This window comes from Delphinus delphis, chromosome 10 (genome assembly GCF_949987515.2).
Source record: "Delphinus delphis chromosome 10, mDelDel1.2, whole genome shotgun sequence".
Taxonomy (NCBI): domain Eukaryota; kingdom Metazoa; phylum Chordata; class Mammalia; order Artiodactyla; family Delphinidae; genus Delphinus; species Delphinus delphis.
The window spans coordinates 103,883,338-103,952,583 of record NC_082692.2 but is presented as its reverse complement, the minus strand read 5'-3'; the positions used below and the strand labels follow the sequence as shown (position 1 = coordinate 103,952,583).

Sequence of the window (69,246 nt, the reverse complement as noted above, 5' to 3'; positions counted from 1 at the left end):
AACATGGATGCTCCTACGGTTGGCTGAGCTGCACGTGTGCCCAGCCCTCCCGCCCCACGGCAGCCCTCGGGAAGACAGGCTGTTCCTCCTCCACAGATGGGGCAGCTGAGGCTGACCGAGGCGACCCGAGCAACTAGGTGTGTCTGACGCCAGTGCCCCTGCCCTTGGCCTCTGTCTGCGGCTGGGGTCCAGACGCCCCACCTGCACCTGGCCCAGGCTCGGAGTTCAGTGTCCCCAAGCCCCTCCCCCCCAGAGGGCTCAGGCTGTTCCTGGCCCCCACCGTGGTCGCCAGCCCCTGTGGCCGAACCCAGGATGCCAGGCTCAGCAGTCTTCCTGGCTTGAGCCCCAGTCGACACACCCTCACCCAGGTCGACTTCCCTCACCGGCCTTGCTCAGCTCCCACGCCCAGCCCAGCCGGCCAATGCCCTGGGTCTGTCGGCTTGGCCGTGCCGGCCTGGCCTGGTTTCCTCCCTAATGCACAGACCCTCAACCCAGCTCAGGGACGCCTCCTGCTTGCTTGTCACCTCCACGGGTATGATCACAGAATCTTGAGGGCCACAGGATGCCCTCCATCTAACCAGCCCCTGGGACCATAGAGTCGATCAGCATTGTTTATAAAGCTCTCAACTGTCTTGTGAGCGCGCCTGTGTTGCATTGTTTCGGGTGCGCATTTAGAGTTGATTTGTTATCTGTCAACATTGCAGAGCTATCTTTTTTTTTCTGTTTTTGGTAACCCCATTTCAGCCTTCGTTTTTCAAGTTACTAGGGAGCAGAGTAGGTGAGAGGCAGAGCACACGGTGGAAACGCGCGACCGCTGCTGAGAGCAGCCCACCAACAGCGAACTGGTTCAAGAATTCTACCTGCACACGGGGCTCGCTCTTTGCCGCAAGCACTAAGGGTGTAAGGGAGCTCGACGTGGTCATAAAGAACTGTCTCCACCACGTCTGGGTCAACGGGAAGCAAGGCCCGGGAAGCGTCGCTGCTGTGTGGCCGTTTGTGCGAGAAAGGACAGGCCGCCTCTGCGCATTTTCTTGTACGTGCACAAGGCGTGAGCGTGGCGGGTGTCACGCGTGGAGGGAGACGGAGACATAGCAGCCGCCACGTTGGGAGGCAGGTAGGGCTTTTCACAAGGGCGGCTATCGACACACTTTCGAATCCGAACCACAGGAAAATTAAACCAAAAGCTGAAGAAATGCACAGCGTGCAGACAGCGGACGTTGTGCCCCTCCCGCCCCCTCAGCCCCAGCGGCCTCTCACGTGCCACGCAGCGGGAGCACCTGGCCGCGCACGTGTGCCTCCAGAGGGGGAGGGGCTTCGCACGGGGGCGGGTCTGCGCAAAGCTGAGCCCCACCTCCGCGGCGGCGCTTTCCTCAAAGCCTGTTTGGGGTGCATTCTGTCCCCCCAAAAACGAATGCTTTTGAATATCTGAAATCCTAACTCCCAGGACTTCAGAATGTGAGCCTGTCCAGAAACAGGGTGGCCGCAGATATAACTAAGACGAGGTCATGCTGGGCTACCGTGGTTGCCTAATACCATATGCCTCCCGTCCTCAAGAAAAAGGGGCTATTTGGAACACACACACGTAGAACGCCACGTGAAGACGAAGGTACACGCTGAGCTGATGCTTCCACACGCCCAAGAACCCCAAAGATCGCCAGCAAACCCCCAGAAGCTGCGAGAGAGCATAGGACAGAGTCCCCCCCTCGCGGCCGCAGAAAGGAACCAGCCCTGCCCACGACACCTCCATTGTGGACCTCTGGGCCCCAGAACTGTGAAAAGACACACTTCTGTTATTTAAGCGCCCGGCCTGGGGCGGGGCTTTGTCACAGTGGCCCTAGGAAGCAAAACATGCAGTTTCTAGGGAACCTGGCAAACCTGGGATTTCTGGTTCGCGGCCTGATTTAGAATCACTGTGGCCCTTGATTACATCTAGACCTCACTGTGCAGACCCGCAAGGCTGCCTTTGACGCTGAGAGAGCCCACCCCAGCCCAGAACTTACTGTTGAAACTTATGCCCTTGGAGACCAGAGGAGGCAGGACCTTTGACATCCGGGCGAAGGAGGGAGCGCTCACCGATAAGCTTGCAATTGGCTAAAGCAGATTCCAACCTGGGGAGAGAGACGCGGCCTGAGCCAGCTGGGCCCGCCCCCAGCCCCCGGCCCACGCGCGGGGTGGCTGGGAACAGCGGCGCTCCCTGAGGGCGCGCCACGAGGCCCACACCTGCAGTTCCTGGCGTTCCGTACGACCTCGCTCCCCTCCTCGGCTCGGTTCCAGCCGCCCTACCTAGTCTTCCTGTTCCCAGATCAGGCCTCCCCCACACCCAGCCCTGAGCTCAAGCGTCACCCCTCCGGAGAAGCATCTTCTCAACACCCCATCCACTCCCATTTGACCGATTACCAATACTTGATTTATCACTTTGACAATCGGTTGATTGCCTGTCTGCCCCTAGAACGTAAGCTCCACGAGGACGGGGTGAGGCACTGATTCGTGCCTTCTCAAGCGTCTGGCCCCGCCATGGCGCTTCTTAAGTACTGAACGAGTTTGCATTTTGCAGAGGCGGAGGCGAAGCGGCAAGCTGTCCGAAGGCACACAGCCAGGAAGGGCCCAGGCTGGGACTCCAGTCCAAGGTTCCTCGACTCCAAAACTTGCACCCTTCCAGCCACACTCCGGCTGCAGCCTCCACGAAAGGAACCGTGTACTCGGGCAGGACGGGGTCCCCCCACACCCCCGTCTGGGCCGTCGGGCCTACGGCAAGGGTGACCGGGCCGAGAGGCAAGAAGGGTGCCCAGATGGCTGGGTATGTGATAAGGCCAGTAAAGTACGGGCAAGGAAGGGGGAGAGCGTTGCAACGGGGGCTTGGAAGGGCGCCCGAGGTGTGCGGCCCCGCCCCGCACCACACTACGCCCCGACCCCGCGCGCCCCCAGCCCGGGTCCAGCGCGCACTCACGGGAACCGCACGACCGCGCTCGCTCCGAAGCCTCTGCGCACCTGGACTCGTCTCCCCGAGCCCGGGCCTTCGGTTTACGTCGCCATGGCAACCGTTCTCCCGGCAGGCGGGGCTGTGACGTAACAAAGGCTCCGGGGGCCCTGCTGCCCACGAGCCGCAGGGGGGCTGCGCAGCTCAGAGCAAGCGCCCGGCCCAGGTTTCTTTCCTTTCTCGGTCTTCACCATTCCGCCCCCCTTCTGCTCATTTTCCTTCATTCTCTGATTCATTTTTTCACCGGGCACCAGGTTGCTCGTGGTACGAAAATATAGCTGGTCCTTCCTGCGGAGTGGACCTCACTTTCTAGAGGGGCGGCTCTTAAAAGTGTGGTATCGGGCGGCAGCATCACACATGCTGGGAACTCGTTAGCAAAGCAGATGTTCTGCCCGGCCGAAGCAGAAGCTGTGGGGGCTGCGGGGCCCGGAGATCTGGGCTGTAACAAGCCCGCCAGGAGGTGACTGCGGTGCTGGCTCAGGTTGGAGAACCACCGCTCCAGACGGTGCATGAGACATAAAATAAAGGCAGAGTGACAAATCTGTCAGTAAAAAGAGGGAGGGATCCCGGTTAAATCGCCCAGATTCACCAGCTGTTGTGGCCACGGGCACCAGGGTCTGCCCTCTGCCTTCCCGGCTGAGGGCCCCCTTTCCCCCCAGAACAGCAGGAGGCCCCTCCTTGAGATTTGACCGTGGCCACCATTTCTGCCCACGCATCTCGGGGATTTATAGATTGACAAGGGCACAAAGTACTGTAGTGCCAGTGGGAGTCCCAGCAGCTCCTGGGTCTGCCCAAGGCGGGATTAGTGGGTGGGGAGACCAGTTCCACGAGTGGGAGGGGGGAAACCCGCGGGTGGAAGGAGCGAGAATCCCTGAATCACCCCTGGAGGGGTGGGACCCAACAGGCAGTAACCACGGTGTTCTTCGTACCAGGCAGGAAGTTCTATTGTGTTAAGCCACACATGGGATTTGTGTGTGTGTGCACACGCGTGTACGTATGGGGGAGTATATGTTACAGCAGCTGGTGTCGGGTGCCCTGAGCAGACAAGTGTCTCCCCCACCCCCGGGACTCTCACAATCTACTGATCCAGCCGCTGCCTGACTCTGCAGCCCAGCCTCCTTGCTAGCCGTCAGAGCCACGGAAGAGAGAGCTGGGCACTGAGTTTGGGGTCTAGAAGCCACAACAGGCTCTGTGAACCAGCGACTGAGATGGGAGAGCACAGAGTTCTGAGAGGGTTCATCTCAAGCAACACCTGTTCTAACGAGACTTTAGGAATCTGGAAAAAAGGCAACCCGAAAGGAGAAAATCCAATCCCTTGTTAACAACACGTGAGCTTATTTTCCTCCTTGAAGAAGGTGTGGCAGTCAGAGCTCTTGGGAACAGAAACAGAAAGCAACAGTAGCCGGTTAAAGGGGAAAGGGGCAGGGGGGCTCCCCGAATCTGCAGGGCGTGGGAGCCAGGCTGAGAGATGGTGTGACCAGGAGCGAGCCCAAAGCCGGCTGCAGGTGTGTCCTGGAGGAGACCCCTTGGCTGTGATGGGGGTCCTGATGTGTGATTTTCATCCTCAGAACCTGGGTCACCTGCCCACACTTCATGTCTCATAGGCAGGAGCCTAAGGGTCCCACCTCCGCCCTGACTGCAAGAGAGGCGGGAGAGAGAGCTTCTAAGGTGGGAAGTGGGGACTCCTAAGATGGGGCCCCCAGCCCAGGAGGGGTGTCAGAGGTACAGGTGGTCCAGCCTGAGGACAGGAGCTGGTGTGTTTCCATGGCGCCAGGTCTCAGGTCACTCCCGCAAAACCGACTCTGTGCCTGTGCTCCTACCCACCCCTTTCTTTGGAATGACCTTTATTCTCCTGTCAAACTCCTCGTGTTACCAAACCCAGGTTCACTGCTTGCGGCTCAAGCGTCCAATACTGAGAGACAAGTGTTGCATAAAAGGAAGGATGGCTTTACTGAGGAAGCCGGCAATCCTGGGGAGACAGTGGACTCGTGTCCCAAAGAACCAGCTCCCCACTCCCCAGGTTTCGCTCGGAGATTCTATAGGGGAAAGAGGAAGGGGCTACGTGCTGAGGAGAGGGCTGTGGGGGCGTGGTCAGCTCGTGGACATCCTTCTGATTGGCTGGTGGTGAGGTAACAGGGAGTCGGCCTCATCAACCTTCTGGTTCCAGCTAGTCTGGGCCTACGTGCTAGTGGGCAGCAGGCAGTTAACTTCTCCCACCTGGTGGGGGCTTGAGTATCTGCAAAACAGCTCAAGGGACATGGCTCAGAATAGGGTCTATAGCCCTTGAGGAGGAACTAAAGGTCCTTGACTTTGTTTAATGGCTAAACCATCATTGTTTTGTCTTGCTTGACTGTTTTCCTTTCTTTCCGCATTCTCTCATTTCTCTGATTAAATATATTCTTTGGGTAAAGTTTTTCTACAGACAAGAGGCAGGTGGAGGACGTGGGGAGGGGGGTGTTGTCCCAGGAAGGCCCTATAGGGTCCTGCTCGCTGACACTACATTTCTCAAGACTCAGTTCAGGGCTGGCCTCCTAGGAGGCATCCCTGGAGCAGAGCATGTTGCTGCTCTGTGCCGTCACGGCCTGCATCCTCCGGGTCCAGCCGCCAACACGTCCTAGCCCTCCCTCCTCTGGATCCTGGGTGGGTCCAGCGGGGGAGGGATTGGGGGGCGGGAGACGTGGTGGAGCCAGAGCATCTGTCCCCTCCCTCACAATTCATCCCCATTTTGGTATCTAGTTACTTCCATCGTGTGTGTAACAAATGCCCTGTATTAAATTCCCTCTCTATGAAACCCCCGAGGGCTTCTGTTTTCTGAGTCACACCTATTTGCCAGGGGCAGGAGACCTTGCTGGCCAAGGGGACAGGCTGTGGCCTCAGTCCAGGCTGGGTCCAAATCCTACCTCTGACCCTTACTGGCTGTGTGACCTTGGGCAGGTTACTCTAGTGCTCTGGGCCTCAGATTCTCCACCTAAAAAGTGGGAACAGTAACAACGACCTGGGGGGATGTTGTGTGTTAGCACAGAAGCAGCACCCAGTTGGGCCTCAAAAATGCTAGTCTGCCTGAATCATAGTGTGGCCTGAGGGGTGTGTCTGACTGCAGAGGTCTACAGGGCATCCCAGCAGAGTGGCCGAGATCTCCATGCGGAAGCTGAGGGTCAGAGACTTGAAGCTGTTTGCCCAAGACCACAGCCCGTAAGAGGCAGAACTGGGATTCAAACCCAGGCAGTGTGGCTCCACAGCCCAGCCCGTCAATGCCACCCAAGCCTCTTCCCACCTGCCTGGCGAGAGACGGTGCTCGGGCAGCTGGGGAGGGCCAGGTCGTGGGGCCTGCGGCTGGAGGTGGACTCTGTGGGTTACCCAACCAAGCAGCGTCCCTTCCCAGCCCCACCTGTGCTTGTCAGCCTCGGGGGGCCTCCTAGACCCTCAGGACCCCTCTCCCAGGTGTGGCACAGCTCCTGCAGTAGACAGATGCGGACCACAGGGGACAGACACATCCACTGATACCCCTGGGGTGTCTGCAGGCTTACAGTGGAAGCAGGAAGGAGTAGCCACGCAGCCAGCAGAAACACAGCGGGATTCTCGGTGACTCCCGCTCGGGACTGGATGGGCGCCATGGCGGTCAGACGCCTGACTGCCCAGGCCTCTTGCATCTGGATTTCCTTTTCTTCCTCCTTCAGTCTCAGAGGTTGCAGGGTGCGGAGAAAGTCTACCCCACGGTGAGCCGGGGTGTTCGTGGGCCATACGGCCCACGTGCGCTGCTTCCACCTCACCTGCCATTAAGCTCCAGTCCGGCTGTGGTCTACACTACTCCCGTCTGCCGGGCCAGGGGAAGCTGCCAGGCCTGGAAGTGAGTCTGAAGCAGTATCCCACCTCCCCTCGGGGCCCCTCCCCACCCCAGTGCCCTCACGCGCCCTTGTGGTGCCCTGGCCTGGCATGCTTTCCCGACAGCTCGGATGGACAGATAATTCGATTGGCGTCTGGGGAGAAAGCGGGGTGATTTCCGGCATCCACATTTGGCTACAGTACAAGAGAAACAGTGTTAAGTGAGCCGTAAGGAAAGTCTTGGAGGCCGGAGTGAGATCAGCTGGCCGGAGTTGAATCATCAGGGGAGGCCTCCCGGGGTGACTTCACTGGGAGCTCGTTAAAGGATGCACAGGGTCCACATAGGGCACTGGAGGAGCAGGGAAGACTGGAGCTCAGGCAGCTGCAGTAACCCTCTGAGGCTGGGGTGCAGAGAGTGTGGTGGTAAAGGCAGTGGCGGGAGAGCGGAGGCTGGCGGGGGCCCCAGGAGAAGGGAGGCAGCTGCCCACCAGGTCACGGAGGGTTGGACTGTTGCTCCTGCCGCGACTGGGGTCTTTCATCACTCCCCAGGGACACAAAGAAGGCAAAGCACGATCCGATTTGCTGCAAGGAAAGGAGGCCGATGCACGTAGGGGTGGGTAGAGCCCAGGTGGGTAAAGCAGGAAACGGACGGAGCGGCGGGGCCGCGCTGTCCGAATCCACCGCGGGGTGTCGCCCTGCACCAGTTTGAGTCCCGGGCCCTGGTGAATGCCCTTTCTGCCCAAGGGGACTTACAGGAGGAGAACCTTTTGTGCCAGGCAGCGGTCAAAGGTTCCCGGGTGACTCAGGCTGGTAAACAAGCTGCCCCGAGAGCCCGCGTCAGGCGCAAACGGAGACCTTGTCGGCGGGCGAGCGCGCGTCCCGCGGCTCTGCTCTCGGGCTGGCGGTGGGAGTGGGGCGGGGGTCCCGCTCGGCGTCCTGCGCGCCCGCGGGCGAGGACGCGGCCGCCTCCGGGCAACCCTCCTGGATTGCTGCAGACAGCCGCAGGCAGATGCCGGAGGGGGTGCGGGGGACATCGAGGTCTGGGCAGCCCCTGCGCCCACATGCGAACACCCTCCCCCGCCAGTTTAAACCTTGCTGGGAGATCTGCAGCCTACCTCAAACTCCAGCACCGCCGCAGCCTGGGCGCCATCCGAAACTTCATTGATTCGGAATCCTCTTTCAGGCTCACGTTTTCAACCCCGTCCTCCCCAAACACTAACCCGAGGCGTTTTTACTCCAACTCTGCTGGGCCTTTTAGTGAAAACCTCATTTCTAACCCCAAACCCCCATCTACCAACAGCAATGAAACCTAACCCAACGCGGATGTGACCCACTCCAAACCCAACCCTGGACTCACAGACATTTTAAAGCACTCGATAAACAGACAAGAAATGCACAAATATGTTATGGGTGTAAAAATCCCAGTGACACCAATGAAGGGGGGCAGGCGTGGATGCTCAGGGGTCTGCCGCACTCCCATCTCTCCAGAACCCTCGGCTTTGCAGGGGGCGTCCATCCTTTGGGGAATGGGATCCTCCCACCCCCACTGTCGCGGGACTTGCTTTTCAGACGAAGTTGTCGCCAGGCAGCCGATTCGAGGTGCCTGGCCTGGCACGTGGTGGCCACTCGCGTTTGTGTGGAACGGCTGGCCCACCGGAGATCCGTGCACCCCCTCCGGGTTTCCCCTCTGTTATCAGCAAGGGCTGTCCCTGTACGGAAATGCGTAAGGAGTGCTGGGCTCACTTCAAGTCCAGATCGGTGCAGCCGAGTTGCCCTTTGGTTGTGTTCTTTTGTTCTGTTCTTTTTTCGCCTGTGCCAATCTCACTGCCACCAGTGTCGCTGGAAACTGTTAGCTTCTTCGACATTTACCTACACTGAGTGTTACCAGCCTTTTTCATTTTTGCCAATCTGATGGGAAGCAAAATCCCAAATATCATTTTAATATGCATTTCTCAAGGACCTGTCTGCAATCTCTCCAACAACTGTTTATTAAGTGTTCAACAAATATTCCTTTATACCATATAATAAAAATCAGCACTTCCTTGCCCACTTTGCACACTCTTCGGGCTGTCTCCTCTGGTTTATTTCTCCATATTCCTAAATAACCTGTTTAAGCTTTGATTTCTCAATCTATCAGTTTCAGATACGTGTCAGTTGAGTCCCCACAGTTGCTTCAGGGTTGGGGAGTCAGCCTTTTCCAATTTATGCCTAGATCAGTGTGGTTCCCTTGTGAGACATTACGTTTTTGTCTGTTCTCCCTGAAATTAAATCCTCCATTTTCCTCCACCTTCCTCATTTGTCCACTTTTTGAATTATGAAATATATAAATTATACAGAAGACTGTATAAAATATATGTACAATTCAAAGAATAAAAATTTTACAAAGGAACAAATACCCAGGTTAAGAGCCAGACTGTTGCCAGTTCCTTAGAAATCCCTGGTGGGGCCCCATCCTGACTTTTGGGCTGTGCTCCCCCTGGCTTTGTAGTTTTGTCCTCCACCTTTGTATTCTGAGAGAGTTTGTTGAGTCTTCCCTGGCACATGGTGGGTGAACTTTGTGGAAATGGAAGCATTTGTCCTTATTCTTGGGGATTAGCTTTCCTTTTCAGCACTGGGAGGGGGTATGTCCACGTGCCTGTGGCTCGCCCACGTCCATTGCCACGTGGCCGCATTTCATCGCATGAACACAGCACAATTTATTTATCTATCTTACCGATGGCATTAGTGTTTTGTTGTTGTTGGGGCCACGCCTCGGGGCATGCGGGATCTTAGTTCCCCGACCAGGGATCGAACCTGTGCCCCCCCGCAGTGGAAGCGCGGAAGCTTAACCACTGGACCGCCAGGGAAGTCCCTGCCGATCGCATTGGGATTCTGTGCAGTTTTTTCTTGTACAAACAATGCTCCAGAAACCGATCTTGTACGCGCCGCCTGATGCACAGGTATGGGTGGAGCTGCTTGGTCCGCAGATGGGTGTTCATTCTGCTCTACTGGCTAACACCAGACGTTCCCACAGTGGTGGTACCAGTTCACACTCCACCAACAGGGATTCTAAGCTCCCTGTGATCTGCGGCCTTGCCAACACTCTGAATTGTCTTCTTTGCCGTCTGATGGGAGTCCCATCTCAGTGTGCTCTTAGTTTGCATGTCCCCGTGGACGAGGATGCTGGGTGAAACCCCTTTCCCTATGCTTCTCGGCGCTCGGCCTCCCTGTTCTGTGCAGCGTCTCTGGAAGTCGTTGCTCATTTTCCTGTGGAGTTGCTGTCTTTTCCCTGAGAGTTTGCGGGAGTCCTTCGGTACTATAGACGCTCATCCCTGGTCCGATATATGTGTCGCAAATATCTTCATTTTCCAGAGGCTTTATAGATTTGCTCTGTGGCATGTGGGATCTTCCCGGACCGGGGCACGAACCCGTGTCCCCTGCATCGGCAGGCGGACTCTCAACCGCTGCGCCACCAGGGAAGCCCAGGTGTGTGTGTTTTCTTGCACAGATCCCTCCTGGGACCGCCTGCCCTGCTACTCTTACCTTGACTGCCTGCTTTCTTGCCTCCTGGCTGGTTGTCACATTAGGACTTCCCTTCCTCCTTCCTTGCAAGAAGGCGCCTCCGGCTCCCGGGTCTACTTTCTTGTTTTGGTGAAGCATTCTTCTAGAGGCTTTCTGAGAGAGTCACGGGAGGAAGACTTGAGAGAGCTTGCGCTTCCAGACAGTCACCTGCTTGACAGTTGGGCTGGGCACAGAATTCTAAGCAGGAGCCATTTTTCTCCCGGCATGTTGCACGCATTTTGCAGCGCCTTTTGACAGATAATATCTTCCAAAAATAGAGCAGGATGTCCAGTCCCGAACGCGCATCCATAACCTTGCTACTCTTTAGCAGGACACCCTAGAGCCTCAGCAGGTCCTCGGACAGCCCTGACGAACAGAAGGCGTCAGATGTCAGGTGGTGTGACTTTCCAGGCTAGGTCATGAAACGTGATAGGGCTTCCTCCGGACTCTCGCTCCTGGACTCTCAGTCCTGTAAATCAGCTTCCTTGTTGTGAGGAAGCCCTGGCCACGTGGAGAGGCCACGTGTGGGTGTCCTGGCTGGGAACCCCAGCTAAGGCGTCAGCCAAGAATTAGCATCAATCCCAGACTCGAGTGACCAAGGCTTCAGATAATTTCAGGTTCCAGACTTCAAATCACCCAGCGGATGCCAAGTGGAGCAGAAGTGTGCTGTCCACACTGAGCCTACTTAGATTGAAGATTTAAGGGCAAAATAACTATTGTCATTGTTTTTTTGTTTTTTAATAAATTTATTTCTTTATTTATTTTTGGCTGCGTCGGGTCTCCGTTGTTGCGCGCGGGCTTTCTCTAGTTGTGGCGAGAGGGGGCTACTCTCCGTTGTGGTGCGCGGGCTTCTCATTGCGGTGGCTTCTCTTGTTGCGGAGCACAGACTCTAGGTGCGCAGGCTTCAGTAGTTGGGGCACGTGGGCTCAGTAGTTGTAGCTCGTAGGCTCTAAAGCGCAGGCTCAGTAGTTGTGGCGCACGGGCTCGGTTGCTCCGCGGCACGTGGGATCTTCCCGGACCGGGGCTCGAACCCGTGTCCCCTGCATTGGCAGGTGGATTCTTAACCACTGCACCACCAGGGAAGCCCCCGCTGCCATTGTTTTGAGCCAGTCAGTTGTGGGGTATTTGTTATGTAGCCTGTGTGACTGGAACGCCCCTCTTCATGCCAGCTACTGGCTAAGCAGACTTGAAGACATGACGGTGAGCCCTGTGCCTGAGAACATGATCTAGTCAATCAATTTAAATAAATTTTAAGATACTGTACCAGAGGGTGGGCATCCCACATGTTCCCAGCGCCTGACGTTTGTTCCTGTTCACAGCAGCATACGTGGACGTGGCAGCGGGCAGCCTTCCCGAAGGCTGGAAGACCAGCGGTGGGTCTGCTTCTCTGGGCGCATTCTGCCAGACTGGGCTGGTGACCTGGGTGATGGGAAGTTGGAGAGCAAAGCCCCGTGAGGCCTGTGCTGGCCCTCGCTGTGCCGAGGCCACGAGCCGCTCCGAGTTGCCAGGGACCCAGATGGAGCAGGAAGGCGAGGTCACCCGGGGAGTGTGTGGAGCAGCCCGGAACCAGGCAGGGGGCGCAGGAAGCCCGGGCCCAGACGGCCCTTTTCTGCCCCGGCCATGGGTCCGAGCGGGTGCTGGTGCTGGCACCGAAGAAGGGGCTTTGGACTGCCTCCCGGGGGTGGGCCGCAGCCTGAGCAGGGTGAGATTATTCCTTCAATCGTTCAAGAAAGAGTTACTGAATTGTCACCCCCCACACACCGGGCATGCTGGGAACGAAGCAAAGAACAGAAGATGCAAGAGTCCCTCCCCTCAAAGAGCTGACCTTCTCTGGAGAGAGAGACAGCGCCTAACAGCCCAGTGGGCCGCTGGCCAGGAGAAGGGGCAGTGGGTCCGAGGCAAGCCTGGCGGGCGCTGGGATGGTGGCGGGGGACGGGGGTGGTTCTTTGAACACTGGTCAGCGAGCGGAAGTTGTCTTTGAGACAGAGGCCTGAGGAGGTAAGGGTGGCAGCAACAGCCCCAGGCAGAGGGGACCCCCCCACGGGGAGCAGAACAGGGAGGGCGCTGGGTGTGTGTGGTGAGAGCGAGCCTGGAAGAAAGGAGTCAGGAAGGAAGGGGCTGCGTGGATTGGAAAACACCCCCAGTGCGCCAGTTAAAATGAAGGTGAAAACTCACACGCGGGGCCTTTTTATGTATTCCGAGATAAAACACTGAAATCCTAAAAGCGTCCTGGGAATTAGAAATTACTTTCAAAGACAAGAGCTTCACATTGACCCTCAAAACCCAGCCTCAGAGTGATAGAAACGTTCTGGGGGAAGAATAAGACAAACGACTCCACGACCAGCGAGCAGGTCCCTGTCTGCCAAAGGCAGGGAGCTGCCCAGATCTGCACCTCTCGGTGGAGATCCAGCCCGTTGGCCCGGAGGCTCCTCTCAGGGAGCCGGCGCTTTCTTCTCTGGCTGGTTGTCACATTAGGACTTCCCTTCCTCCTTCCTTGCAAGAAGGCGCCTCCGGCTCCCGGGTCTACTTTCTTGCTTTGGTGAAGCATTCTTGTAGAGGCTCTCTGAGAGAGTCACGGGAGGAAGACTTGAGAGAGCTTGCACTGGACTGAGGCCCAGACAGGTCAAAGCTTGTGAAGGCCAGACGGCCGGGGAGGCTCTGAGCCAGGCCTGGGGGTCCTGGCATCGCTCCGCCTTCCCAGTGGTCACCAGCCCCCAGAGGCCCTGAGCGCAGGCCCACCTCCTCCAGGGCATCCCTCCATGGCCAGTGCTGTGCTCCCCGCACCCATGGCCCCATCTCCAGCCCAGCTGCCTGCAACATGCTCCCACCCCGGACCGCTCCCTACCTGACACTCCGACCCATGCTGGCCCACCTCTCTGATGAGACCCCAGTGTTCCAGTTTCTTTATGTACGTCTTCGCTCAGGGCGGGAATTGTGACTTTTCCGCCTGAAAAGTGTGGCTTGTCAAGGGCCTGGGCTCCGGCTTCAGACGACCTGAAGGATCAGATCAGGATTCAGCTGCCTTCGAGCTGTGTGTCCTGGGGAGAGTCACTGCACCTCTCTGTGCCTCGGTCTCCTCCACACAAGGACCACGAGGGGACCAGGCTGTGTGAGCATCAGATGAGTTAATACTGGCTCAGCACTTGGAAGGCACCTGGCCCTGCCTGCGCTCCCAGCCCGCTGAGGGGTCTGTTATAGATTCACCTGCGGTGCTGCTTTGCCTCAGACCTAAGAGTCTCCACCTGGTCTGGCTCCTCCCTCCCCACCCCTGCCCTCCAGTGGCTCTCCCCGGGCTGCTGCTGTGGCCGCACTGGCCTCCCTGACTTCTCAGCTGCTCCAGGCTGCCGGCCTCCCGGGCTGCTGCTGTGGCCACACTGGCCTCCCTGACTTCTCAGCTTCTCCAGGCTGCCGGCCTCAGGACCTTGGTACTGCCTGCTCCCTTGCCTTCAAGGCTGCCGTCACCTTCTCAACGGGGCCTGCTCCCGCTGCGGGTTCCAAACTGCAGCACACGCCTGCAGCTGGGCCCCCAGCAGACACTCGCCCCCATCTCTCATTTCTCCACAGCCTGTCTCCCTTCTGACCTGCCCTCTCCTTTACTGCCTGAGCCTTTCCACTGTCTGTTTCATTTTTCCTGAGGACAGAAATCTTTGCCTGTGTGTTTGCTGCTGTGGCCCAAATGCCTAGGGCGCCACCTGGCACACAGCGGCGACTCTGAGGAGCGGTGACGGAGCTGTGGATTTCAGAACCAGCTGGGTGTCTCCTGAAATGCAGATTCCCAGGCCCCGAATCAGCCTTTCTGGGGGTGAGGCTTGAGACTGTTTGCTAACCTCCTGCTGCCCAGCTGGGACTGATGCAGGCACATGTTAGACAGCCGCTGCACTGAAGGGGGCGGCCTGCACCCCAGATCCCCACGCCCCGGCGCCCAGACCACAGACCACCTCTGACTTCTGAGGCCCTAGCTGTCCAAGCCCCTGGATTTCCGTGGCCTTCCAACAGTGGCAACTTGCCCAATGCTGTGTGAGAAACATTTGCTTTTGCAAAACGTGGCCGGAGGCATGGGAAAAAGTCCAGCCAGGACCGGGACAGATAAAGGGCCATTTCCAGGCGGTTGAAGAGGTCTTGGTCTTGAGGAAGGAGCACGGCCTGAGGCTGGCTGGGGCTGGGCCAGAGAAGAAGATCAGAAGAACTGGGCGCCGGACCAGCAGTTACCCAAGCAGGGCGGGGAGCACACCTGGCAGGGGGGAGGCAATGATTCCCACCCCTCAGGCCCTACCCCCCTGCACGAGGACTGGAGCAGGTCTTCCAGTGCGCGGGGTGTGGCATCAGTTAACCGGCTCTGCCTTTGGGTCTCCCGTCAAGCATCAAGGACTCCTTGCCACTAATCCAACTTTAAACATGCAAATACCCTTGACCTGATCCCCCACCCCCACCTGCCCAGACTTTCTGCTCCCACAGGGCACCCGCTGCAGGCGTGGCATCAGAGGGCACGCCCAGGAGCAGGGGCTGGCAGGGATGACGGCCCGCAGGGTGGAGCTGACTGATGGGTCAGGGAACATCCCCACCGGCCCAGCTGGAACAAGCCTGGAGAGACTGTGAAGCCAGTGAGTGTGCGTGACAGTCGGTTTCGTGTTTTAAAAATGCACGTGCTTCTCTGCTCAGCATATCCTGGGACTGGCCTCCGGGAAGGGCGATGGGGAGGGTGGCTGGTCGGGACAGCGGCTCTTCTCGGAACGCCTTTCGTACGCCGTACGTGGATTGCACTGCCGACTCCGCTGCGCCGAAAGCAGACTAGCAGCGCGCACCCTGGCGGCCGCTCACGCCTCGTTCCCTCGCGGCTGCTCCCGGCTGCGCCCAGGGCGGACGCGGGGCGTTCGGTTTCCAGCCCGGTAGAACCCACTCGTGAGCCGTCGGGAAGCAGAGTGTGAGAGCAGCCGGCGGTGCTGGACCGTGGCGGACCCAGGACACGGATCGGGGTAGCTGAGGGTGGGGCGGCCGAGAGCCCCGCACGGCCCCCACTGCCCGTGCTGGAAGCAAGCCCTCCCGGCCTGCGGACCTCCACTGCGCTCCCTGAGGCCGGCCCGCCCGGGTGGCCGCGCTCCGCACGCGCCGGCTTGCTCGCAGTCGGTCTCACCTCAGGGCCCTGGCGCGTGCCGGCTCTGCATTCGGCCGAGCCTCATCCTCTGGCCCACGTTCATGGTCAGGTATGCACGGAACTTCCAGGAGCAGGGACCGTGCTGGTCTCGCTCGCTGCCCTCCTGCAGCCCCTGGAACAGAGCCTGCCCTTGTTGCTACAACACACAGTCTCCCTGATGCCTTCCCTTTCTGGCCCTTTCACCCCAAGTCTCATGGCCCAGAGCGCCCCACCCCCGCAAGTATCCTCCCCTCCCTCAGACTCTGTCCCACACAGGTGCCCCTGGGGACAGTGCCTGCGAGTGGGCAACACAGAGGGGTGTGGGGTCCAGCTCTGTGGCCAGGATAGGTCCTTCTCCATCCCTGGACTTCAGTGTCCTTATCAGTAAAATGGAGACAGAAACAAGTGGAGAGGATGATGTTTTATAGAGGGAGCTGAGAAGCCAGAGGCGGTTGCATTTGCAGGGTGCCAGGGGATGGGGTGCCAGGGGATGGAGGTCCCAGGGGATGGGGGTCCCAGGGGATGGGGTGCCAGGGGATGGAGGTCCCAGGGGATGGGGGTCCCAGGGGATGGGGTCCCAGGGGATGGAGGTCCCAGGGGATGGGGGTTCCAGGGGATGGGGGTTCCAGGGGATGGGGTCGCAGGGGATGGAAGTCCCAGGGATGAGGGAGGGACTGTGCTGGGAGCTGCCCTTCTGGGGTACAATGTGCAGATGGAGAAGGAAGTGGGGGTCCTTGAGTGCCAGCACAGTGCCTTCCCAGCTCTCTTGGCTGTGAACCAAACAAAGAAACCCGCTGCTCAGCGCAAGCCTGAGAGGAAAGTTTCATGCACGGGCCTTGTTGCTGTCCGCGATGAGCGCCATACTTCCTTTCCTCTCCCTTTTGATTTTATCCTCTTTTCTGATTTTTGACCTAACCATGCTGATAGCACTTTCCTGAGTGGATCCATGACCCGCTCTCGCTTCCAGCTGGCAGATGGAGATGGTGGTAAACACATCTGACTCGTGTCCATGGAGGAAAAGTCCCTCCTCCAGGCCTGGCGTGCCCCTGCCCCTTCCCGTACTCCTTGGGTGGGAGCTGACGAGGCCACGTGTCTTCCTCCCTCCTGCTGGGGGCGGCGGCTGTCCGTCCCCCCCAAGCCACCCCAGGCTGAGCTCAGCCTCTGCGATGTTTTTTGCCTTTGTCTTCAGAATATCCCAGCATAACCCACCTTAACCCAGATGGCAGCCATGGGTGGTGATGTACCCAGGATGCCCTGGCCTGGATGGACCGGCTAGGGAAACATTCAACTGTGAGGAGAGAGCCCTTCCTAGCCCCCAGGGTCCTCTACTCCCAGCCACTCCAGCGGCCTGCACCCAGCCCTGGCACCCCTGGGCTGTCTGTGGCCCCGAAACGGAAGGGGCCACCTCACACCTCCAGCTCTGCTCCGATCTGACCAGTGGGGCCTGTGCCTCCCAGCAGGTAAAGACTTTGAGTGTCATCCCTGCCCACAGCATGCGTGCTGAGCCGGGCTCGGGTCCAGGCCTGTGCTCCCTGAAACCTGCTCTCTCCACCCCACTCTGCCTCTCTCTCCACCACAGTTTTGCATCTTGTTTTTATCAAAGAGCCACCACGAGGAGATTCCACTTTTTCCTGACCCACATCCAGTCCGCCAGCCAGTCCTGAGGTCCTGCCGCCCACATCTCAAGGCCGTTTACATCCCTGCTGCCACCACGTGGTCCTCGCTGCCGCCAGCTCTCCCCTGGCTCCCTGCACTTCTGTGTCTCCCAGGTGGTCACCCTCCACCTGCCGCTCCTTCTGGGGTCTCTGCCGGTCCTGGAGGCTGACCTGCAGGGCTGCGCCCCTCGGGCCTCACCTTGAGGGTCTGCTTTGCTTCGCCTGATAGGAGGCACCGGCAGGCAGTGGGGGGCTGGGACAGAGAGAGGGCAGTGTGATTCCCTCCTTCCTGCCACGGTCCTGGCTGCCCCCTGCTGCCTGCTGCCCTCTGTCAGGAGCCCTGTCGTGAACTCATTGTCATTGACTTCACACCGTTCGGGTGTGTCCGTCTTGTTCTTCGGGGACACCAGGGACAGTGCTGACCCCTACGCCTGACAGCCCTTTTGCCCACAACGGTGGGACAGTCTTTCTGAAAACCTGAACCTGGGCCAGTCTCCCCCTTGCTTCAGCAGTGGGCCGCTCCTGCTACGAGGACACAGACAAAACTCTTTATTACCATCTACGAGGGTGTTGGTTAAATTAGGGGTCGGGAGGGTAACTGACTGCATTGAATTTCTTTTTCTCCCTTCTTTTAATGACACTGGAGGAGAGAGATTAGCAGAGGGAAGGGAATAGAAATCACCAGCACTCACAGCAGAGGCCCGAGTTAGGGGACTGTTTTGGTAACGTGCAAGCTGGTTGAGCCAGAGGTGATGTCTTACTGTGGATGCCAAATGTTGGGGACCCCTGCCCTGCCCTCTCCCTCTCCACAGGCCCCACCTCACCCCCACGTCTGCCTGGCTCAAGGCCTCAGCTTCCTGTCAGTGCCTCAAACATGCAGGCCCGTTCCTGCCTCAGGGCCTTTGCACCTGCTGTTCCCTTGGTCTGACTGCCCTTCCGTCTGCTCTTCCCAGGGCTCCTTCTCACTCCAACATCACCTCCTCAGAGAGGTCCTCCGAGCTTGGCCCACCCACCCGAAGCAGGTTCCCCCTGTCTTCTTTTTTCTATCACGAGACATTGTTTCATCAGAATCTCCATGAGGACACAAAGACCTGTTGTGTGTTAGTGACCGTCCTAGCATTTTTCCTCATCTGTAGTTACCTGTCTCCTGCCTTATCCCCCGGGAATAAAAGCTCCCAGGAGGTAGGCCCTGGTCTCTACAGTTAACTGCACTGTCCCCAGATAGTTCTGGGCACACAGTAAGTGCTCAGTACACGCCTGTGAGTGCTGCCGGGACAGGGCGGCTTTGTGGCCCTGTACTCCCAGGGTGCCTGGCATGCTCGCCAACCCAGGATGGGGGCTGGGACTCAGAGGAGGCTCGAGGGCCCTTGGAATCAGACCTGCGGCCCCCCCTGCGTGCCCTGGGCCCCGTGTGCCCTCCGCACCCTCCCTGCCCTCAGCTCGCCAAGACGCACCAGGAGACCCTCATCCGCCTCCGCCGCGGGTCCTCTTGACCGTGGAAGTCGAGGCAGCACCGCCTGGCTGGAGGACGGAGGGACGCAATGCAGCGGACCTGCTGCGAGACTGATGGGCGGCTTGACGCAGGTAATAAATCACCACGAATCACGGGCGGGGTGTGGCACCGGTGCTGTGGCCGTGGATAAGCGGCTCCTTGTCCCACGATGGCTTGTCCGTCACTTGGGACCATGGCAGTGCCTGAAATGCCAGCGTCTGCCCCCTCACCTGGTAGCCGCTCCTGAATCCTCTTCTGAAAGCAAAGGCCTCTGGGACAGCCTCATCCATCAGAGAAGGAGAGTCATTCTCTTCCCACAGGTGGATCATGAAAGCCCAGCCCTGCGGGGGAGGTGCTGACGGGGGAAGGGCGGGGGGGGGGGGTACGGGCAGGCGCCCGGGGCTCCACCTCACACGTCCCCGTCAGGATAGAGAGGCTGATGGAAACACGGAACCAAGACAGTGCAGGGAGGTGACCTGGGACCGTGCACAGGCAAGGTGTGAAAATCTGCACATGGTCCCCAAGGACACGACACCAAAGGCAGAGTCCACGACAGCACCTGGCTACACAGATCAGGGAATCCTGCGACTCCAGGGACACGGAAGTCACATATGTGACCACGAGATCGACACACCTGCCCACACGGGTGTCTATACCTGCCAGGAAGAAAGAGCTCCACGTGGCTCCAGAGAGTGGAGAGTGGAAGCAGGCAGTGCACAAAGCAGCAGCCGCCGCTGAGAGTCCGTCACACACGCCAAACACACCGAACTTCCCCAGTAATCCGGGGGATGCGGACGGAAACAACGGCATCTCCTGGAAAAAAAAAAACAAAACTGTCACACTGGCAAAAACGGACCGAACAAGTTGTCACTTTTTATAAAGTGATGCTATTCGGTGCTGATGAAGAGCTGGGCTCACTGACAGCAGGGGTCCAGATGATCGCGGCTTCTGGAGGATGACTTGGTCACAAATATCAAAGCTAAAAATCCCTTTGACTCAGAAATCTCACTTTTCACATTTATTTGTAAGAAATAGGAGGCTAAGGAGACAAAGACGTGCACACGGGGGGGGGGATTTCTCGCAGTTTTGTACAGGACGGTGAAAAACCGGAAACTACATAAATGTCCCTCAAGAACGGAATAAATTATGATGGTGCCACCTGTACAGAACGCTAGGCAATTCTTTTAAATGACAGCTGTTAATCTATCGTTATTGGCGTAGAAAGAAGTACACATCTATTGTTCTGTTTTAAAAAGACTCCAGAAGCACCCCAAGTGTCGCTCAACGGGCGAATAGAACAAAAATGTGGTTTGTACACACAAGGTAGTATTCTTCAGCCTTGACAAGGTAGGAAATTCAGACACATGCGACAACACGGATGGACCTCGAGGACATTCCGCCTGGTGAACTAAGCCAGTCATAAACGGACAGATACCGTGTGACTCCACTCATATGAGGTCCCTTGAGGAGTCAGATTCATAGAAGGGTGGGTACCAGGGGCTGGGGGAGGGGATGGGGTGTTGGTGTTCAATGGGACAGAGCTTCAGTTTGGGAAGAAGAAAAAATTTGAAAATAGATGGTGGTGATGGTTGCACAACAATGTGAATACACTTAACACCACTGAACTGTACACCTAAATGGCTAAAATGGTAATTTTACGTTACGTGTTTTTAGCCACATTTTTTTAAAAGGCCCCAAAGCAGTATATGTTTCCATTTTTGTAATACAGCAAGAAATGTCAACAATGATGTGATTATGAATGTTTGTTTTCCTTTTTTTATGCTTGCCTGTATTTCCTGATATTTTGGGCAGTAAGAACATTAACTTTTATACTAATCAAAAAAACTATTGCAAAAATAACATACTAAGTTGCACAAACAGACGTTCAACAAAACCATATTTTTTTCTGGTTATAGAAGTTATATAAATTCATCATAGAAAATCTGGAAAAGCGAAAGAGATAATGCTAAAAAGAGATAAATTGTAATTCCATCACTCCAAAGTAAATATTTTTAAAAACCGTCACTGTAAATATTTTGATATCTATTTCTAATTTTTTCTGCAAATATGTTTTTTCTTTACATAATCATATCTAGAGTAATTCCTTTATAGAGTTTTGCATCCTGCTTTTTTTCACTTTAACTTTCATCAGATAGTCTTTTTTTTTTTTTTTTTTTTTCGGTACGCGGGCCTCTCACTGTTGTGGCCTCTCCCGCTGCAGAGCACAGGCTCCGGATGCGCAGGCTCAGCGGCCATGGCTCACGGGCCCAGCCGCTCCACAGCATGTGGGATCTTCCCGGACCGGGGCACGAACCCGAGATGATAGTCTTTTAAAAACCTGATTGAAATAGATAAATGATATTCCACTGCACGGACAGGGCATAGTTCATTATCAGTTTTCCTTTTGTTGGACTTTAGTTGGTGTCCCATTTTTCTCAACTGTAAGTACTGTTGGGAAGAAGGAGTCTGTACATAAATCTGACCGCAAATCTGGTCATTTCTTTGCGATCAGGTTCTAAAAGGAGACTTACTGACTCCGGAGTGACGTATGTAATATAAGGCCGCTTTCAGGGAATGTTCCAATCTCACCTCTTTGCAACAGTGTTATAACTTTAAAACATCCTTGGATGTTTTCAAGTTATATGTCAATTGGATGAAAGGGTATGTTGTTTCAATTTGTGTTTCTTTGATCAAGTGGTGAGGTTAGAAATTTCCCTTGGCGTGGACAGGCCGTTTCCACATCTGCTTACGTCTGTTTTTCACATGAGCCAGTGTTTCCCTCACTGGTTTGAAGCGAGGAGGAATCCCTCCCGACTCTGGCCTTCAGGGCAGCCCAGGACTCTTGCGCGGACACCCCTCTCTGGGAAGTCGCCGGCCTGTGCCCCTCGGCAGTCACTTCCCAGCCGCACCCTTGGTTCCTTGCTGTTTGCCCTGAACGGGTCACAGCCAGTGACCCTGCAAGCTCAGGACGGGCACCCGGGGAGTGGGGATGGGGGGTGAGGCTTCAGTTGGCCTGAAACGCACACGCTGACCCTGGAGGACTTTAGCCGGGCAAGAGTGACTCATTAACCCCGTCACCCCGTCAACACGCCCCGCCAGGAGGGCCCGGGCCTGGCGGGGGCGGGGGCGGGGGCGGTTTCCACCTGCCCCTGCTTCTGAACGTGAACCCGATTGCCGCCCAGTGCACCCTGAGCTCAGCTGTGGAGTTCCACACTTTCCATCTGACCTTCAGTTTGGTTCTCAGGGGTGTCCACTCTGCAGATCAGCCTCACTTGGGTTTTCGTGAAGGTGCTGAAGTTTTCCCATTTTCGGGAGCTCTCTCTGGTTCTCTGACAGCTCCTGTCTCACAGTGGTTGGTCTTGTGTCACAGATTCACCCCGCGGCGCCGTTGTCGCCCCTCACCCGCCCACCTCCGGGCCTCAGCCCCAGGTCTGGGAGCCGCTTGCAGCCCGATTTCACAAGTCCTTCAGCTGCCTTAGAAGACCTGTGGGTTCAGAGTCCTCCCAACACAACCCCTCAGAGGTGGTTTTGGCCAAACTCTCGGTGCCGAGGAGAAAACAGACCCATGGGGGGTGGGGACCAACCCAGGTCTCTGGGCTCCCGGCTCATCCTGCCCCTTCCCAGCGGCCGGGGCTCACGTAGGGGGTTGTGAGTCACCAGGTGGGAGGGCAGCGCCCAGTGCGGGGAGCCTGGGCTCCATGTGTGGAGCAGGACAGACCCCCCCTTATTCACGACGCTGCTGCTTCCAGTCTCTGAGCCACCTCCGTCCTGTCGCCCCATAGTGTCCTGGCTCAGCCCGGCTCGACGGTCATTGCTTGACCTGCAGAGCCATGACCTCTGGTCCTCACTCGCCCAGCCTGGGTACAGCGGGCTCCCCCAAGCTGCGGGGCGAGGACAGGAAGGGCCCAGTGACAGAAGACATGGGATGGGTGGGTGCCAGGCGTCACTGCCCGAGCTGTGCTTCAGCCCTTTCCTGCCCCCACCCCTTCCCCACCTTGTTAGGGAACTTCTCTAGATCCTTCCCCTGCCCTCCCAGCCCCAGGGTCTCAAGCCTTCTCCAGGAAGCAGCAGACCTCCCAGACTCCCACTACTTTGTTATTTTCTGGTGGAACAGGGGCACCGCCTCCTGCTGGCTGTGTGATCCTGAGTAAGTGACCTCTCTATGCCTCTGTTTTCCCATCTGTGAAATGGACCTAGTAGGAGAGGAGTTATGGGGGTTGAATAAAATCACGTGTTTCAAGAGCATAGCACAGTGCTGGGCCCCCTTCCTGCCCTTGCCCACTGAACCTTTGCCCAGGGGCTCCTGCCCCGTCCAGCCAGCGTGTCCATTACACTATTTCCCAGGAGGACTCCTTCCTCCTCTGTCTCTTTGCCGGGGGTGGGGGGTGGTTGGGCGGCAGCCACCTTCGAGGAGAACACCCTTCTGGGACACCGAGACTGTGTAGATGCTGCTCTGACCACTTTGGGGTGTGAGTGGAGCCGCTCTTCCAGGTGGACCGCAGGGTGGTGTGGGCCTGCCGTCCGCCTCTGCGGCATCCATCTGTACTGGGAGGCGCGGTGGGTAGAGCAGGAACGCACAGCGTCCGGCAGCCGAGCCCGGCAGCCCAGAGACCAGGAGAGGCAACAGCACCTGGAGCGAGGTAGGCGTGGGCTCCAGCTCTGCCTTTGCGCTGCGTGCGCTGTGTGACTTGGGGTGAGTTGCTCTACCTCTCTGGCCTCAGCTTTCTTTTCTGTAAAATGCAAAGAGTTGAGGCAGTCATGACTGGCCTGTGCGTCACAGCACCAGGCCCGGCGTGCAGTGGGCCCCGTCTCAGAGCATGTGGCTGTGAAATGCCCAGCGTAGGCTCGGCATGTCGTGGGTCTAACCAGGACCTGGTCAGGCTGCTAGAGACCCCTTGCTGGGAGGCAGATAAAGTTCCCTCCCGGGCCGCGATGGTGGGTGGGTGAGTCGGCCGGAACCGGTGACGAGGAAGGTCTGGCGGCTGTGATTGGCTCTGCCGCCACCATGACGTGATGCCTCAACACGACCTTCCGAAGGGCCAGGAGCAGGGCCTCGAAGCCCCTCTGCCTTGTGTCAGGGTCGGGGCAGATGTCCGCCCAGCTTGGGTGGTCTCTTAGAGGAGGGGCCGATTTGCACCACATCCTCTCTATCCTCCCCGCCAGCTCCACGAGCACTGTCCAATATGGTACCAGCCACCTGTGGTACCTTACTGGACAACAGGGATGGAGGGAACATTCTCCATCACAGGAAGTTCTACTGGACACTCACCCCCACCCCCACCCCTGCCGACACAAGCTGGGTGCTGCGGGCTTACCAGGATGACAAAGAAATGACCCGGCCCCCAAAGAGCTCAGCCATCCATTTGTCAGACACTAATCAAGGCCCTTCCACGTGCAGGAGGATATTGTGAAACCAAGATGTATGCGTTCCCCACCTTCACAGAGCTTCCTGTCCTGCAGATGGACAACTGTCCCCCAAACAGAGACTCAAAGCAATTCGGGCTTAAACAACGGAGACTTTAATTTTCTCTCCTGAAAGCCCATGTTGGAGAGGCAACTCTGCTCCGGGACACCGTCTGGGTCTGGATTCCTTGTACCTGTCACTCCCCACCCCTCTGGATTCCTTGCACCTGTCACTCCCCACCCTTGTCTGCATCCCGCCTTCCAGCCAGCACAGAGGAAGGACTTGGAAAGAGGCTGCCCTTCCCTTTGCAGGGAACTCAGAGCCACTGCCCACACTTCCTGCTGGTCAGCCGCAAGGGAGGCTGTGAAGTGCAAGCTTTCTTCAGGGCAACGCTGCTCTGCTGAGAACTGGCAGTTCTAGGAAGGGGAGAGTGAGTATGTGAGGACTTTGCCACAGAGGGACAAGCATGAACTAAACGAGCACACACATAAGTGGACAAAGCTTGAGGGATGCTTTGAAGGAGAGGCACATGGTGTTGGGAGAGCATGGGAAGGTGTCCAGGAGGGTTTCCCTGAGGAAGTGGCATTTGAGATGTGATGTAGAGAATGAGTAGGAGCTAATGGGGAAGGAGGGTCACAGTGTCCACAACAAAGGCAGCAGTGGGTGCAAAGGCCCTGTGGTCGGAGGGAGCATAGCCTTCTCAGGATACCCTAGAAGCCCTGGTCGATGAAGGTCACAGAAGTCTTCTGCAGACGGGGGATGAATTCCCTAAGAAGGAGCTCCGCGGGGCTGGGGGTCAGAGATATGTACTCAGTTCCAGGCACTTTTCTAAGTTCTGTACTAATGAATTCATTTAATGCTTGAACACCCCACGAAGTTGTACCTGTGTGGCTCTCATCTTCAGAGAAGCAGACGCCAAGAAGGGACGAGGTGTGCGACAGACTTACGGGACTGTCTTGGTTCACTCAACAGATATTTCTGAAGTGTCCTAGGTTCTGGGGACACAGCAGTGAAGAAAAAACCCAAGTCCATGTTCTCAGGGACCTTGTCAGATAGTGGGAGAGACAGGCAATCAACACGTAAGAGTATACCACCTCTGTTTTGAAGAGCACCACCTGGCCTCTTTCTCCTCTCCTTGGCGAGGAATTCCTGCTAACAGATTCTGCCCGCATCATCGGGAGACCTGCCCTACCCTGACAGGACCTGGGGTAAGCGCTACATGTGGCCGGGCAGGTGGACCTTTAGGCACTTGAGCTGCCAGTGTTCCCATGCACTGACTCACTCACTCATTCACTCATTCATTCAGCCAACCCAAGTCGATGGAGCCCCTCCTCTACTCCAGGCCCTGTGCCACGAAGGACAGGCACGGGAGCCCCGAGCTAGCCTGCGGGTGGGACGCAAGGGTGAGATGGCACCGCATCCTTAAGGAAGTTAAGGGGAGCTGATATCTGAGGGATGAATGGGCTTAACCAGGCCAAGGTGGTGCTGGAGTGGGGGGGAGAAGGGGCCAGGTAGGAGGCACCTGTACAAAGCAGCTCCCTGGCACCTAGTCAGGGGCGTTCTGGGTCTCTTTGGGGACAGCTGGTCTCCTAATTTCGCCAGTGACCGACTCCTCAACCTGTTTGGCCTAGATTCCTCAGCACTGTTTAATTTCTCTCAAGCTGACCATGCTTGCTTTAAGTCTTTCAGAAATTCATTCATTAATTCAACAATTGAGCACTTACTGTGTGCTTGGTGCTGGAGATATGAAGGGACCAAACGGACAGAAATCACCGCTTTGGTGGAATTTACACTCTATTGGAGCAGACAAAAAGCAAATGAAACAAAATCTAAAATATATAATATGTTAGCAGGGAATAAGTACCAAGAAGAAAATTCAACAGGATAGGGAAAGAGGAAACATTAGGGAGAGTGTGAACATGTTAGATTGGGTGGTCGAGGCAGGGCTCCCTGAGAAGGTAACATCTGAACGGGTGATAGAGCCACGGGGGAAGAGCTTACAAAGGCAGCAGAAACAGCAAGTGCAAAGGCCCTGAGGTGGGATTGTGCCTGGTGTGTCGGAGGGGCCACAAGGGGCCATTGTGGTGGGAGGGATGTGAGCAAGGGGGAGAGGAGTACAGGGAAGGTTGGGGTCAGGATGGGGGCCGACCCTGTAGAGCACTGAAGGCAGTGGTGAGGGGGGAGCCATGGAATGTTCTGGGTCAAGAAGGGACATGATCTGACTCAGGTTGTAACACAGCATCTTGGCTGTTTTTCAGTTTCTTTTTTTCTTCTCCAGTTTTATTGAGATATAATTGACCTATGTCACTGTATAAGTGCAAGGTGTACAACAGAATGGCTTGACTTACGTATTTTGTGAAATGATTACCACAAAATAAGTTTAGTTAGCCTCTCATACGAATACAATAAAAGCAAAAGGAGAAAAAAAGGTGTTTCTCCTTGTGATAAGAACTCTTCGGATCTACTCTCTTAATGACTTCCATATATAACACACAGCAGCGCTAATTATATTTATCATGTTGTACATTACATGCCTAGTACTTACTTCTCTTATACCTGGAAGTTTGCACCTTTCGACCACCTTCCTCTAATTCCACCCCCTCACCTTCCTTTGATAAATCTGATCTCTTTTTCTATCATTTTGTTTTTGTTTCTGCTTTAGATTCCACATATAGGTGAGACCATACAGTGCTTGCCTTTCTCTGCTCAGCTTCTCACTAGCCCGTGCCGAAGCTTCCTTGTGTGCTGAAGCTATGGATGTGTCTTTGTTTCCAAGCTTCTTCTCACTTTTCGGTGTGATTTTCACCAAAGAGATGGGGGACACTGGCCTGAGAGTGTGTGAGGAGCAAAGGACCAATGACAGGCGACAAGGCAGTGAGCTTGAACCCTCCAGACCTCTGTCTCTTCTATAGGAAAGGGTGAACTCCGTCTGTTCTGCAGCTTCTGGCCACGGCCTCCATGAACGTTCGGGCAGTGCAGACAGCATCATTATCATCATCATCCTCGACGCTAGCGTCCTCCAAACCCACCGGCCAAGCCCCAGTTTGGCCCCTCGTGGTAGCAGGAGCTGCATCCCTGGCACTGCTGTGTGCGCGGGGATGGCCCCGGGATGCAGGATCCAGTGCCCGGCATGTACTTGGGAGCCCAGACCCACAGCCTTCCAGAGAGCCTGGACAGGTCCTGGCTATCAGTTGCGGTTCTAGCAGTGTCCTGGGGAGGAACGGAAACGCTCTCCGCCTCCAGAGCCAGGAAGGGAAAGGATGCAACTCCGTAGAAGGCGCTCTCTGCCCACCAACCTGGTTGCCCGGAAGATGCCTTCTCGGGGCAGACGGACGGGCTTGCTCACCCCTCCTCCCTGCTTACCAGCTGTGTGCTGGGAGGACCACGGCCTCAGAGTCCTTCTCTTCATCTGTAGAATGTTGCCTGAGGATCCGACAGGTGTGGTTAAAGGGCGCGCTGGGTGAGCGGCACCCTCAGCTCACGTGTCTCCTGGGCCGCTCACTCTGCGCCTCGTGCTTCCTGTCCCCGAGGGGCTGCTGCGGACTCCAGCGAGCGCGCTCTCCCGAGGGAGCGGGAGGCTCACCTGGCCGGACACCCGCCCGCATCTCTCCAGCAGCGTCCCCGACAAGTCCTGGCTTTACCTGTTGGCCCGCTCGGGGTTGCAGGTGGGAGCCGGGGAGAGCGGGTCGGGCCGGGGCTGCCCCGCGGCGCCCACCCCGCGTGGGCCCTTCTCGGAGCCCCACGTTCTCACCTGGGCTAGAGCCTCGGGAACGGACACCGCGGCCGCCGCGAGTCCACTGCGAAGGGAGGGGGCCGGAGGGGGCGGGGCCGGGGCGCGTGACGCGCGGCGCTGGCCAATGGGGCGCGCGCCCGGGGCCGAGCCTCCTGCGAGCCTTCGCGGCGCCCGCCGCGTCACGTGAGCCCGGGAGTGAGCGCCGAGCGGGCGGCGGCGGCGGGGGCTCCGCCGCAGCGACGCGGGCCGGGGCGACCAAGAGCGAGTGCAGGACGCGCGGCCGCCGCCCCCAGCGCAGCCCGCAGGGCCCCGGGACCGCCGGGCCTGGCTGCCGGCCGGCCGTGCGCCGAGTTCAGGTGGGAGCGGCGCGGCGAGGACGGACGCGAGTGGACCGGGCCTGGCGCGCAGGGGGCTGGCGGGGCGCAGGGGAGCTCGGGGGGCGCGGGCGGGCCTCTGCACGCCAGGCCGGGCGCCCGCACGGCTGTCCCAGGCTCCGCGTGAGCGTCGGAGGAAATGTCGGAGGAGCGGGGTAGCCCCGCGCGGGGCCGGGGGCGGACAGGCTGGTGGGTCAGCGACCCCACGTGCCCACCGGCACTTTCCCCGCGCGGCTGGCCCGCTGCCTAGGCGCCTGGCCCCGCGTGTCCGTGCGCGTCTCGCGGGCCGGCCTCCCATATGGCGGGCGCGACGGGGCCTGCGGGCGGGCGCGCGGCGGGGAGGGGCGGAGGGGTTACTGTCGGTCACCGCAGCCGGCCCGCGGGAGGGGGCGCGGGCCGAGGGCTCGGTGCCCCGCGGGCGGCGCCCCAGGCTCCCCCTGCCCCCCTTTCCCACACACGTTCCCACTCACGCGGGGACACCACGCGGCTCCACGCGCGAGCGTGTCGCGGACGCCCCTCCCGGCTCTCACCACGGCCCGCACACGCAGTCACACGGCAGGAACTCGCACCCCCGCGCGGTTAGCGGAGCGGGGAAGCCACCCCGCTCGCCGCAGCGGTCCGCTCGCTCTCTCTCCCCTCGGTCGGCCCCCTGTGGACCTCCCCCCACCCCCGCTGTTTTCTGGCCCGGGTGACAAAATCCCCAAGTACCTGAGCCCCTGAAATCACTTCCCCTCAAGGGCCGGGTGGCTCGTGGGGAGCCCCGCCGCCCCACAGGTGCGAGGACGCTGGGCTCGCGACTTTGGGGCCTGCGGGGCGGCGCGGGAGTGGAGACTCTTATTTTGAAGGGCGGCCCCCGCCCGCCGCCCCCGTGATTTTCACGCTGACCCAATGGAAGGCCCTTGGCCGGCGCTGGGCTTGTTATCAATTACATGTTGTTCCTGCAGCCGCTGTGTCCCCGGGAGGATAAACAGCAGGCCTGGCCGGGCCGGGGAGGGGCGGAGTCCGGAACAGGGCGTCCCTCCCCCTGCACGCAGCCTGCGTCTCTCGCCGTGCCACGTGCTGCTGTGTTTCAGGGCCGGCGCCCGGCACCCCGCAGCCCCTACTGGGCTCTCAGTGCCTGCGTCCACCCAGGCCGATGAGCCCTGCTTTAGGACCCAGGCGGTCGGCTGCTGCTTCCCCACCCCGGCCCCAGCCCTTTCACTCAGTCATTAAAGTTCTGCCAGGTCCTGTTTCAGACTCTGGGGTAACAGTCAGAACGGCTTATATTCTGGTGGGGAGGTAGACAGAAAATGAGGTACACAAATACATAACTAAGATAGTTTCAGGCAGTGGCGACTGTTAGGAAGACTGCGATGTGGGGTGGTGTAACCGAGGGTGATCAGGGAGGTCCCACGGGGAGTGACTTATGAGCTGAGATCTAAATAAGGTACTCCCTCCTAGAGTGCTGGGGAAGAGGGGTCCACGGAGGGGAAACAGCCAGGGCCCTGGCCTGAGGCCATGAAGCTGGTGAGCTTGGGGCACAGCCAGTGCGAGCGGGGCAGGTGGAGCTGAGGTCTGGGGCGGATGGGCAGGGTCCAGGTGCTGGGCTGCTGGGACGAGATTGGGTCCCATTTCCTTGGGAATCTGTAAGTTTCCTCCTACCCCGCCCTACTCTACTTATTTATTTCCCCCTCTATTTCTTTGGTATCATTTAATCTGTGAATACCTCAGTTTATATCTCTAAAATGTAAGGCGTCCTTTGAAAAGTGTGTAGCAACCCCAATACATCATCACAGTTAAAAATATTAACTGTAATTCCTTAATATCATGGAATATTCAGTTAGTGATCACATTTCAGGGGAGAGTTTCAAGGGCAGGAACACGGCCCAATCTGCCCCTTACCGCCCCAGTCCTGGTTCCAGGAAGGCTGGAGTCCCCGGATTCCTAAGCATCACAGCAGAGGGGCAGAAAGACCACATACTCACCCACTGAGGCTAACCCTGAAGGCTAGTCCTGACGGGCATCTGCATGGACGCCTGCCCCTGTAGTGAGTGCTCAGCGTGTGTTAGCTCATTGGTGGTACAAAAACCCGGGAACTAGGCACAGTTGGCAGGATCCCCATCCAAAACATGGCACAGAGAGGTTGTGCCACCTGCCCAAGGTCACACAGCTGGTAAGTTGCAGAGGCAGGAGCTCAGCGTGGGCGACAGGGGAGAGGGGGGGTCTCAGGCTGAGTGTGGACTCTGTTCTTCACATTATCTGGCATTTTCATTCCTTCTCAGCACCCGATTTGGTGAATAGTGTATGTTTTTAAACTCCCAGTTTTAAATGCTTAGCTGAATATTTAAAACCAAAAGGCCAAACGTTCTCCTGCAAAACTCCCCTGGGTGCAAACTTGTCACCTTGCCTTAGCTTCCTGGATACGGTCATCAGAGCATGGAACAGATGGGAAAATGAGGTTTGGGAGAGCGAGGCCTTGCCCAAGGTCACTAATGATGACCTGGCTCTGGGAGGTCCCTGCCCCTGGTTGGGCCTGTTGACCATTGGGCAGTGCTGGGTGCCAGGTGCAGGACTGGTGCTCGAGACAAAGCAAGGGGGTGGGTACAGACGTGATGCCAGGCAGCAGAGACTCTCTGGCTTTGGGTGCAGAACACCCTTTCCTCAACCTCAGCAAACACCCCGCTATGGTCACTGGGTGGGGACAAAGGTCCGCAGAGGTGGCCCTGTCACAGCCAGACACTGTTGACTCTCCTTGGACACCGGACCCAGCATGGCCTTCAGCTTCCCCCTCTCCTCTCTGCTGACGTTCTCTGAGCCCCTCCTGGGCACCAGCTGCCTCACCAGGAGCTGGGGACACAGCTGCGACCCGACGGCCCAGCCTGCCCTCATGGAGCCCCTGGTCCAGTAGGGAGACGGGCGTGAGCTGGGCCTTCCTGAGGTGGTGAGTGATCCACGGGGTGCAGCCCAAGGGGTCTTATTTTCCATGCAGCAGGCAGTTGTGAAGTCAAAGGAGATAATAGCTGGGCTCTGGGACCTGGGTGCCTTTTGCTCCCTCGGGCTACCGCCACAGGGCCTGGCCCTTGCACCGCTAGGAAAGCCCCGGGGAAGGTGCCGGCCCCGTTGAGAGCGTTTTGTGAAGGCCTGTCCCTGCCTTCCCTGATTCACAGAGCAGGCAGCTGAGACAGGAGGGGTCCAAGAACTGGAGGGTGGGGGGCTGTCCCCCTTCAGATGGGGAAACAGCCCGTGAGGGCGTCTAATTTTTTGCCTCCAACTAGACTTGCCTGATTAAAATACAAACTGCCCAGTTATATTTGCATCTCAGATGAAATAATTCTTTAATATAAGCCTGCCCCATCTAACGTTTGGACACACATATTAAAAGTTGTTCAGGGCTTCCCTGGTGGCGCAGTGGTTGAGAGTCCGCCTGTCGATGCAGGGGACACGGGTTCGTGCCCTGGTCCGGGAGGATCCCACATGCCGCGGAGCGGCTGGGCCCATGAGCCATGGCCGCTGAGCCTGCGCGTCCGGAGCCTGTGCTCCGCAACGGGAGAGGCCACAACAGTGAGAGGCCCACGTACCGCAAAAAAAAAAAAAAAGTTGCTCATTCTTTAGAATCTGAGTTTCAGGTTTAACTGGGTGGCCTTTATTTTTATTTGCTTAATCTGGAAACCCTACCCAAGCTGCAGCAGCACGGGGTCAGAGGGCAGGTGGCCATTCTCCTGCCCCCTCCAGTGATTCTGCAAGAATGAGGCTGAGGTCGGTTGTCCTTGGGATGGCAGTGACTCTGCTCAGCTGGACGGGGGTGCCACCTGGCTGTTCGGGGTGCCGAGGGCCTCCTCACACGCTCACCCTCTCCCTCCCGTGCACTCACACCCAGTCACTTGCAGACACACGCATGTTCCTTCCCAGAATTGTTCTGGAAAATCTCTGTGCAACCACAAGAGCCGGGTTGTGCAATGGGCTTGGAGAGCACTTTTGCAAACAGGTGGTGCAATTTCAGAAAACACTCTTGCAGACAGAGTTCTCCCGTGAGCCAGGATGGACGCAGGACCCAGACGTTCGGCAGTGGGCGGCTGTGGCCGGCCACAGAGTGGGGTCAGGCGCCCCCAAGGTGGCGGGTGAGCACGCTGCCCTCCTGACTGGGCCTCCTCCTTCCTCTCCGCAGCCGCCCCCGGCACGGCTAGGCCAGCATGGTGGACCACTTGCTTCCAGTGGACGAGACCTTCTCGTCGCTGAAGTACCCCGTTGGTTACCTGGGTGACAGGCTGGCCGGCGGACGGGCATACCACATGCTGCCCTCGCCCCTCTCGGAGGACGACAGTGACGCCTCCAGCCTCTGTTCCTGTGCCAGCCCTGACTCGCAAGCCCTTTGCTCCTGCTACGGCGGCGGCCCCGGGGCCGAGGGCCAGGACAGCATCTTGGACTTCCTGCTGTCCCAGGCCACGCTGGGCGGCGGCGGCGGTGGTGGCAGCGCTGGGGCCAACGGCGGCCCCATGGCCTGGGGGACCTGGCGGAAAGCACCGGCACCTGTGAAGGGGGAGCATTTCTCCTTCCCCGAGTTTCCTGTGGGAGACCCCGATGACGTCCCGAGGCCCTTCCAGCCCACCCTGGAGGAGATCGAAGAGTTTCTGGAGGAGAACATGGAGCCAGGGGTGAAGGAGGCCCCAGAAAGCAACAGCAAGGACTTGGAGGCCCGCGGCCAGCTCTCCGCCGGGCCACACAGGAGCTACCTCCATCCTGGGGCCAGTGGGAGAGAGCGCTGTGCCCCCCCGCCGGGAGCCGGTGTGGGCGGCAGCCAGAGCGCGGGTGGGGGTCCCGCCCCCGACGGCCCCATCCCCGTGCTGCTGCAGATCCAGCCGGTGCAGGTGAAGCAGGAATCTGGCGCCGAGCCCGTCTCCCCCGGGCAGGCCGCCGAGAGCGTCAAGGTGGCCCAGCTCCTGGTCAACATCCAGGGGCAAACCTTCACGCTGGTGCCCCAGGCGGTGCCCTCCTCCAGCTTGAACCTGCCCTCCAAGTTCGTGCGCATCGCCCCTGTGCCCATCGCCGCCAAGCCCATTGGGTCGGGACCCCTGGGGCCCGGCTCCGCCGGCCTCCTCATGGGCCAGAAGTTCCCCAAGAACCCGGCGGCAGAACTCATCAAAATGCACAAGTGTACTTTCCCCGGCTGCAGCAAGATGTACACCAAAAGCAGCCACCTCAAGGCCCACCTGCGCCGGCACACGGGGGAGAAGCCCTTCGCCTGCACCTGGCCGGGCTGCGGCTGGAGGTCAGTATGGCGGCGGCAGGCCGGGCGTCTCCACGCTCCCGGCTGTGCTGCCGAGGCCACACTCCCCACCCTTAGATAAGGCTGCTTAGGAAGGGGAGAGAGGGGTGGGCAGGGGCAGGGCCAGAGCTGGCACACCGCCCAGAGGTTTTCTGGTGCCTCCAGATCCCTGGTCTGCAGTCTCACGGTGACCAGGTAAGGCTGCGCCCTTGCTGGAGGAGAGGGGCTGGGCCACACAGAAGGGCTCTCATGGTAGTGACGGGGCAGCTCAGAATAGTGCAGGGCGGCTGCAGCCCTGTGCACCGCTCCTCGTGCCTCGGGGTGCCCCCAAGGGTAAGTACCACCCTTACTCTCCTTTACGGCTGAGTAAGCAGAGGCACAGAGCAGCTAAGTAACTTGCCCAAGGGCGCGCCACTTTGCAGAAGGGACTTGAAGCCAGGCATCAGATTAGAGAAGTCACAGCCCGACCAGAGGCGCCAGCTGTCTTTACAGGGTCCTGGGGCACCTAGGCTGTGCTCCGCACGGGGTACCTGGCGGTGGGTTTGGGAAGCCAGAAAGGCCAAGGGAGAGCGAGGACCAGACTAGGGGTGCTGCACCGTGGGCGGGAGACTCCTTCCAGGCTCTCGACTCTGTGGCACCGTGGGGGGAACCAGCTCTCCAAGGGGTGGGGGTGGGGGCGGCACCGTGGGGGGAACCGGCTCTCCAAGGGGTGGGGGTGGGGGCGGCACCGTGGGGGAACCGGCTCTCCAAGGGGTGGGGGTGGGGGCTTGCCCAGGGTTCCCCAGCCCATGGGAGGCCGAGCTGGGCGGCACGCTTGTGGCTCTCCCCCAGGCCCCCGGGGGGCCCACCTTCTCAGAGGGCACGTCCACCTTTTCCTGAAGCTCAGGCAGCAGGTCGGGAGCCGACACGCTCAGGGGTGCCCCCGGCGGCTCTCCCCTGTTTAGGACACCCTCCCTGCAGGAAGCTGGCTTGCCCAGGAGGTGCGTGTGCTGCCCACACAGTCTGGGTCTTGGCTGGTGCAGCTTCCATGTGTGTGTGTGTGTGTGTGTGTGTGTGTGTGTGTGTGCGCGCGCGCACGTGTGTGTGCGTGTAACAACAGGCACGCTCTTCCGTGTGCAGAACCGGACCTCACGAGGGGCGTGTGGCTGTGTGTGCGGGCTCGTGTGTGCACCTTGCCGTCTCCACGTGGGTCTCTGCTGCGTGACCAAATGTGATGGTGCGTGTGCGCGTGGCACGTTTGTACCCTGGGCGTGTGTGTGCGTGGGTGCACACAGCACACGGGGGACAGTTTGCAGCTTTTGTTTCCTGCTGGGATCTCATCTGAGAGTTGGCCCCCTGGGCAGAGGTGCTGGCCGCAGAGTCCCGGCTGGCCAAGGCTGTGGCGTGGCTGGGAGCTGTGACCTGAGTGTTGGATGTGATGCTGGCGGCCCCTCGCCATGGAGTGCTGAGCTGGCCAGAGAAGGGGCTTTTCCAAAGGCGCCCACAGACCTGAGGGCTTCTTCCAGAGCCCCAGCCCCAGCCCCGCGGGCCTCCCGCCTCCCGGCCGGGTGTACTTACGGGGCAGCTTGTGGGGCCTGTGGGCTGGCGGGGTGCCGTGTTCAGTGGTCAGACTCGGGGCCGTGTAGGGGCTCAGCTGCAGGAGAGGGCGTCCTGACGCCTGGGGTGGGGCAGCTGGTGGCGAAGGTCGGAGCCCCAGCCCCCGATCTGCCGCTCCCACCGTTGCCCTCCAGTGGTCCCCTGGGCGAGCCTCCGTCTCCCATCTGGAAAGTGAGGACTTGCTCCCTGCCACTGCCTGCCAGGGCTGTGCGTGCAGGGGTGCACAGCAGCGCCCCTTCCCAGGCGTTGTGCGGTCGCTCTCATACGAGGTCAGGGTGTGAGAAGGACCCGGAAGGGGCTTGGCCCGGCTTCCACGGGGGCGGCACTCCGGGTCAGAGGCACCCAAGACTCAGGGCTCGGCCTGCGTTCTCCTCGTGGCGGGGCTAGGCTGTGGAGACGTGGGGCAGCCTCACGTTCCCGGCCACCGTCCCCGGCCACTGCTGACTGTTAGGAAGGGGCCCCTCCGCTCAGAGTGAGGCTGGGTGGAGCCGCAGGGCGGGAAGGTGTGGTCTTGGTCAAGGCCACCCGCCAGCCCGCTTCCCCAGGAGGAGAGGACCTGTGCCCTTCTGGGCTGCCCCAGAGAGCAGACGGGACACTCAGCCCACAGTGCTTTACAGGGGGGCGGACTCAGCCCCGGCACGGTGGCCTCAGAGGGGCTGAGTTCCCCATGGGAGGAGCTGTATGGTGGGGACTCAGCTCTGCCACTGTCTGAGCCCTTGCACGGGTCTTGCCCAGGACCCCCTCGGCAGGGGCAGGCATGGTGGGTGCCTGGCACAGTGAGATCTCCCCGGAGCCCCCTGGGAGCCGTCCCTGCCGTCAGCCACTCCTGGAGCTTCTCCCAGGTCTGGGTCTGGCCTTCATGGTGTCACATGTGGCAGACGCACTGCCTGGCCGGAAGCTGAGGGCGCCCGCCCCTTGGAAGGGCTGTTTCACCCCGGTTGGTCTTCGGGGATCCTGAACCCCTGGGAATGTGCATGTGACGTGAGTGTCCCTTAAATATGCTCATAGCCTCCAGCTGAGGGACAGAGGTGGAGGGAGTCCTTCCAGCAGTTGGGTGGGAGGATAGATGGGCTTTGGGGCAGCTCCGTCGGGACAGGACAGGGGATAACATGACAGTCACCAGCTCACAAGCACTCACGGAATGCCAGGCACTGTTCTAAGACTCTCAGAGCTGGAATTCCCTCCACAAATCCCCATACTTGCTTGCATACTTCTTTCCACGGGGGGCTCATTACCTACTCTGGCATACTTCCTTCCACGGGGGGCTCATTACCTACTCTGGCGTTTAGGCCTACTTTGGTACACTCAGATTCCTGTCCAAACTCCTCATTCTGGCCCACGGGCACACGGTGTGCTCGCCAGCCTCCCCTCCGCAGCGCAGGCGTGCTCGGCCCTCTCTGTGCCCCGTGTCTCCGGGGGTCTCCTTCAGTGGTAGCTGTCGTCAGTCTTGCGATGGTTCTGGCTTTGTCCTTCCCGTGTCACGGGCTCTTTGAGGCCTCCCAACAGCCCCATGATGTGTCGGCACCATCACATTTTACACAGGGGGACGCTGAAGCCCAGAATGATCAAGTCATGCGCCCGCCGGGACAGAGCACAACCCACCCACGCTGTGGCCAGCACAGTTCTCCCACATGCAGCCCCAGGCCCTCTCCCTCCCCCTGGGCACCTAATGTCAGTCATCTCTTCCCCAAGGCTGTCAGCTGCCAGGCCTCAGGCGTATGGGCCGGGAGAACAGAGCGGAGGGGTGACAACAGCGAAACAAAAGCTCCTGACGTGCTGCAAGGCCACGAGTAGGCATCAGCCTGTCGTCCCATTTTAGAGAGGGGGAAATTGCGGCCAGAGCGGTTCAGGAAGTTGTCCACTGTCACACAGCTGGTACGTGGCAGAGCCAGGCCCTCAGCCCGCCTGTAGCCTCAGGATGTCTCTGCAGCCCCCTCCACACCTCCAGTGGGGGGTGGACCTCGCCCTGAGCCAGGCCTGCCCTCCGTGTGGGGAGCTCACCGCCCCCAGACCCCTCCCTTCTTCCTGGTGGTCTTGGCGAGCAGTTGACCCTTCCTCCTCTGGGGCTGGTTCTGGCCGTGGCGTCGTGTCCTGTGCCCTGCCCTGCACACCTTTGGGCCGTGAATGGCGTCCCCCAAGGTCATCACTGGCCCAGGTCACCAACCGCCCCTTCCTGCGGTGTCTGGTCCTGAGCCCAGTACGCCCTCTTCTTTCCCCGTAGTGGCCTGGTTTCGGCGCCCTGGAAGGGGCTGGGGCCAGACTGTCCCTATTTGGATCTCACCATCCAGGAAGAGCTGTTTGCCACCTTCCCAGAGATTTCCTTGCTTCACTCCTGGACGCAGTTCCGTGCAGCGGGAAGTCCTGTTCATCCACAGAGAGTGCTCTCCTGCCGCAGCTAATAGGGATACTAACGACGTCCAGCAGCCCCACGTAGCGGGAGGGCCCAGAAGGAGGCTGGCAGGCTGAGGCTGCAGAGCCAGGGACAGCATCCGAAGCTGCGGCCCCGCTGCCACGACCCTTCCCTGCAGTCGCAGAGCCCGAGTGCTGTCGGGCAGGTCGCGCACTGCATGACCCTGGGGCACCGTTAGCCTGACCGTGCACAGCGGTGGCTTCCTGGCTGACGGAGGGGCGGCTCCGGAGCGTCCTCTGGACCCCTGCGCTTCCTTGGCCTGCACCCCAGCAGCACCGATCATGGTCGTGACTCAAGAGGGCCCAGCTCACAGCCGTCAAGCGATCGCCCTCCGCGCTCCTGGCCTCTGCACCCTCGCGGTCCTTGCGGCCAGTCTGCCCCTCCCTGTGTCCAGGAGGAGCAGCCTCAGAGAGCTTGGTGACGTGCCCGGGTGGTCCAGGCAGTAGGTAGCAGAGCTTCCTGCCCACCTGGCCCCTTCCCGTGACGGCTGCCATATGGGAGAAAGTGGTGGGGGGGTGCGGCGGGGGGCTTCTCAGGGCCCCTGTGCTACAGGGAGAGGAGGGGGTGTGTGTCTGGGAACAGCTCTTCTCAGGCCTGGATGTCCCTCGGCTACCTGCCCCTCCCAAGCACCCCCCTGATGAGAGGCCGCTGTGGCCGTTGTGTCACCACTTTGGCCTCTGAAACAAGTCCTGGGAGGTGGGCAGGAATCCCAAGGACCTCACTGGACGGGAGAGGACGGACTCTGAGGCCCAGGACAGGTGGCGAGTTTGCTCAGGGCCACGCAGGCTCACCGTTGGGGTGGGGGGGCCTGAGCCATCTGGCCACCCCACCGGCTCTGGGACCCCAGCAAGCCCCTCGTCCCCTTCGAGCCCTCGCTGTGCTGGCGTCGGTCCAGGGAGGCCGGTCCCGGCTCCCTGGCCGGGAGGGTGCGTTGTTGGAGCCTTCGCCTGGGGCAGGCCTGGCTCCGCTGGGGGCAGGTGGCCCGGGCCCTGACGGCCAGGAGCCTTGATGCCGCTCCCCGCCTGCACGGGGCTGCAGTGGCGCACGCCGCCTGGCGCGGCTCTGTGGAGGAGGCCAGGCCTTCTGCGGGGAGCAGGGCAGGCAGGGCGCTGTGCAGGACCTTCGCTCTGGCCTCGGCTGCTCTGTCACTGGTGACCCTGGATCAGGGACTCATTGCTCTGAGCCTCAGTTTCCTCACCTGGCAGACGGGCCAGTTCCTTATTGGCAAAGGTAGCCAAGAGCACTGCTCTCTGCCTGCCCCGGTTGGCTCCCTGGGATGGGAGGTGGAGCGCCAGCCTCCAAGCACAGAAGCCTGGCCGCATCGCGCCGTGGGGCAGGACCCTGGCACCGGAGGGGCTGAGGGACGCCGGGCCGGGCTCCCCATCTGGTGCTGAGGCCCTCCTGCCCTCCACCTGAGCCTTCCCTGGGCTTGTGCTGCTGGACCGTCCTGGCCCTCAGCAGGCTGTGGGACCAAGGCTTCCACACAGAGGGTCAGGCCCGAGGTGGGCTGCCAGCCCCGGCCTGGGCTGGGTGGGGGACAGCGGCTCCGGGCCGCCACGTCGCCTACCTCGCGCGTGGCCCACGGACAGGGCTGTTGGGCCGGGTGCTCCTGTTCACATGTCCTTACGTGTGCACGTGTTCACATATCCATCTTTGTGGTGTGCACACGTGTGAGTGCGTGCAGCTGTGTTCATGCTGTGCACACGTGTGGCATGTATGTGTACGCAGTGTGCATCGTGTGCATGTGTGTTCTGGGGCAGGAGAGGACTGACTGACAGCTTCTATCCTCCCAAGGGCGCCGCCGTGTCCGCTCTTTCGCATAAATGCATGTACTGGACACCTACCATGCGCTGGCACTGGGCCGGCCATGGCGTGTATGTCTTTCGTCATGGAGCTGACGGTCTAGTGGCACAGACTGACATTCATCAAAAAGTTGAAAACTGAAGTTGCAACAGTGGCCAGGGCCAGAAAAGAGAAGTGCCCAGTGCCATGGGAGCTGAGGATGGGATGCAGTCCTGGAGGGCTTTCCTGAGGAAGTGACATTTGAGCTGCGCTCTAAGGGATGGGTCGGCGGGAAGAGCATTCCAGACAGGGAACAGTACAACAGTACGTGCATATGTCCTGGAGTGAGAGAGGCCAAGGGCAGGTCGTGTAGGCAGAGCACAGAGGAGGAGAGCGTGTGTAGGGAGGGTGGGGTCTCACTGCCTGGCCCAGGGTCGGGAGTGGGGAGAGCCTGGAGTGCCTGAAGTCAGTGACGACAGCTAAGCCCTGTGGTCAGCTCGGGTCCCCTAGCAGCTGCTTCTCCCCAGTGGCCTCTGGGCTCCCACGCTGGTGGGGGCCACAATAGGAAGGCTGCAGGGAAACCATTTAAACCCTCAGGAACACCTCGCAGGGGTGCAGTTTTGCTTGGGGACATCTCAGGGGGCCCAGCTTTTAGGAAAGTAGGGTCCAGGGGTCGTGGGGGCCAAGTCTGAGGGCCCTTCCTCTTCCGTGGCGGAAGCGACAGAGGAGCTGGGAGCTCCCTGCAGGGCTGGGCAGGGGCCTCGTCCCCGGGCCTGTCTCCTCTCGCGGGGGAGGGCTGCCCGTGCGGACACTCACAGGAGCCCCAAGTTCTGGTGTAAGGGGGGCTTGAGGTGCACCTGCAGTCGGGGGCCTGTGGGGTCACCAGCGGCCCTCAGGCCCCAGCACGGGCACAGGCCTGCTGTCGGCTGCTCTCGCCTCCCTGGAGGGGCCGGAGGGGCAGCGGGGGAGGGGGGGACAGCAACCCTCCCAGCGGACCCCGAGCGCTCCGGCCCCGGGGGCTGCAGTGGTGCGGCCGCTCACCGCCCTGTCCCACAGGTTCTCGCGCTCGGACGAGCTGTCCCGGCACCGGCGCTCGCACTCGGGCGTGAAGCCCTACCAGTGCCCCGTGTGCGAGAAGAAGTTCGCGCGCAGCGACCACCTGTCCAAGCACGTCAAGGTGCACCGCTTCCCCCGCAGCAGCCGTGCGCCTCGGCCCTGACCCCGACCGGGCCGGAGCCGCCTGACCACCTGCCCCGCCCGGTACTTTGTAGCAACAAGTTATTGGCCTCCTTCAGAGGGACTTGTCGTCTTCCAGGCCACCTTCTGGGGCCCGGGGATGCGGACCCAGGCCTCCACCCGCCCCCGCCTGGGGGGGCCCGGAGGCGGCCTGGGGGCCCTAGTGCCTTCCTGCGGCCCGGCCGCTCTCCCGCTGGGCTCCCCGCCTGGGCCAGGGCTAGCGCTCGATTGCTGGGGCCGAAGACGTGTGCAGTTTCGAAATGTCAGTTCCCGGAGGGAGCCGTGCTGGGAAGAAGGAAGTAGGCCAGACGTCCGGGGCTGCAATGGAGTGTGAGCGTGGCTTTGTCCAAGATGCCTCCCTTGGCCTGACCCCTGGAGGCTACGGTGGGGAGCTGTGGGGTGCAGGACCTGGCCTCCGGGTGGATGTGGGATTGGGGGACAAGCCCCCTCTCAGCGAGGTGGCAGTGCATGTGCTTGAGTTAAGTGTGCAGGGCAGACGGACAGATGCAGGTCTGCCCCAGGGCGACGGTACCGGTGTGGCTCAGCCCCTCATCCTGTTTCCAGACAAATCCAGACGGCAGCCTCCAGGGTCACCTTCAAGAGGAGAGGGGAGCCGCTGCGTTGCGTGTGGAAGAGCTAGATAGAGCCTCCCAAAACCCTGATTTAGAAACGCATTCCTTATTTTGTCTAGAAATTAATATCAAATGAACTAGCTTGTTCTGAGAGGTTTGTTTCACATCCTATGAATGTATGTAAATAAAATGTACATAGGTGCCTCTACAGAAAATCTTTTAATAACATGTCAACATTGTGTAAATTGGAAATAAAATCTATAAGCTGGTGTACATATGTTACAATTATATATATTTTCTTTGGTCCTTCATAAAAATATATTTACTTTGCCAATAAAAAGAAAAAAGACCTTGATAACTGTGGCATTCGTGTGCTGCTTCCCTCTGCTCTGCCAGGAACGGGCGTGATTTGGGGGCTGAGTCTCCGTGTCTGCACCCGCAGCACTCAGGGGACCGTGGTGTGTACCCGGAGGGATACAAAGGCTGCTTGGGTGTCCAGCCCCTGGTCCAGGAGTGCAGGGTCCCCACAGCCCCACTTCCACACCATGGGCTGGGTCTCTGCTCGTTCTGGTTTCCTGGAGGGCTGCCTCCCTTCCACAGACCCACGGCCGCCCCATCCCAGCATCACTGTGGGAAGAGACCGCAGGCCAGGTCCCGCACACAGGGCCACCGCTCCCGAGTTCCCGTCTGAGACCCTGGCTTGGTACTTCCCACCTTGTGTGCATGGAGCATGTATCATGCACTTACCGTGTGCACCGTGGCGGGGGTGTGGAGCAGACCGTTTCCCCCCTCGAACCCCTCCAGGAGATGGCACGTCATGTCCACTTGCGATTTCTGAACCGATTAGGAGTCTTGACCAGGCGGAGGCAGACGCCGGAGGTGGGGGGGCGCGTGGAGGGGGGGATGGCCAGTGCATGGGGTTAGGCTGCCGCCTCGACGCAGCCCAGCTGCTCCGAGCTCTGGGGAGATGAGGTTGAGGCCTGGACCCATCTGCACGCCCTGGCGGGCTGGGAGCAGGGCCGGCGGGGACCAGAGAGCAAGGAGGGGCCGAGAGCTAGCAAGGAGGGGCAGGGCAGCCGCATTGGGCACCACAGCGAGAGGGCTGCCCAGTTCTCTGTCCACACGACGTGGAGGCCGTCCTTTCCCGGGGCCTGAGGCACGTCGGGCAGGGGGCTCTCAGTGACACCCTCGGACCTGGAGCAGGTGGCGAAGCTCCGTGGGTTTGCAGCGGAGAGGTGGAGCAAGGCGTGTGCGTGTGTACGTGTGCATGTCTGCACGGGTACTCTGTGCCTCTACTGAGGTGGAGGCCACCGTCCCCGCTGACCTGGGAACCTCTCGCTACAGCTGTCTTTCCTGTCGGTGCAGCGGGCAGGTGTGCCCAGCACAGCACAGACCATCTGAGAATGGGCACCCCATCCCGACTGGCCCTGGTCCTGGGGAAAGGACTCGGTCTTGTGACCTCTGCCCTCTGACCCTGACCGGACGTACTCTCTGTGGCCAAACATGCTGTGGGGAAGCGAGGCATTGATTTCCAGGTGCATTAACGTAGAGCTTTCTTCATCCATAAAGAAGCAGTGGAGCCTAGATAAGAGGGCCACGGGCCACCGGGATGGTCACACTGGAGGAGCCCGTGAGCACACAGACGTGTGGGGCTGGGCGCTGACCCGGGACACCGCTCACCTGCTCTCGGTGTCTGTCCCCAACAGCCACCCACTCAGAGCCGCGGCCCCCCAGCTGGCCCTCTGTCCGGGCCGAAGCCAGGCTGGCCGTGTGTGCCGGGTGGCGAAGCCATCGCCCTCTGCCTGGGCTCCAGACCCCCTTGGGCGTCTGCGCTGGCCGGGGGCGCGGAGGGGAGGGACGGTGGTGACGAGGACCCCCTCTTGATCCTCGCCCACCTTCTGGGGGAGTTTCTTGAGCCTCTTGACCCCGCAGAACAGGCGTGACAGCCCCAGGTGGCAGCCTGCTGCTGACAGAACAGCCGCGAAGACCCTTTCCAGGGCGTGAGCCTGAGTCGGCCGGACGGAGGGCCGGGAGCCGGGCCTCGGTTGTCCTGTGCCGTGGCCCCTGGCAGCGCCACAGAGTCCAGAGCGCTGTGGAGGCTCCTGGCTTGGCCACCTCTGGGAGACCCCCGCCACCACCTTTGTCACCCTTTGTGACTTGTGTGGCCGGAAGAGGAGTGTTTTTCTTGGCCTGCAGGCCCAGTGTGCCCGCAACAGTTCGTAATAGGACTCCGGAAGGTTGCGGAGCAGAGAGCCAGCCTGAGCAGCCCGGCACCGCCCGGCCCTGCATGGGGCCATCCCGCACGGCGGGCAGAGGCCGGGGAGGCACATCTCTGGAGACCGTGCCAGGCAGCGTGGGCTGGGCTGCCGCAACAAAGAGACCCCAGCACCGCGGAAGCGAATTTTTCTCCGTTGAAACAGCCCTGAGGCTCCCGGGCACCTTCTTCGTTGCCCTCGAGCCTGGCGCCCCGGGGGCCCCGCACCCGCCCGCAAAGAGCAGTCCAGGGCTTGTGCTCCCCACACACGGCACAGGCCTGTCCACTGATGTCCCTTCGGCCAGGATTAATCACACAGCCTCATTCGCTGCAAGGAAAGCTGGACAACATAGCCTTAATCTGGCAGGTTCTGAGCACAGCTAAATTTGGGGCTTCCATGACGGGGAAAGGAGCGCAGGGGAGGGGTGCGGCTTCGGCCGCGCGCCCGCCCAGCGGGTAAGTCGTGGTGGCCCCGTGGCTTTGTCCACGTTCTCAGAATGGGTGTCACAGCAGGTATGGGACCACCAGTCAGGCCTCCAGAGACAGCAGGGTCTCACTAGGGGAAACCCTGCAGGCGCTTTGTGTGACCAGCACGACCGCAAACGGCAGGTCCCTGCCTCATACGGACGAATGTAAACAAGAAACAAACCCTGTGATGTCACCATCGTCTATGCCCGGAGGGGCCCAGAGTCCATACAAGTGCCACGGGGTTGGGGGGCAGAAGCAGAAAGGCCCGGGGTCGGGGCTTGCAGGGGTTGTAGCTCTCCTTATGCTCCATCGTTCAGGGTCCTGCAGGCCTGGGCAGTGGGCACAGCAGAGGAGCTGCCGGGAAGGGGCCTGCTGTCTCCTCGGCAGCCGGTGGGACGGGGGCTCTGAAGGGCGTGTGAGGGCCCGAGCGTGGGGCAAGGTCGGGCTCTGACAAACACCAAGGCTGAAAAGATCTTGCTGTATTTGAGGTCAGGCAAGAGGGATACTGGACGCCAGGGGGCTGTTAGGAACACACGGATGGTGGCCTAGAGAGCAGCGTTCAGAAGACAGAGACACACACCTCGGAGGCCCACGGCGGGACCAGAAAGGCATCTGCGGAGGTTTCCTGTAGTTGCCAACAGGTGAAAAGTCCCGTGGCTCCTGGGAGGGCACGAAGAGATCCCAGGCAGAAACAGGAGAGCGCCAGGACGGGGTAGACAGAGCGATGGGAGGGACGAAGGGGCATCTCAAGGGAAGAAAAAGGGCAGCAGCGGAACCAAAACCTGCGGTAGGCGTGCTGCCCTGGAGACGAACTCACACAGACCTTCCAGAACCTGGTGGTGAACGAAGGAGGGACATGAGGGAGACAGCTGTGGAGGGCAGAGAGCAGGGGGCCGAGAGCTGGCGGCTCCGGATCAGAGTCTGGGTCAACCGACATAGATACTGACGCATAACATGTATAACATACGAATATGTAACATGTAGGATACACTAATACACAACATATATAATACACGAATGCATAACATATGGCATACCCGTACATAACATAACATACTGATACCTAACACCTGTAATACACTAATAATAACATGTATGATACACTAATATATAATATGTGTAATACACAAATATATAACACATGACATACAAATACATAACATGTAATGTACTGATACACAACATTGGTAACGTAGTAATACATGTATAATAAATACACTAATACGTAACATTTAATATACTGATACATAACGTATGTACTATACTAATATATAACACGCTAACATGTAACATATATACTAATATGATTACAATACACTGATATATAACTAAATGATATAACGATAATTTTAGCTCTGCCCACACATAAGGCAAGTGGAGAACCAAGACAATATCCCACCGGGGAGAGGGGGGCAGGGGAGAACGGCGGTGGGTCACAGAGGGGACAGTGGCGTCCAGGCTGGGTGAGCCCGCAGCCTCGTGGAACCTCAGGTACATCCCCCTGTGTGAAGGGCTGTGAGAAGATGCAGTAAGTCAGCACATTTGAAACAGCAGACTCGCTGCACGACCGACAAGAGAGCGACTCAGACGCCAAGGAGGGCGTCCAGCAGAGGAGCGTCCAGATAAGCACTCTGGGCTGGTACTCAGCTCAGGGGGAGGGGCCCTGGGGGCCTTGCAAGGGGAGCCCCTGTAGATGGAGGTCTGGATGCTGAGACCCAGGAGGCTTCCGGCCGCCAGTCCTTCCCCGGCCTGCTCATGCGCTCTGACCCCAGGAGCCGCGGGCGGAGACCCAAGGCTGGCCCCGGGGCTGCTCTTCCTGCTGGTTCCTGTGTCGGTTTTGTGAACAGGCCTCGACTCGGAGCTGAGCTAATCCTGTAAAACCCAGGGCAGCCTCAGAATGGGGTGGCTCTGGGAACAGTGAGGAGCGGGGTCTCCCAGCTTTGTCACAAGGTCGCGTCAGAGGCCGGCGGACCAAGACGCCTCACTGGAAACATCCGACTCCAGAGAGAAAAGGCAGCACGTACTTGTGAGTCAATAACGGCAAGCAGCTTTTAAAATCTGAATGCAGACGCCAAATACTGTTACAGGAAGAGAAGCAAGTGTCCTCAGCGTACAGGTAGTCACGTTAAGCCAGTCTGGCTCCGGCTCAGTTAGACAAGCACCGGAAGGTGTGCAATGCTTGAGGTCTCCTGGCCCCCAGAGAAGTCTCTGCCTTGAAAAAAGCAATTTAGACCACATGGTTTACTTGTTCGTAGACTGTGCTTCACGGGCACAGGATTTGCTATAAGCCCAGATCCTAGAATAAATATCACCACATTGAGCTATAAATTCTGGTTTCTGGGCACCATTTACTTACCAATTATATTTAATGGTAAATTATTTACCATTAATAAGCTTTTAGATTGTTCCCACGTGTTTGCTGCGATAAATAATGATATAAAACAGAACAGACTTTGCACACAGCTTCATACACAACTTTTAGTGGTGGGCTTGCTGGGTCAAAGGGCAGGCACATAACTTTTGCCAAATCATCATCCAAAACTCAACTGTGCTGGGAACATAATTTACTCACTCATTCATTTTATTATCTGTCTTCCCCACTAAAACATAAACTCCTCCGGAATAGGGGTTTTGCCTGTTTTGTTCAGTGCTGTGAGCCCAGCTCCCAGAACAAATATTTGTTGAGCAAATGACGTGGGTGGTAGCAAGAGCTTTTGCTAAAATTGATGGGATAAGATACAGAGGTTAAACATACTGTTTAAAGTTACACAGTTAGTGTGGTCGGCAGAATAACGGCTCCAAGGCTGTCCACGTGCTAATCTGCAGAACCTGGGAGTACGTTCCCTTACGGGGCACAGGAGCCTCCGCAGGTGTGACCAAGTTAAGGATCTTGACGCAGGGAGATACCCGGGATTATCCAGTGAGCCCGGGGTAATCACGTGGGTCCTTTCAAGCGGGTCAGAAGGAGGCGTGGCAATGGGGGCAGAGGTCAGAGGGAGAGGTTGGACGCTGCTATTCCGCAGGCTTTGCAGGTGGAGGAGGGGCCACAAGCCAAGGGACGCAGGCGCCTCCAGGAGCTGGAAAAGGCAAGAGACTTTCTGCCCTGGAGCCTCCAGGAGGGACCAGCCCTGCCGACGCCTTGATTCTAGGACTTCAGAAGTGTGAGCGGTCGTGGGAATGTGTTGCAGCGGCGGCAGTAGGAAGTCAATCCACGTAACCATGGAAGAATGAAAATAAACATGTAAGTCCCAAGCGCGAGCTGTGCAGAGGCGGGAAGGAGAGGGGAGGGAGCGGAGGCGGCTGAAGGTGCCTCTCTCCTCTCAGGGAGCCGGTGGGGTCGAGTCAGCAGCTGCACGCGGGTTGTTTCGTTTCAGCTGCGCGTAGGGACCGAGCCCCTAGAAAAGGATGGAAAGCAAACACAGAATCCGCCCCCGACGCTGAGGCGGCGGGCGGGGCTGCGTGACCTCCGCGAACGCACCTGTGCAACCCGCTCTTGCACGGCACTCCGTAAAGGTGCGCGGACGCTCCTCGCGGCGGCGTCCACCCGCCCCCGGGAGGTGCAACCGGGCGGTCGGAGTCGGAGGAGCGGCGCAGCGCCCGGCGCAGGTGCGCGCGGAGGGGGGCGTGGGCCACACCCCCTTCAGTCCTGGGGACCCACTTCCGTCCTCACTCGGCCCCCATGCGTGCGGCGCCGCCTGGCCGCGGGCTAGCTGGGTGCTTCTCTGCTAAACATTCTGGGATGTTCACGCATGTATTTTGAGCCTTCGGTATGCCTTACAGAGCTCTGTGTGTGCGGGGCGCAGCTCTGGCCGGGAGCCAAGGCCTGAGCGCTTTGAGGGGCTCCGCACCCCCAGGACGTGGCTTCTCCGCTGTGTCCCTGCTCCTGGAGCCTCAGCTGCCTCGTCGGGTCCATGGGGGTTGACAAGGACCCTTGCCAATACAAGCTTCAGGTTTCAGGGCGCCCATGGAGGTTACTCCTCTCGGACCTGCCACCAATGGGAATTGAGGCTCGGCTCCCCTGGGTCCAGTGTTGGGAGCGCTCAGAAGGCAGGGGGAGGTGAGGACCACCGACTGAGGCCTTACCACCAGCTCCCGCCCTCTCTGGCTGTCACCTGCGGGGATAAGTCACTCCCCGGGTCCCAGTCTGCTCACCTGCCCAGCAGGTATACTGGCTGCTGGGCCTTCCTGCCTTCCTATAGGGCTGAGGGTCAAATGAAGGAATTGCAGTCCTGACATCGCCAGCGGGGTCTGCGGTGGACTGAGGAACTGGGCTGAACGTGTGCTATGATCTCTCCGTCCCGTCCACACACTGGGCCGCTTAAACCACAGAAGGCATCTGTCTTCAGCCACCCTAACTGGAGACATTCTCGAAAGGGAATCCTGCAGAGCGCTGTTTAGGGCAGCCAAGTCGACAAAGCCTGTCTCAGGAATGCAAGTGCATTTAACATTTGAAAAAAGCAGTCACTATATTAATAGATTAAGTAAGGAAAGCCACATGACCATCTCAGTAGAAACAGAAAAACTGTTTGAAAAAATCAATATCCTATCAGATTTTTTAAAAAATCTTAGAAAACTAGGAAAAAAGGAACTTCTTCTGTCTGATAAAGGCCACCGCTAACGGTGTATTTAATGGTGGAAGACCATTAAATTCCTCAGACCAGAAAGAGACAGCAGGTCCACTTCCACCACTTTAGCCCACTTTGTGCTGGAGGTTCTATCCAGTGCAGTGAAGCAAGAACAAGAAACAAAATGCATTGAGGTTGGAAAAGAAGTAAAACCGTCTTTATTTGCAGACGACGTGACTGCCTATGTGGAAAACCCAATGCAATATACATGATAGCTACTAGAACTATTAAGTGAGTTTAGCAGGATTGCAGGATACAAATCAATAAACAAAAATCAATTCCTCTATACTAGCAACAACCAGAAATTGAAAGAAAAAATCAGCACCATTTATAGTAGAACAAAAAATATTAAACTTAGGGATAAATCTAAGAGGCTAAAAACTGCAAAACATTTTTAAAGAAATCAAAGGAGACCTAAATAAACAGAGAGTCTCGGAGGTTCCTTGCTTGGAAGACATCATTATTACGATGTCATTTGTCCCCAGATTGATCCATAGATTCAAGGCAATCTCATTCAAATTCCCAGCAACCTTTTTCCTAGACACTGGCTGGTTTTAATGCTCACATGGAAACGCAACAGGACTGGAACAGTCAAAACAGCTCTGAAGAATGAAATCGCGGGCCTAACGCTGCCTCATTCTAAGCATTCTTTCATGCGCTCATTTGCCATCCTCATATCTTCCTTGGTGCAATATCTGTTCAACTCTTTGTCCTTCTTTTAAACATTGAGGTGTTCGTTTTCTTCACTACTTTCAGTTTCGAGCAGAGGGGCAACTCTGGGTGACGTGTCCAAACCTGCGATGGAAGCTCTAGGCCTGCCTTGTGGGCTCCCTGGTGGTCAGCCGCCAGGGGACAGGTCTCGATCGTTAAAGCCCCATCGGGGGACAGACAGGAGAGGTGTGAGCTCCCCGTGGTGCAGGCGAGGCTGTGAAGCTGATCACCTTTCTGGGCGGAAGGAGTGGCGACAGGGAGGGACGCGGTTGGTCTGGCCCCGGGCGCCAGAGGCACAAACGTGGACAACTTTTCACCCAACAACTCCCGGATGAGTCTTTTTTTTTTTTTTTTTTTGATTACAGCACACAGGCAGCGGGCTGGGGGCACAGGCCTGAGTACAAAGGGCTGGATTTGGTTCCCAGCTGCCACTCCTGAGCTATGTTACCCGGGGCTGTGGAAGCCACGGTCTGTAAGGGGAGTGATGGCGGTGTCTGCCCAACGTTGTTCTAAGGGTTGACTGAGCTACGTGACAGCCTGAGCTACTGTTACCTTCTTTTACTGTTTGATTTTTTAAAACAATGACCTGACATCTAAAGTGTATGTCTGGGGCTTCCCTGGTGGCGCAGTGGTTGGGAGTCCGCCTGCCGATGCAGGGGACATGGGTTCGTGCCCCGGTCTGGGAAGATCCCACCTGCCGCGGAGCGGCTGGGCCCGTGAACCATGGCCGCTGAGTCTGCGCGTCCGGAGCCTGTGCTCCGCAACGGGAGAGGCCACAGCGGTGAGAGGCCCGCGTACCGCAAAAAAAAAAAAAGAAAAAAAGAAAACGGCCCCAAACTGAGAAGCCGTTTGAGTCTTCTGCTTCCTTCACTCTTCCCTGGCGGCTCAGCCTCCGAAATCTATCCTCTGTCCCTCACTTTCTGCTTCTCTCCCCACATCCGCCTCTGCCACCCAGCAGATATTGAACCTTTTAAACCATCTCTGAGTAGGCCACGCCCCTCTTGGAATCCCCTGCCTCGCCGGGGTCCACAGGTTCCTGATGAGTCTACCCACCCCCCCCGTGCTGTTTGTGTGACGCCCTGGGGTCCCACTTCAGCGGGACCTCCCCGTTGCCGCGGCCGGAAGAGCCCACTCTGTCTCTCACCCTCCCGGCCGGCTTTCTTGAGATGTTTATCCCCGCGTGAGAGTCCTGTTTACTGCATCCTGTATCGATTGACCTGGGTCTTCTGGAACGTCTGCTCCGCCGGGGGACGGGGACCCACCACAGTGCCTCAACCGCACCTCCATGTCCACAAGGCTCTGAAAATGGACATTCTGCCCATAACCATTCGCCAGAAAACCCTGAACTGACCTGGACTCACGTGGTGGCCAGACCTGATGGGAATGGCTGGAGCCACTGTGGTCTGAACGTTCTCGAGGGCCGTAAGGGATGTTGATGTGTTTGATTGTGGGGGGCTAGCCTCCATCCCTGGAGAGCGTCACAGGCACAGAGTGTACGCACCGTCCCAGCTTCCGAAACTAGGCATCATCCGAGTTCAAAATCATCTGGCCCCTGGGATCCCTGGTCTCTGCGCTTTCATCCTCTGCGCCCCGGTCCTCGCGCTCTGGGCAGGAGGCTTTACTGTACCAGGAGAAGCACAGGATTACATCTGTCACATTTCGCGGACTGTCCTACTCTTGTAGTTCAGAGGGAGACAGGAGATGATGATGAAAGTGTAGCCCGATGTTAACAACAGGTCGCTCTTGGTGAAGAGAGTGTCTCTGTACTGTCCTCACTCCCACACGTTCTTCTGCAGGCTTGGAACTGTCTCCACATGACGAGTTAGAAGCCCACCCATGTCCTGTGTCGCTCCTGCCTGCCCCTCAGCATCTCCCATTTAATCTCAGCTTGTTGTCTTATTACCACTAATGTCTTGTTCCACAGATTCCCAGGTTTTCTAGAATCTTATTGAGATAGCTGTGCAAATGCTGTCTGAAATTTACATTTTGTTTTTGTAGTCGTCATTTCAACAGACAGCTCTTCCTCTGTGAGTAGAGTTCTTTGCCAACTTTCTTAATTTCTTTGGTCCTCTGTCTTCCCTGATCTTTGCAGAGGCCCCACTTAGCTCATTTACTGAAGCACAAAGCCCCCAGGCTGACGCTCGGGGGTGAACGGTGAATGGGCTGCCCCACCCCGCAACCATTTCTTGGCACCTCTGTGCTTCCAGGAGCCCCTGCTGTCCCGGGGGTGGGTCTCCGGATCCTGTGGTCTGACTGTCCTTCCATGAAGCAGCCTGCTGGGCTTCCCTCGCCAGCCGGACACCCATCGCCCAGAGCGCAGGCTGGAGGTGGGCGCGAAGCAGCTGTGGCACACGCAGCCAGCACACATGGCGCGGGAGCTTCTGATGGACCTTGAGCAATAGTTCCAATTCCAGCACTGTCGAAACTTCTGTGTTTCACAAGCATTGCCTCTGTGATGTCTGCACAGGGGGGATTGTGCCATGAGTTACTGAAGTGTTGCTGTCAACTCTAGTGCTGAACTGAATTTCTTTAAAAACAGAAAAGGAGGGAGGGAGAGAGAAACGAAAGACTGGGTGACAGGGCTGTGGCTCTGTCTGAAAACACCGGATCTGTAAGCGGCTTCCTTTCCTTAGACTCGCCCTGACCCTTTCCTGCTCACCACTCGCCACACACCCGCCACTTGCAGCGTTAATGTTGGCCGAGGCACGCCGTCTGGTTTCACACCCGGGGAAGCAGGGTCCAGCCGGACAACATCTTAGCGGGCCTTTGGGGGTGGCTCGCGCTCCCCCCGGGCAGGTGGGAAAAGGAGCGGGTATTGCTCCCGTCTTCCCAGGGCCGGAGAGCCTCAGACCCTGGGGCAGGGACCTGGGCGTCCTGGAGGTGAGCTCCGGGACCCTGAGTGGGAGGAGACCGATGGGAAGAGCTGACATGGGACCAGGGAGCCACGTGCCTGCGCCCTCAGGGCGGGAGCTGACTCCACGCAGCGCCAGCTCCGGGGAGGGGGGAACCTCCATCTGGGGCCTCGGGCTGCGGGTTCCCCACCCCCCACCTCCATGTGGACGTGACCCCGCGTGGACGGGCGGCCGGGCCTGTGCCCTGGGCCAACAGAGGCACAGAGCCATTTGGCACCTTAAGCCCAGGAGCCCGGCATCAGAGCCTGTCTTCAAAGCCCCAGGGGCCAAGGGTCCTTCTAAGGGACCTCCTCCAAGGGTCTCCCCGCAGCCGAGACGCCCTCATTCTAACCCACCCCCGGGTGCTTTCAGTCCCTCCACAAGGACGCTTCTCTCCCGCCCCAGCGCCTCAGCTCCCCAGCTCAAGCCCCACCGTCCTGCTCACCTCCTCACTGGGTCCCCTCACCCCTCAGTGCTTGTCGCTGGAGGTCCTGAAACGGCGGAGCAAGCCCTCTGGCGGCCCCTTGCCCACAGCAGCGTGTCCCGGAGAGCAGTCGCTTCCCTCGCCAAGGTCGTGACTTTGGCCATGTGCTTGAACCAAGTGTGTTATCGTGCACTTAACCTTGGTTTTCAAATCAACTCCCTACTTAAACATACTTATTCGAAAGGAAATGCCATAGGTCTCCCACACACGGAATACCAGTGCTTTCCTCATAGACCTTAAAATCAATAGAAAACGATTAAAATTGAAAACACTCCTCCAGGGACCACCTACAATCAGGAACACTTCCTCCTAATCTGAAATCACACGTTCATCTGCAATTGTGTGTGTGACCCGCTGTGAACATGCAGCCTTTCAAGGAAGTAGCAAAGTAAGCAAAAGTAAGCAGAGTAAGTAGCATAAGGAGACAAAAACACACTGAAGAGGGTTAAAAGGGTTTGGAAGGGTGGTGCCTCTGAAATGACCACCTGCAGGAGCGCAGGAAGATGGCAGCCGTCGCCCTGCCTTTTCACTGGCGGCTTCTCCAGAGTCGCCCTTTTGGGTTTCCGTCTGAGTTTTCAGTGGGCAGTCTTTTCATTCGTTTACCTCACTTGTTTGGCTCTCATCGTAGATGTCAGCTCCCTTCCGGCAGGGGCTTTTCTGTTTTTATTTCCTTTTTTCACAGCGATAGATGAAAATTTGCTGCCTGGATGAATGTGGCGAGTTTTGTTGTTTTCCTGTGTTGATGAGAGCTTGGAAAGGGTTGCAGCCAAAGCCGCTCTAGTCCATTTCTAAAGAGACGATCTGTTTGTAGTTATTGACACAATGAAGTTTTGAAATGTTTTCTGGTCAAACCCGTTACCTTTTCCTTATTGTTTTAATCTTTGGTTTCATGTTAAGTTCTCCCTCACCCCCAAGATTACATAAATATTCACTGGAACATGCTTCTAGTGTTTTCATGGTTTCATTTTACGTTTGAATCTTTAATCCATCTAGAACACGGAACAGGAATCTAATTTTATTTAATTTCAGCGGGTTGGCGATTTGCCCAAACTGTTAATTGAAAAAGGCCCTTGCTTTTTCCACTGATTTGAAAGGTCATCTTTTCATGTATCAAGTGTTTATATAACTTCAGGCTGACATGTAGACTTTCCATTGTTTTCCATTCCATTCTTGCATCAGGAGTTCGGTGTTTAAAGGATTTTAGCCTTCATCTCTGATAATCCCATCCCCCACCCTCTTGCTTTCCTTTTCAAATATTTCTGCTAGAAAATGGAGATTTTAAAAATATTATGGCTTTCTATGCAGAGACACGTCTTTCTCTCCGTCGACTCAATGATTTTTTTTTTTTCCGACTCGATTTTTATTTCTCAGGTGAGAGCTGGAGCCTCCCGTCCTGTGTGTGTTTCCTTGTTTAGTTTATTGCCGGGATTCCTAATTTCTCATTGAATTGTGAATGGGATCTTTTTTCCAATATATTCTGTTACAGTTATTTTAGGGCGTTTGGCAAGCCACGGGTTTTGTATGTTTATTTTGTAACTGGCCACCACACTGAATTCTCTTTTCAGCTGGAACGGCCTTTCCCCCCGTGGCTTCCCTCGGAGGTGGCAGCCCAGGCAGCAAAGGCTGAATCCCGGCACTCGCCCCGGATGGCTCCAGCTTGGCGTGGGGAAGGACGCACTTTACCCTCCATCGGCATCCAGGGGTCCATCTCCAAGCAAAATATTTTTTCCGTGAAGGAGCTCCTTTTACGTCAGTTGGTATTTTGGTCAGGACTTACAGAATGTACTCTGCAACAAGTTCAAAACACACCGCTTTCTAAAACCAGGCCCTTTCCAGCAAGATCAACAACAAACGTGTTACTTTTCTCACACCTCGGACATGCAGGAAAATGTGTGCTCAGGGAGCTGGCCGGGCGCCCGCCTGGGGAAGGTGCCAGGCGGGATGAATGTGCTGGGGCAGGGGCTCGGGTGGCTCTTGTTTGCCAGACTCTGAAGAGCTGCTAAGAGTCCCCCCAAACCCCACGGGCGCCCAGGGCCTTGGAGGGAGCTGGCCGCCTTTCCCCAGAGGACGGAGGGGTGTCTGCAAGGCAGAGCCCCACGGGTTTACCCGCTGGGTGCACCACCCACCGTGTTCCGTTCCAGCCTCACGCACGCCCGTGTGGGCACCAGGAGGGAGGTGCCGTTCTGCCCTCTTTAAGCAGAGGGGCTGCAGGTTCTTATGTTAAGTATTTGCTCCAGACCTTGTAGACAGTCAGGGACAGAACCTGGGTTTGAACCCAGTTTAAACTGGCGATTCTCAAACATTTTTGGTCTGGGATCCCTTTTTAAATTAATTAACTTTAATTAGGATGCAGAGACGTTGAAGCGCAAGGACGCACAGCACACGTCTCATCGGCAGTTGGAGCTGCGACTGCACGACAGCGCGTCACCCTGAAGATGCTGCTGTACCCTCAGGAGAGGTGAGAGAGGAAAACACCCCCCGGCACTATCACGAGCACCCCCCTGAAAGGGTCTTGGGGGCCCAGAGCTCTCTGGACCAACGTCGAGAACCGCCGCTGTAGACTGCAGAGTAGCAAGCCTCTGTGGGCACAAATGGAGGCGACTCAGCTTCTCCCTGGGAGGACGGGTCCAGACAAGTCCATCGTGATGAGGAGACGGGGAGGAGGAAGGAGAGGGTGAGGTGGGGACCAGGGGGCCAGCGCATTTGCCGAGTGACTCCTGCCACTGCCCCCGGGGACACCAGGACCACCCCTGCCCACCGACGCTGAGCGGACAAAGCCTGCCCGGTCACAGTGACCTGCTGGAATGGCGCAGTGATCTGCCCAGGTTTTCCAGCCCAGGAGAGGCCCCTGCCCGCTGCCTGGCCGATGCCTGGCTGGCTGAGCGGGACCCGTAGGCCCCCCTGTTCCAGCATCTCCCCCGTCAATCACAGAACCTCTAGGCATCGTTCTGGCTAATCCGGGGGTCACGGGGCCTCAGGTGGATGGCGGCCTGCAGCGGACGGGTGGACACATGACTCTTTTCTCTGCCTTTTGAAGATGGTCCTCTGCTGCCCACCACCTGCCTGCAGTGTGACGCTAGGGCCCATCCAGCGCCCCCCACAGAAGCCTTTCTTCACGTAGCCCCAGTGGCAGCCGCTCCCCCAGCCCCCAGCTCCCCCTGGCTGTCCTCAGACACACAGCAGAGCCTGCACCCTCGGCGGCCTGGCCCCAGCCAGGGCCAGCAGAACTGGGCACTGAGTTGTCTACTCCACGTCACCCCTGCTCAGCACTGGGACGAGGCCACAGCTGTCCCAGCCATGCTGGCCGTGCCCTCAGCCAGAGCCCCCTCTCCTCCACACCACCTCCCTGTCCACCTGGAGCCAAGTCAGATTCAGCTGCTTCTCGCCTGTTCTCTCTGCCACCGTGTCCAGTGGGGCCATGACATCCCTCACGCCAGAGTGTCCCGCCAGCTGAGCTCCCACTGCCTGTTGGCCGGGCACAGGTGGGATTCGGGCCCCGTTCTTGGGGAAGGCACAGCTCAGCTGGGGAGGTGAGATCCTCCCCAAAACAAACGGGACAGCACACCCAGGGCCAAGAGGAGTGGCAGGGGCATAGGGGGCTTTGGAGGAGGGCGGCACTCAGCTGAGGGAGATGTGGGCATCAGGCAGGCAAAAGCTCCCCTCAGTGGGCCAGGGCTTTGCAAAGGCTGTCGCTGCTGTGATGAGGCTACCAGGCACAAGCACCTTCATCTCTGAGGCTCAGTCTTCCCATCTGTACAATGGGAGTGACAACAAAACCTATAACGGGCCTGCGGGAGAAGACTACCTGTACTTAGGCTGCCCAAAGGCCCCTTGGCCGCCTCTGACCGTCACTGCCCCCTGGGCCCGGTGCACCGTGGTGCCGTGTCCGAACACAACCACGAGGCCACCTGTGAGCAGCTGGCGGGTTCCCGGGAAGCAGCTCACGTGCTCCTCGCCTCCAGCGCTGATCCTGCGCGCAGCCAAGCGGAGCCTCGTTCTTCCTCCGTTTAATCACTAACTCTCCGCTCCGTCCTCCCTCCCCCGCTCGAGGGAGTGTTATGAATGGAATGTACCGATTCCGGCCTGAGCGCGCGCAGGAATGCGCCCGACCTCCCCCGGGCGCGGCGCTCCGCCCAGAGCCCTGCCGGATGCTCCGCCGCCCGCAGGGGGAGGGCACGGGGGTGCCGGGGGGGTGGGGCGGGGGGTGGTGGTGGTGGTGCTGAGCGCGTCTTGGGGGGCGACGTCCAGGAGGGCGCTGGCCTCCGGGGCGGCGAGGGCACGCGCACCTCAGCCCAGCAAGTGCGCAGGGGCGAGCGCGCGCGCGCACACACCAGAATGCACCGACACAGTAAGAGGAACACACGGTCTTTGTGCACAAGCAGGCACTGCAGGTGGGACACAGACAGTGGTCTATACCCTCCACACCATGCTCTCCACAAACAAATACACATAGTAGGGGTCTTTGCACACACAGAGCCATGCATTCACAGGCAAGATGCTTGCATACATGTGCACTTATGCATTGCAGTGGAGCGCACACACAGAGAACCTTCAAACACACTTGGAGGGAGGCCCTGGGTGAGCAGCCTGTCTCCTTAGTGGACGAGCCAAGGGCAAAGGGCCTGAAGTCCTGGGCACAGAAAACCACGTCCAGCTCCCCCGGGGTGGGGGTGGGGGGCGGCGGAGCACACTTGATTCCTCTCTGGCCCAGCCCAGCCCCTGCCCTGCTGGCCTGGCCTTTGGGGCCTGAGGCCTCCTGGGAAGAGCTGCACAAGGGGCTGTTGGGGGCCAGGCTTCTTCCTCAGGGGCTCCCGCTAACTGAGGTTTTTGTGTTTGTGCCTTTGTGCTTGTGTCCAACCGTGACAGGAGGGCTTAAGGAGTGGCAGCCGCTGCCCAGGGAAACGGAGCTCCAGTAGGGCCCCTGGGCCTGACCGCACAGCTTGGGTCCTCCCCCCAGCCTCTCGCTGCCACGGTTGTCAGCCAACCCTCCGGTCCCTGTGGGCTCCGGCACTTCCGTGGGGAAGCTCCCTCTGGACGCCATGTTCTCCCACGGGACATGGGGTAAACAACCTCGCGGGCCCGTGGGAGCCGGGCATCCTGCCAACACGTTCATTCATTCGTCCATCCATTCATCCACCCATCCAGGAATTACTTGCTGAGTGCCTGTCACGCCAGGCGCCGCAGGGACCCCTGTCACTCAGGACACCCCAGTCCCCATCCCACCCCCCTGCAAGCATCCAGCTCACAGATACATTCTGTTTGGCCTTACTATGATTTTAAAAGTTTCGATTTCCTCTAAAACCCAGGTTTCTGTCTTTGTGCAAAAGAATGGGACATTCTGACGTCAGGCCTGCCCAGCTGCCCCCCTTCTGACAGTCACCCTCCCCCCCCCCCGCCTCCCGCGGGCTACGCTGATTGACCCCCCCCAGTCGGCCTTTGTGTTTGGCTCACAGGGTGTTTGTGGCGGGGCCCCCAGCCCGGGCAGGGGCAGCCCCCAGTGGCTGGAGGGACTGGATTAACTCCCCTAACTTGGAACTCTGGGCGTATGTGTGTTTTAAATGTGAGGCAGGCAGGGAATCCAAGTGTTTTGGGAGAAAGGCCAGTCGGGATCACGAGGTGGCAAGCCTTGGATTCTTCGTAAATGGCTGTAGCTTGAAACATGTCGGGCGCTGCGCCTACGTGAAGCCAAGCGGAGCACTGCCCGCCTCTGTCCGAGATGCCCCTGCGAGGAACACCCGCTGCTGCGTGGCCAGGCTTCGGGATGGGGGTGGGGTCCTCTCCCAGCGGCTCTGATCCCACAGAGCCCTGGGCCCCCTCCTGTCTCAGAGTCTTTGATGACACACCCCCGCATTTCTGACTTGTCGTTTGTGTCGTCCTTTGCTTTCATTGGTGGACGTCTGGTTGCAGGCTGAGGTCCAGAGCCCAAGTGAGTGACCCAGACACGTCCTCCAGCCCCGAGGCATCGCCCTGCCAGTTCAGGCCCAGCACCTGCACTTCCACTCCTGGGTGGTCTGTTTGTTCTGATAATGAGAACACAGTGCAAGGTGCAACAGGACGTTTGGACAGTTGCATAGCTATCCTGCCGACGGCAGGGTGAGGCAGCCGGGGGGGTCGGCTACGTCCCTCTGCGAGGCTGTCTCTGAAGGGGTCTGCTGTTTTCCCCTCACGTTCTGGGTCTGTGTCCTCACACCCGGGCAACAGGCCCCGTGGAAAGAGGGCCTGCCCGGGAAGTGTCCTTCCCTCCCCTCGCCCCGTGGGGTGGCCCTGCCCCTCTCCTCCTCCCACCGACGCCTGCCGGGGACAGGGTGTGAGTCCACAAGTCATGCACACGCCCATCCTGGCCCCCAGCTTTCCTGGACCCAGAGTCGGGGCCAGGATGAACACGGTGCCAATGCCTTTCCGACCCACAGAGATGGACACAGACCCAGAAAGGGGGAGGAGTGTTCCTGAAATGACTGGGATTTTGGTTTGGTTACGATGGGAAGTGGAGAGAGATTCATTTGAGGGATGAATTCCATTTAAGATGCTGTACTGCTTTATGGGGTAAAATTCATCCTGACCGCATGGACTTTGCATGAAGTTTTTTTTTTTTTTTTTTTTTTTTGCGGTACGCAGGCCTCTCACTGTTGTGGCCTCTCCCGTTGCGGAGCACAGGCTCCGGACGCGCAGGCTCAGCGGCCATGGCTCACGGGCCCAGCCGCTCCGCGGCACGTGGGATCCTCCCGGACCAGGGCACGAACCCGTGTCCCCTGCATCGGCAGGCGGACTCTCAACCACTGCGCCACCAGGGAAGCCCCTGCATTAAGTTTTTAAAGAAAATCTCTAACTTTTCATTTCATCAAAACTTAGCTGATTTCATTTCTTATATTGCTCTTTACTCTCATGTTTCACTTCTAATTTAGGCCTGGGGGGCTTCCGCGCCAGCCCCCAAGGTACCCCTGTGTGGCCTGAGGCTGTGCTGCTGAAGCCTCATGCCCTGGACTTGGGGAGCTCAGCTCTCCCCCCAGGGACAGGTGTCGCTCTTCACAGGCCCTTTCTCTGCTCTGAGACTCTGGGGTGGAGGGCCGGGACTGGCAGGACAAGAGTAGGGGAGGACGAGGTGGCCACATGCTCCGTGGCGGCCAAAGCGAGAGCACGGCTACCTTGGGGACTTGCTCCTGGCAGGAGGGTTGCCACAGATCCCTCTGTGCCCCATCAAAGCCAGTTTCTCAAGAGGCAGCAGAAAGCCCTGGAAATGCTGAATCACATGCTGGCCTGGGCCGCTGAGCTGATGTAACCCCTCTCTCCGTTGTGCAATGGGATGAAAGGGCCAGCAGGGAGGGGACGCACACACGGGGACTTTGCATCATGCACGCGTCCAACGGGGCCGAATCATCAAACACGCTTGCCCGCGATGCCTGCGCAGGAGAGCACCGGGTGGGAGGAGCTAAGGCACCCGCTACATGCCGAAGCGCCTACTGAGTGCTCTGCTCTGTGTCCCACGGCGCTGGTGGGACCAGCACAGATGCCGGGCACCTCCCGCCCTGCAGCAGGTCCAGGTCCCGGGACCTCTGTGCCCTCCCGAGGCTCCTCCACGGTCTTGGACCCCGGGGCTGAGCGGCCTCAGCAGCGCCATGACCCAGCGGCAGAGGCACTTGGCTGTGCTGACTTGGCCAGGCCGGCGCTCGCGGCTGTTTTCCACAGGACTTTAGAGCGACCTGCCCAGGCCCTAGAACGTGGCCCCTGGGGGCACCGCCATCCCTGCCAGAGGTTTCCAGCAGAGCCAGTATTCCAGATGGTCTGCTGCACTCCACTGCCCCCCTCCGGTCAGGCTGCAGGGCCACCCACAGGTCCAGCTCCGGTCCGGTCCGTGGGTCAGGGCACCAGGAGGAAGGCCCTTCACCCCATGGGGATGACGCCGGATGGTGCCTCTGTTGTTATTCGTACGAGGGTCCTCAGGGGCCTTGCCAGCTCACTTGCATCACGTAAGAAGAGGAAACTTCCTGGCCTCTGAGGAAGGAGGGGGGTGCTGGCCAGCCTCGGGCCAAGCCTGGCACCGTCTTCTCTTTGCTCTCTTTCTCCTTCATGAGAGTTAAAAGATCTAGGAACCGTCCCCGCTCCGTCAGGTGCTGTGAGGCCTCCCAGGGCCTCACTTTCTCCATCCATAAACTGGGGCTCTTGGGCTGAGAGGTTCTGTGCTCTCCCAGACACTGAGATTCAGGGCAATTGAAGAACGTTTCCGGCCTCCAGGAGAAGATGCACTAATGGGGGCTTTTCCCTTTGTGGAGGCTGGGAAGCAGGAAGACAGAGCACAGGCTAGCAAGCCCCTCTCTTTGCCCCCTGCATCCATGTGGACCGGTTGTGAGGTAGAATGACGAGCCTGTGCCACAGAAGGCGGCTGCATAGAGACCTAAGAGCCCCACAAAACCCACCCGCCAGCAAGTTGCCCACCAGCGGGGAGATAGGACTTGAATTCAGCGGCCTGGGCCTTCGAAGGCACCCAGAACCGGTGTGCGCTGGATCCCACCCTCACCCCCTCACCTCCGGCCCAGGCCTCCCCATCTCTCTCCTGTGCCCTCGGTCCCCACACGTGCCAGTCTTCAGTCAGCACTGTCTCTGCGTCCACTGTGTCCACTCACCCGAGTCGCAAGGCCAAACACTCACTGGGGCCAGGAAGGCCCATAAGTAAGCAAGGCATAAGCTTAACAAAAAACATCGGTCTCGGGCTTCCCTGGTGGCGCAGTGGTTGAGAGTCCACCTGCCGATGCAGGGGACACGGGTTCATGCCCCAGTCCGGGAGGATCCCACATGCCGTGGAGTGGCTGGGCCCGTGAGCCATGGCCGCTGAGCCTGTGCGTCCGGAGCCTGTGCTCCGCAACGGGAGAGGCCACAACAGTGAGAGGCCCGCGTACCACACACACACACAAAAAATCCGTCTCAGGACAGTGGTGGTGGCCATGGTGTCAGGGACACAAGGGGAGTTGGTGAGCAGGGCATGTCCTGAGCCCGCACAGCCCTACCAAATGTGGCCACAGGACCATGGAGCCCGGTGGCCCCTCTGAGATGGGCAGGGTCGTGAGGCTTGGCCTTAAACCTTCTGAGCGGTGACGCTGTCGCTGTGACTCCGTGTGTGACCGAGGCCGGCTGAGGGCTGGAGCTGCCCCAGGACTGAGGTGCTAACCTCCAGGCCCAGTGCCCTTGGCATCCCAGGCTGCCTCTGGCTCTGGGGAGACCCTTGGGGGCCACCGTCATTGCTCAGCCTCCCCACAGGGCCGCAGCCACCGTGAGGCACGCAGAGACTTGGAAAGTGCTTGTGGTTGGTGCTCCCCTGGGACATCTGCAGCATCACGGAGACACGCCGGGGCTGGCCTGCGGGAGGGTGAGAAGCACGCCGGCCACTCTCCCCACTGTTTCCCCAGCTGATGACCCGCCAAACCCCAGGAGCAGAGCCCCTGCTGACCTGCAGCCAGATGCCCGGAGCCGCCCGGGCGAGGCCAGGTCAGATTGCCTGTGGGCAAAACAAAACCACTGCAGTTTGGGTCGTTTCTTATGGACAACAGAGTAAACCCTTCCACGCCGTCTGTCTTGCTAAAGAGAAAGAAGGAATGGACACTGTGAAAAGTAGACAACTCTGGAGTGGAGAAAGTGAAGCCTGGCCTCCAGGCATTTCTATCAAAGACAATCACTGCCAATGTCCGGATAAATCTTCCAAAAATCTTTTTAAAAAAATCTTTTTTTTATTACTTTTTGGCTGTGTTGGGTCTTCATTGCTGCGTGTGGGCTTTCTCTAGTTGCGGCGCGCGGGCTTCTCACTGCGGTGGCTTCTCGTTGCGGACCACGGGCTCTAGGGCGCTTGGGCTTCAGTAGTTGTGGTGCATGGGCTCAGTAGTTGTGGCTTGTGGGCTCTAGATGCAGGCTCAGTAGTTGTGGCGCACAGGCTTAGTTGCTCCAAGGCATGTGGGATCTTCCCGGACCAGGGATTGAACCCGTGTCCCCTGCATTGGCAGGCGGATTCTTAACCACTGCACCACCAGGGAAGTCCCCCAAATCTCTTTTCATAAAACATGTTCTCATCCATCTATCTTTTGTGTATCTATCTATTATCTATCTGTCAATCATCTATCATTTATCTATCAATCATCTATCTACGTATCATCCATCTATCTATCATGTATCTATCATCTGCCTATCATCTGTCTATATCTCTCTATCTAAATATCTATCAGGGATCCTGTTGTACACACTGTAGTGTCACTTGCTTCTTCACCTTATGGCCAACGCAGCAGCTGTGACCCTCAGGGCCCCGTGATAGGTGCAGAGAAGGTAAGAACAGTCTGGCTGGCAGCAGGTTCACTCTTTCATTTTCCTCTTGCATCTAAGTGTTACTGACCAGGGTTCTTGGCCTCGTTAATCAACAGAAATTGATTAGAGGCCAGACGAGAAATTCAGGCGAGGCTTTATTGGGACTCGTGCTGTAACAGGAGAGAGTGAAAGCAAGTAACAGGTGCCCTTGATCTCTGGGGGGCGGGTGATCTGTTCCTTATACGGGGTGAGGGTAGGGTGGGTTCAGGGGTCGGGCTGGAGGGGTGACTTTAGGTGGTCTGTGCACCCCCATGGGTGGTGCTGTGTGCAGGGTGCATGCCCAGGACCCTGCTTTTGCTCCTGACTCATCAGAAGTGGCAGTTGGATTTTTGGTCTTTTTGTATCTTGTTCATAATTTGCCCCAACTGAACATGCATACGATAATTTTTACTCCCTTATACTAGTTTCTTTGTATCTGTTGCCCGAGGGACCGTCTGTCCAGGTACAAGCCCTGCAGCAAAGGGTCCCAGGTGCCAGGTGTTACACGGCTGATGTATCCGTCCGCGTCTCGGCAGGAGAGAGACCACATGCTTTACAGAGTTTAACTAAGAGAAATTGGTGAAGGGATGATTTGCAGAGGGGAGGGCTGAGTCGGGGGGGCTGTTGGCCGTCTACTCGGGAGCCGGGCAGGCGTGTGGTTCCTGGACCCACCATGGCTGCAGCTGCAGAAGGGGCAGGTCCAGGAGGGGACGGTGGCCGCAGAGGACAGAGCTACACTACGGGAAGGTGGGGGAAAGCGGCACTAATACCCTATCCCTGCCCTCCTGCCGCCTGCCCCCATCGGCCCAACCCCCTGGAAGCCTGGAGGATCTGCCTGTAGCGCACGGGGCGGAAAGGGCTGGAGAAGCAGAGGGCTCGCTTCTCCTTGGGGATCAGGGCGAGGTTTCCAAGGCAGGGTTACTGAAGGCGGCACAGGCATCGTCTTCTGGGAAGAGGGGGGGCTCTCCCGAGGAACTCCCTTCTATTTTTTTTTTTTCTTTGCGGTACGCGGGCCTCTCACTGCTGTGGCCTCTCCCGTTGCGGAGCACAGGCTCCGGACGCACAGGCTCAGCGGCCATGGCTCACGGGCCCAGCCGCTCCACGGCATGTGGGATCCTCCCGGACCGGGGCACGAACTCGCGTCCCCTGCATCAGCAGGCGGACTCCCAACCACTGCGCCATCAGGGAAGCCCAAGGAACTGCCTTCTTTAATCGTCCTTCACGGGCACCGGCAGGTGCACCTGGATGCTGAGGTACCGCGACGAGCCCGCCGGGAGGAGGGGCTCCCGGACGCAGGCCCGCCGCCATCTTGGACGTGGCCGTTCCGGTTCCGGCGCCTCCGGTTTTCCCGTCCTCCTGGCGCCGCCGACAGCCCGCGTGCCCTCAGGGATGGCGGGGAGCTCGCGCTGACTGCCTTGGTGACAACCCCCTGCCTTGTCACTGCGCCTCGTTCTCAAGGGGCCGGCAGGCGGTCGCTGGGCTGAGAAGCAGGGTGTCCGTGGCCAGCCGAGGGAGCCCCGGGGGTCACCTGGCCGTCGCCGCGTTTTCTTGTACCCCTGGGTCGTCATGTGGAGCTTGATGGCCTCACTTCTCGAAGAGACGAAACTCACCGGGCAGACTGAGGACACACGGACCGGAGAGCCAGAGCCGGCGAATAACTGAGGGCCCTGGAAGCCGGAGCGCCCCTTGGACGCCGCCCAGGCCTGTTGAGTCAGGCCTGCCCAGCAGAGGCCTTCCCAGCAGAGGCTGCCGCTCCTCTGTTTGACCGTGGATGTTACCATAGCAACAGCGGAAGCGTTTGCTGGGGCGCAAGCCCCCCTGGACCAGCCAGCAGGGAATCAGGAGCAATGCGGGGGTTGAGTGTCTTGTGGGCCAGAGAGTCCAGTGAAGCTTTGCCTTCTGAAGTCGGAACCGGGCTGTCCAGTTACCCAGGCCACTGTCCAGGGCGTTCCCGCCAGGCTCACCCGGGCACCTACAGGGGCGACCACGCCTGCGGCCACCAGCCCAGCTCTCCTCCTGCCCCGAAGAGTGGCTCTGCATCCGGGCGGAGTGGTGAGTGAATTTAAAAACCTGAGTGTAGCGTGGGTCGGGTGCACACCGCCGACAGCCCCACGTCCACTGGGGCTTTCTTAGAGGCAGTTTGCGGCCTGGTGCCCCTGTGCTGGGGCCCAGGACCACATGCCCCTCGGGGGGGGGTTCTCCTTAGTCACCTTCGGGCTAATGATGGTGCCCTGACTGCGTGGGCCGGACACCTTGCAGGCTCGGTGTGATCACGTTCCCAGGGCCAAGAAGCAGCCCATGTACCCAGGCTCCAGATGGGAAGATTGGTTGGGCCCCCAGAAAACGGGAGTTCAACTAACGCACGTGCCTTTGTTGTGGTGGGAGTGGTAATGGGGGCAACCTTGATGTCCCTGGGCAGGAGCACAGATGTGGAGGAATTAAACTGGAGTTTGGTGAAGTTCCCAGTTGTCAGTGGGGTCCCCTGTTGGTCCAGGGGCCAATTTTCATTCCTGGTTTGAGGCTGACGGCAGACCCAGCAGTCCATAAAATTCCAGCCCTGTTGGGTGTCTCGTGTGATGTTCCAGAAAACTTTAACCTGCCAGGGAGAGATGACAGGAAAGGCCATGAGAAGAATCGACCCTTGCATTCTAGTTGGGGACGGCGTTAGTTGTCTTTAGGATGTCTTCAGAACCTTGGGGTCAGAAAGAGGCTCCCATATAAATTCTGGCCAAGGGGAGTCAGACACAGCTCAGGGTCCAGAGCCCGTTTGACCCGAGGGTGTTGCATCTGTAAGGTTATTCCCTGTAAAAATTCCTTTGTGTCAACAGAGGATCTAAGGAGACCTAGAGATCACAGTGTCGCAGCTGCTTTGAGAATGACTGGAGGTGTCCTTGGGTCTGATACAGCTCAGAAAATTTAAGTTTTCAGTTCTTTGTCTGAGGTCTTGCCCACAATGGCCATCCAGCTCTGTTTAGGATGCCCAAAGCTCAGTTACTATATTTTGATTTCTAAATGTATTTTTCCTTAATAATTAAAGGAGGTGTACTATGCATATTCAATAGGCCACAAAAGCAGGCTGTTCTAGTTAAGTTAAATCATATACAAATCACATATAACGCATACCTCAATGTGTGAAAGCTTTTTCTATCATTTTCCCTTTTTGTTTGTAATTCCTTTAATAAATCAAAATATTTTACCCTCTGTCCAGGGTGGTGTCTGCCTGCCCTTGACCCATAACGTCCCTCGGTGGTAGGCCTACCTTTTGTTTATTCGTTTGAGTAGCTATTCTCGTTGGGGAGAACTAGTCAGATATCATGGACAAGCTCAGAGGCACGTTGATGGGAGAAACATTTTATAGGCTATGCATTTTATCAGTCATAGGAAATTGTCACACACACATTGTACGCGTGGGCTTAGCAGCAAGCAGTGTTACGTGTCATGGTAGTTATACCCTGGGACAACTGAAGAATTTCCTTTTCTTCCTAAGTGTTAGGGGCAACAGTACCGTTAACACAAAAGCTTTCAATTCTGACAGGGCCTGGACGCAGGTCATGGGGCATTTGATCTTCATGTGAGGATAGATCACTGTGATAAGCTTCAGAAACAAACTGAGAGTGTCTTTTTAATAATTCAGCTAAACTTTACAATTATGTAACATAACAGGGAAGTATCTGGCAGGTGAGTCTTGCTGTGACTGTAAATGCAGACCTCAGTTAACAGAACGAGAATTTAAAACCCACTGAAACATAATCTTTTTATCTCTAAAATTACCCTCATTTCTACCAAATATAGCCAAAATAAGGCTAATTTATTTGCAGTATAAGTCTGGTTGCAATAAACTTGGTCTGATGATTCCCGTAAGTGTAGTTGATCATACACATTCTTTAAAAATTGGCTTTGCTGGAACTTTTTATAAGGAATCTCAGATTGAATTTTTAAAAGACCTCTCAAGGCCAGGAAAGCCATGCCAAGGGCTTGCTACCAGATTCTTCCTACCATGAGTTCCTCTTTTCTTGAGATTCCCAGAATACCTTGAGATTCCTGTACCTGTCAAGAGATGGCTTTCTTTATTTACCTGATAAGGTTGCTGGGAACGTAAGAGCTTCCAGTCTCTGGAGGGATCAGGTAGAGAGAAAAGGTAAATGTTTCAATTCTGCTTATGAAGGTATAATTTACCAAATTGCTGTAAGTCAGTACTTAGCTTGAGGGGAAGGATTTCCTTATATCTGGAAAACACAGATTAAAAGCCAGTAATGTTTCAGACAGAGCCCGTAAAAATTATAACCATATTCACCAGTTCATTCAGTCTTATGTAACTACTCCTTGATCTCTTATTAACAGTTTTATGAAGCCGTCAAGGTTTCAATTAGAATTCTTTAATTTTTTACCCAGTTCAGTGATATGATCTAAAAGTTATCAGAAACCTATACTTGTCAAAAAGTCTTTTCTGTGAATTTTCTTGAAGATAAAGCATGTTTGTAAAAGTATCAGAGTGAAACAATAACTGTTTATGAATGACAAAAGACTTTTTAAAAGCCTGATTAAAGATCTGATTATAATGCACTTGACAGTGCTATAACACACAACATTTTAAGATAATAACTAGAATCGTGACTGATAACATTGTACCAGAGCATATTCAATTTTTAGGACCTTTATATAACTTTTTTTCTGGAATATTTACATTAATGACACTTACCCATACAGTACAACCTAAGAATGTTTGTCACCATTCATCTGACAACGTCATTTCACATACCAAGCAATCCTAATTAGTTTCGTAGCTCTTTCTGAGATGGCTCAGGGGCCCTTTGGAAAACTCCAAGCTAGCTAGAGAAAGAAACTTACAATCTGTGGTCAAGAGCAGCTCAGTAGTGCAGGAAACTTTGTTCTCCTAACAGAGGGCAAATCAAACTTCAGTCTTGCACCAGTTTACTTTTAACCATAAAGTTCGCTTAATTAAATTCGCTCTACTCTTAGCCAATCCTGATCACACACAAAACTCTCTTTTCCAAGGTTCCTTTCCCATGCACCTTCTACAAGTTTTTTCTGTATTAGTTTAGAAATATCAAGCTTCAAGACATAATCACCCTCTTTCACACTTTCCTGGCTTCTGTGAGTCATTCTCGTGAATTATCGAAGCTGAAGGTGTCATAGGAACGCCTGAATTTAGAGCCAGCCAATCAGAAGCGTGGTGGCTTGCGGAAGCCCAGAGACTTGCGGCTGGCGTCTGAAGTGGGGGCAGCCTTGGAGTCCGACACTAACCCCAGGTGTTGAGAGTCAAGCCTGAACCGCAGTACACTCAGCTGAGTTGCCACCAGAGTAATGGCCGAATAGTATTCCATTGTATGGATGTCACAATGTTTATTCACTCATACGCTGATGGACCGTTGCGCGGTCTGCACGGTTTATTTGGGTTATGGAAAATGGTGCTGCCAGAACATGTGTTTATCTGTTTCCAATTCTCTGGGTAAATACCTAGAAGTGGAGTTGCTGAGTCATATAGTTACTCAATGTTTGACTTTTTGAGGAGCTTCTACACACACATCCACAGTAGCTGAATTATTTTACATTCCCACCAGCAGCGTACGGGTTCCCATTTTTTCATTCTTGCTATTTTTGCCTGTTCGGGCTGCTATAAACAACGTAGGATATAAACAACGGGGATTTATTTCTTACAGTTCCGGAGGCTGGACGTCTGAGATCAGGGTGCCAGCATGGTCTGGTGAGGGCCTTCTTTCTGGTCCATAGCTGGTGCTTTTTCACTGTGTCCTCACAGGGTGGAAGGGGTGAGGGAGCTCCATGGGGTCCCTGTATAATGGCACTAATCACATTCCTGAGGCTCCACCTTCATGACCTAAGTACCTCCCAAAGGCCCCGCATCCTGATACCATTACATCAGGAATGAGAATTTCAATCTATGAATTTTGTGGGGACATAAACATTCAGACCATAGTACCTGCCAGTGTCCGTCATTTTCTGTTTGTTGGCTTGTCTGTTTTTGTTTTAATTATAGCCATCCTATTGGGTGTGAAATGGTATACCATTGTGGCTTTGGTTTGCGTTTCCCTAGTGACTAATGATATTGAACATATTTTCAAGTGCCTTTTGGCCATTTATACATCTTCTTTGGAAAAACATCTGTTCAAGTTCTTTGCCCATTTTTAAATGGGTTTGTTTGTATTTTTGTTTGTTGAGTTTTAAAAGTTCTTTATATCTTCTGGATAGTAGGCCTTATCGGATATGTGATTTGCAGATATTTTCTCCCATTGTGTAGATTGCTTTTGCACTTTCTTGAGAATGGCCTTTGATGCCCATAAGTTTTAATTTTGATGAAATCCAGTTTACCTATTTTTTTCTTTTGTTGCTTGTGCTTTTTTTTTTTTAATCAGGAAGGTTTTTGTATTTATCGTAGAACTTATTTTTTTTAACATCTTTATTGGAGTATAATTGCTTTACAATGGTGTGTTAGTTTCTGCTTTGTAACAGAGTGAATCAGTTATACATATACGTATGTTCCCATATGT

At 57.5% G+C, this 69,246-nt stretch overlaps 1 protein-coding gene and 2 long non-coding RNA genes across 5 annotated transcripts; 2 read left to right on the top strand and 1 right to left on the bottom strand.

The window, feature by feature from the left end:
• Positions 1 to 20,793: 20,793 nt before the first annotated feature.
• Positions 20,794 to 25,796, bottom strand: LOC132432587 (uncharacterized). Its single transcript, XR_009520941.1, has 3 exons — positions 25,746 to 25,796; positions 24,905 to 25,065; positions 20,794 to 23,347 (listed from the first exon to the last, which is right to left on the bottom strand). It is a non-coding gene; the product is annotated as an uncharacterized lncRNA (long non-coding RNA).
• A 2,153-nt stretch (positions 25,797 to 27,949) lies between these two features.
• On the top strand, positions 27,950 to 41,324 carry KLF15 (KLF transcription factor 15). Of its 3 annotated transcripts, none has more exons than XM_060023209.1 (3): positions 27,950 to 28,110; positions 32,273 to 33,373; positions 40,215 to 41,324. In XM_060023209.1, the coding sequence occupies exons 2-3, from the start codon at positions 32,298 to 32,300 to the stop codon at positions 40,375 to 40,377; spliced, it is 1,239 nt and encodes a 412-aa protein (XP_059879192.1). In that variant the 5' UTR covers positions 27,950 to 28,110; positions 32,273 to 32,297; the 3' UTR covers positions 40,378 to 41,324. The 3 variants fall into 3 exon arrangements, with proteins under 3 accessions (XP_059879192.1, XP_059879191.1, XP_059879193.1); XM_060023208.1 differs by lacking the exon at positions 27,950 to 28,110 and adding an exon at positions 28,500 to 31,048; XM_060023210.1 differs by lacking the exon at positions 27,950 to 28,110 and having other exon boundaries at positions 32,123 to 33,373.
• Positions 41,325 to 46,527: 5,203 nt separating this feature from the next.
• LOC132432585 (uncharacterized) lies at positions 46,528 to 56,573 on the top strand. Its single transcript, XR_009520940.1, has 3 exons — positions 46,528 to 46,619; positions 46,712 to 46,929; positions 53,965 to 56,573. It is a non-coding gene; the product is annotated as an uncharacterized lncRNA (long non-coding RNA).
• The last annotated feature ends 12,673 nt before the right edge of the window (positions 56,574 to 69,246 follow it).

What these genes read in the sequence shown, in the direction of transcription:
- KLF15 (XM_060023209.1), top strand. Translation starts at nt 32,298, where the DNA reads ATGGTGGACCACTTGCTTCCAGTGGACGAGACCTTCTCGTCGCTGAAG. An exon ending in TGGCCGGGCTGCGGCTGGAG is followed by an intron (nt 33,374 to 40,214) that starts GTCAGTATGGCG and finishes CCTGTCCCACAG; the next exon opens with GTTCTCGCGCTCGGACGAGC.